Genomic DNA, 70,348 nt, shown 5'->3' with positions numbered 1-70,348 from the left:
GCTTGTAGCGTCGGTCATCGACCGTTAAAATCTGAACCGTGGCTTTCTAGAGAAAATACCGGGCAGCTTTGCTGTTGCCTCAAATGTCAGGTGATCAATAAAAGTTGGCAACTTTTCGTGCAAATTAATTACATCAAACAAAACAATTTGAGCACAGCGTGAACAGAATTTTTTATTTTTTTGATAAATGTAATTGAACAATGAACACAAAATGGTATTTTAAACAAAATCATTCATTATTTTCAACACTAATGTGTTTAGTATATTGGCAGAAGAGAATTTATTTAAACTTGTTTGCCAAAGTGTGACGGGACGTTACACCGTTTGATAAAAAAAAGCTCACGGTTGACGCAGATCATTTTGAATAATTTCATCATCAAACTGCAGTCGGATTCCTCGAAACATATTTCATCAATTAAGGCGAGAATGTTAACGGCAGCTGCTAACAGACGAAGTGAAAATCACTTTCTACACCGTTAATGACTCGCTTTCACCCCAGCGGCGCTTGGCGGGTCGGAATGTAATTCGATTCAGTTTAAAGAACCCCAGAACCGAGAACATTCCATCAAACGTCTGACGAAGGGGGGGTTCTCCGGCTGCTGGCAACGGATCATTTTCCAATCAGAGAGAATTTTCCATTCGTTCCCCAGATGCGGTGTGCTTTTGCTCGCCTTTCCAAATCATCGCCAGACGTTCGATTCTCGAACGCTCCGTCCGTTCGTTTATCTTGGCATGCCAGAGTGTTTGCTTTCCCGTGATACATGCCGGTAGGAAAGTAGCTGGTAGATTTTTCTGACATCATTTTCTTTGATGTTTTGATGCTCTATGACTTTTACAGATCAGGTGGAGAAAGACATTCGTTCCAAGAAACGGTACACACTCTCGGTCGCAATATGCGTTGGTCGGATGTTCCACCGCCACAGACCCACGTACACGGCCAGAATCCGGCCTCAAATCGATCGATAACGAGCCGCGATTCGCTCCCAAAATAAGGGAGTTCCATAAAACCCGCCGAAATATTGCACACCACCAAACAGTGGCCGCTCCGGTTTCCCGAAAGGTGTCAGTCGAATGTTACCGGTTTCGTGAAATCAGGTGAAAGAAATCGGCCAACAAGTCCGTGGAGGGTGAGAGTGTGGAGAGAGAGAGATAAGAAGTGTCGGCCGAACAACAACAAAAAAAAGGCCACCGAAAAAGGCGGAGCAAAACACAAAACTGCGCCAGGGAATGATAAGTAAATTATGAACCGATTTCGGTCCCGGTCCGTGTTCGAGTGGCCATCTTGTTTGCTTGTAACCTTCCCGTGAACCACCCTGCGCCCCCTCGGAGTGGGGAGCTTCTGTGTGAACGCAGCCCATTAGGAAAACAACCATCTGACGAACCGGGAAGGGGCGAAAGAATGGACCTTACGGAAAGGCGCACAAAGGAATGAAGAAATGGGTGAACGGGACACGGGAAGGTTGATCTCCCCAAGGGGAGGAGGCATGAGGTGGGGGGAGAAAACTAATTTACGATATCTCGACGGTCGGCAACACCTGACCAAGCGAATAATAATTCGCACTTGCTCGGGATGGCCCCCGGAAGTACCGTTCCGCTTGGCTCCCGGGCAGTTCCGAAACGGCGGACTCGGTGCGTGTTAAAGTGCGCACACGGCCTACGCAAAGATGAAGTGTGCCGGTTCAACACCACACCGCACCCTTGCCACCGGTGGATGTTTGCGCCACAACAACGCCGGCAATCCTCGAAGCTCTAGCTGATGGTGTTCCGATAATCGTAATTTTCCAATGAGGAAATTTAACGGTTCCCGTTAAGCCACTGCAAGACACATTTACTCCGGGCCCTTTTTGCGACCAACCGACCAGCTGGGATTGGGGCTCGGTTTGCCGAAAGGTCCTTGTAACGATGCTCCGATGGTACAAATAATGAGCGCCACTTTTCGCATTACATTAAACGCTGTCCAGCCGGGGCCGGGTTTATCGCTGTCAATATGTACGTTACATATGTCCTCTAACGGACCAATCGATAATCGGTCCAATATGCTGACGACTGGTGTTTCTGCATGCGCTTTTGCACAGTCCAACCCCGGGGCCGGGGTCAGATACTGCTCCATGAAGCCCCGCTTTTAATGGGGGACCTTCCAACACCGTTTCGCCGAAAACCGTTTGCCCTTCGATGGGGATCAGTTCACGTAAACAGTTGTCAATAAAATTAATAGCACCTCTGTGAGGACGAGAGACCTCCGAACGGTTCTAGCCCGGTCGCACGAAAGTAATTAAACTTTTACTGTCTCTGTTCGGTCCCCTTAATGGAAGGTCATTAAAAATAGGGTTAAAACCATATTCTAGATTGTCATGTAAACAATTGTATGTGCCTGAGCGTAGCGTTGGACAACATGTAGTAAGTAAGTAACGGACTGCCTTATCGGAACAGTCATTCCATAGTCGGTAGCACAAACATGAATATCAAGGGTTCTGAAAACCCCCAAAATTACTTTGACTAATTGGAGTTTGACAATGCAGAATTTTGGAGAGCTCCAAACAATATTTCAAGAAGATGCAAATGGAAATTGCTTTTCTTTGCCTTCCTTTGTCTTAGAATAGAACCTGAAGAAACCTACTATATAATAGGATGATATCTTGGACATCTAATGCAGGTGAAATTAAGTGATTGGTTTTTGTCAAAAAACATTCCTTTTGATCATTTGAACTATTTATCAAAAGAGAACCAAATTCGAACTTCTACATGATTCAACTGATAAGAATTTATTTGAGCATAACTCATTAAATTAACAACAAAAAAGCATAGATACAAATAAAACACGTTTCATGCTAAACCATTTTGATGTATGGTTAAGAAAGCTTTAAGTGGTAGTTCTCTGCGGCTTTAAAGTATCGAAACGCTCTCCCCTTTTCTGCGTGCCGTTTTTCGATGTTTTACCTCTGGTAATAGGCTAGTAAACCCTATCCGAAACCGTTTTGGTAATCATCGCTGTCTACAGCCCGCATCCGGACAGGTCGAAACGCGGGCGAAAACAAGCGTTAAGTTTTCCAGTCACGTAATCCAACCTGTCTTCAGCAAAAACCTTCCCAACCGTAGTGTTGGGTGGGCAAAGGGAAGAAGAGAGAAGAGAAAATATAAATGATTCGTTCCATTGAGTATCGAATGTGGCAGCATGAGCAAACATGTTGAAAAAAAATCGAAACAACCGTCAAAATGTCTATTTCCATACGGCGATGATCCTGGAGAGCCAACAGTGCGTCGGTGGACCGGGGGACGAGGGTACTTTCCATCCGGCGAGCGGGGAAAAAAAAATGCGCCACAGCTACCTTCGCATTCGAAAGCGGATAGCATTTCGTGCAACTTCGCGCCGGCTTCGTTCGGCTGTTGTGGACAAACAAATTTCTCCCATTTTCCCATTGTGGCACGGAAACAAGATTACGTCCCGAAAACGGAACCCCCCCCGCTCCCACCCCTTCGCGAAGGCTCCCCGGTTGTGACCGTTTCCAACATCCTCCTCCGCCCGCACCCGGCCCGACATTCGTTTCGTTTCGTCCGCCGTCGAAGGTAATCCACGAACCGGAAAACCGGTTCCTGAATGTCACACACCCGGCTTCAGGTGACGTCCCGGGCGGTTCCACAGCATCCCGCGTGGTGGCGTGTACAGATCGGCTTTCACTTTTCGAATTTTTTGTTTTGCTCCTACCCGTGCCACCGGGCCCCGTCGGCTGCAAGCCTTCCTCGGTCACGGGAAGATGCTCAGCATTCGTGATATCGCGTTGGTTGGCTGGCTGTTTTTTTTTTTGCGGGTTGCCTTCGTGGACCCTCTGTCTCGTGCCGTCCGGGATGCGGTCATGCTAATTGAATTTCCGATTCCACCGGGTTGTGCGAGAATTTCACCTCCAACCGCGGGTGACCCAGTTCCCGTGAACGCCGAGTGACGCCAACGCAACGCGTGGTAGCAAAATTTAGCAAAATAAAAAAAAAGTCCTTCTACGAATCATCGCGCATTCATTGGAAACGAAAAGGAAACCATCCGGTTCAACCGGAAGCACCGTGCATCGTGTGCATTATTGCTGCGCCAGCCCCAGGGAGCATGCACTCGGCAACCCCCCCGGGGGCGCAGGATATAAAGTCAAATAAATTTATCATCCGTCTGCAGTCGCGTTCGAGCAGGATCGTGTCCCATGTCCTAGGTTCGCAATGCAAAGTGATAAAAGTTGGAATTCATTCGACTCATTCCATACCGGCACCGGAGTATGAAGCGTAAGTGACATTTCATGGAAAAAATTTCCCGGACATCCCGAACACGGAACTACGTGATCCGGCACGCTTGGTCTCATTTTTCTCACCCATCCATAACGATTGCATTTATATTTAAAATTGGAATGATGGCTGAGATGCGCAAAAAACAAATTCCATCTGGTTTGCAGGTTCAAAGAAAAGTTCATGGAAGTTTTTGAAAAGTTCATTTGAACTTGTTCTAACTTCAGATAATTAAAACATTTCAACTGAGTGGCTTGATGCTCTTTTGTTTGTAAACTCTCCTCTTTTCACCAGGTTTTTGAATCAGGGAAAATTCCCTTGAATGATACGACGAAAGGCGCTTTGCGTCGGAACTATTTGCGCTTCAACTATTTAGATTATAATTGTCATTCAAAAACAAATTAAGGACATGTCGGGAAGCTGAACAATTTGGAAGTAATTTGTGGAAGCATTATGAAGCCTTGCAGAACTTGGTGAATTGTTGGAAATTCGTTTAGGTTAAGTGTCTTAGTTTAGAATGTCCCTTCAAAATTTATTGGTGTATTAAATTGCTGGGTAATTATATTCTGAAAACTATGTAAAATTAAATCTGTACAGTATACTTGAAAGTTTACGTGATAATTTACAACCCTTGTTACAGACTCTGCTGCAGCAAGCATTGAACATTAAACAAACCGTATAAATATTCATTTTCCAATGGTCCAGCTCTTGCCGGCCCCAAAATGCTGGCGAAGTTGATTTGCATTCCATCTTTCCGCAAACCCAAACACACCGAGGCCGGGACTTTGTATCGGTCGCTTGCTTTACGTCAACACAGTGCGCACATAGCGGCCAAGGTCCTCCCCGGTCGCGTTTCACTTTCTATTGGTTCAATTAACCCAAAGTGCGCGCTTCATTCAATTGTGGCCACCTTTCGATTTCTATTCCTCTCTCCCTCCTCACCGCCGCTCCCGGTCGGCATTTAGGAACCATTAGCACCGGTGGTCTAAGCGGCCAGCGAGGTGTTTTTTTTTAGTCGCTTTGCTTTTTGCCGCCATTTCTCTTGCGGCCAGAAGAACGTCGAATAGAAGTGGTCGAAACCGGCTCGACCACAAATGGTCAGACCGAATGAATAAGTCATAGAGAAAACCCCTCGGACACCTGACAGCGCACTGATTCGTGATTGTTGACAGTTGGCTGGGAAGCGAACGGGGAAGGGCCAAGGGAGGGCATCCACTAACACGCCGTGACGGAAATCATCTGTCAAACCCGCGTCGAACTCGATGCGCCCAATTTGCGTGCACGCTGGGTGCCAAAGTCGACGAAATTCTCACCTTGACGTCTTCATGCGAGATGGCACTTTTTCTTACCGGATGGAAAACTTTTTCTCTGCTTGGCACACAGTTTCACCGGCTTTTTTCACCCACTTTTGCTGGCCGACTTCTTCTTGCCTGCCCGTGTCGGTCGAGAGCGAAAAGAAGCCCTTTTCTCGGATGGCTGCGCCGATGTTGATTCATCGTTAGTACACAACACTCACCGAAAACTCTCGCAGGCTCCGCTTGCAATCAAACTGGCGTCTGTCGAAAACATGAGTAATTACCGGATTCGACGCGAGGATGTAGACAATTACAAATTACCATTAGAAGAAGGGGCCGGCGAGGAAAACAAAACCTTCCACCATCACCGCATGTACTTAGAAACGAAACTACGCCATGTTGTGCTGTGGAGTGAAACACGGGAGAAACGCAATGTAAACTTTTGGGAAGCCCTCGTTTGTAAGCAACTTTCGATCCGATTCGACCGATTTCGTGGGGCACGTGCGTCCCGGGAGTTGACTCAGTTGGTGGCCTACGGTGACTACAAGTGAATCCGTGACAACCGGAATCGATTAACGATAATCACCGTGTTTGCTTGGGGTTTGTGGTCTTCGCGCTCACAATCGCAAATCGCACCCCTGCGAGAGCGCTGTTGGTGACAAGGCATGATGGGAAAAGTTTCCTTCGGTTCGAGTACACATGTTCGGCACCGACTCATCATTAATTACCGTCATCAGCGAATAAATAAAAATTGGTAAATAAATCCTTACATCCGTCGGTGCGTCATTGACAAGTTTCTGCAAATAAACTCTTTTGCCCACCGAAGCCGGTGGAACCAGTTCCACTGTGCACCGGTTTCGATCAGCTGGCGCATTTAGAAAGTAGACACATCGCATCGGCGCCTCAAGATGCGGAGGAGAAAATGAGAAAAATAACACTCACCGTGACACCCGGCAGAGTCGTCGAGGCGTGACCGTGATGCAAAAATGCTCCTCAACCATCGGGAAAAGCTCACCAGGGCCGCGTTGCGACCGTAGGGTGGTTTTGCAAGAGGGAAAAACTGCTTCAACCAGAGCAACTCGGGAGACAGATTACTTCCGGTACACCCTGGAGAGCTTACCTTGGCATTCCGTTGGGCCGAGGCGTCCAACAAATTCGCCATTAACATTGACACGATTTTCTTCTGGTGCAAAATAAAACCTTGGCGCTGTTTTTCCAGCTTCGTTTTTCGTTTCTTCCCATCCCTCGTTCTCGCCGAGGAGAGAAAGTGATGTAAATCGGGCGCTTAGAGTAAGTGCCGGACCCAGAAGTAATGGCGGCCAACTACTCCATGTGGTGGAACTGTTTTTAAACGTCAGCATCAGTGTTTTCGTTTGTTGGGTCGCTCTCATTCTGTTGTGTTTGCGCGGGAGCACAATTACGCCGGTTGCGGTCGGCGTGTAATACTGCCCGAATTTTCCTGGCCGAATTTTTCCTTATCGAGAGGCGATCAGAAAGCGAAAAATAAAACCTGGCGCAAGCTTAACCACCGTTGCGTAAACGCGTCGGTGGCTTGGTCGGTGAAACGTTTATCAAACTGGGCCAATTGGGTCGGTGCGCCGCGATTGGGGTGATTAAACCCCTACTTCCAAAACCCATTCGGCAAACCATCATCTGGTTGGTTTGTGCCGGCGAATCCGCTCGTTATCCGGGTGAAGCAGTCGGTCAAATTTTCCAACACGAACACGGACTTCCGCCGGTCGAACTGTGTCATCGAAGCCATACACGCAATCCACCGTTTTTGCGGTTCGTTTCCATATCGACGATTCGTTTTTTTTTTTTCCTTTTCTATAATTCGATCCCAAACCACCGGGTGTACGTTTCCGCTCTGATAATCACACACCACTCTTTCACACACATACGCGCGGACGCGGAAATAACACATCTTTCGCGGCGGTCAACGGCAACGGGTCGGCCAATTGGAGTCGAATTGTGAGTGGCTCGAAAGATTTTGGGGTCTTGAAAAAGAACCGTTTTTCTCGCTTTCTTGACAACCAATGCACCGGTTCGACCGGTTTCAACAATTTCACCTAACGTTGGCCATATTTTTGTGATGTCACTGACCGTAAAATGGAGAAGGAATCCCAAACCGGATCTGACCCCGAGCCGGCGAACGCGGGGAAGGATTTGCGATCAGAAATCGAAAGACATTTAGCGATAGCAACGCTTTAACATAGCTTGCACCCAACGCAACACCGTTCGATGGAACGAAATTTTAAGTGTCAGACATGGGGACTCTCTCTCTCCGGCCGCCCACATCATCGTCCCTCGAGAGGAGAAACGGGAGTGTAGCTGCATGCCATGCATGTGCGTGTGCAGCCTCGGCCGGGGGGATTTCCATATTTTCCATTTCGATGCAACGCGCTCGAACGGCTGGAAATGCGTTACCCTGGGAGGTGAGGCACAAGTGCTCGGCATTGTTTTGGAAAGGGTGGGGAGTGGGGGGAGTGTTATTTATTTTTCTCTTTTTTCACTAAGTGTTGATGCACTCTTCGGGCATGTATCGGGCCGAGCGTAACACTATGGTAGGAATTTTATCTTTATGAGTTATAAGCCCGTTTACCAACATGGTACACAATGGAAAACATAAAATGGAGCTCGAAAGCGTCCGTCTTTCCTCTTCGGAACGCGATGCGTCGTTTCGGGCGAGATGAATGTTACTTGCAGCCGGCGATAGCACTGGATGAAATGTGGCATGTTTCAGATGTTGAATCGGAGCATTTTACAGCAACGTAATGTTGATCTTGAAGGTAAAAAATTCCTGGTGAAACAAAAACCTCGATGCAAATTTCACGATAAAGCAGGCAACATCGGTAAACACAAATTAGACGTACATGCGACATTTGTGAGTTGACTTAATGAGACAAATTGCAGCCACAAATGAAAGAAACTGTTTGATGGTTTTTGAATCTTTGACCGTCAAATATGAAAAAAGCTTTGCAATAAACACAAACCGTAACACAATCTTTATTTCTTGGTATAGTAACTAGTAGTTTTTACTCCTCTTCTTTATATAGTAACTTTTTAATGAAGCTCCTTCTTCCCTTGTCGTTTCTCTCGTTTGCATATTTGGCTGCATTTTTTTATTTGAAATCGAGTTTCAATTACCTTATAGTTTTAATCATTCATATTAATTAAGTTTTTCAATTACTGAATCTAATTATTTACAAATGTAAACCTCAGTAAGTAATCTGTTCACTAAATAACAAGAAATGTAAATGATTTATTTAATTGGATGGCTTTGCAATGAAACGAATTGACTCAATAAAAGTCAATCATTTCAACAAAACGCTCATTTTAAATTTCAATTTAATATGCTTCACCAAATGAAGCCGGTTACAAACACCATCGAATATGAGGTAACTATGTCGTTTTCAAAAGATCATGCTATTGCGTTGTTTTGCCATAGTAATGTTTAAAAAAAACCAAATATCCTTTATAGAAGAACATTTATTTTCTGTTCCGATTGTTCCACATTGAGGCAAAATTGCGGCCAATGAGCGGAAAGGTAAATAGGAAAGCGAATTTAATTCCGCACGATTCCGAAACCTCAGCAGCAACGTTGGTGCAGTACGGCGAGATCAATGCCAGACTGTTGGCAAACCGCTAAAACACCGCTTCCCACGCTTGCGGCATTTGCCGTTTTGATGCCGGGTTGTTTGCGAATTAATAATTAGACTTTCCCCATTGGCGTGTGGTGGTGGATTTTATTATATTTGTGGTGGTATGCGAAACATTATTTGAGGCATATTTTTCACAGTTTTTATAATATAGGAACATAAATCACTTGTAGTACAAATCCTGTGAAAATAATGCTTGCGATAATTATTTCATTGTTATAATCGAACGCATCACTTGTAAAGGTTCCATGTCCATCGTTATTACTCTGAAATTTCAACAACTCGAAAGAAAACAAAAAAGTTGCACTCAAGACTCTCCACTTGCCATTTGTGTTTGTGTTCGACGCGCAATGTTTTATTTTTATCGATCGGTTTAATTATCGGAAACCTTCCAGGCCCACGCTCATTACGAAGTGACAAACCATTCATCAAGTTTCTCGCAAAGTGGGGTCTGAACGGAAAGAAAAACAGGGAGCACAATGAAGGAAAACAAAACATTCAGGCCCTTTTATCAATATCCACGGCAAAGTTATGAAAATTGGAAAAATTTCAATCAACGCCCGATCTGCCCAAATTCCATTACCGTCGGTCAACAATGACCGTCTTTTTAACAGCCCACCTCCATTCCTACAACGAAGGAGGCGGGAAATTGGCATTGGTTTAAAATAAAAGCACGAGGGTGCGAGATGTATCGAAATATTCAACGAAAATGGAAACCTTCGGAAGTGATAGAATTTTCTAATGGTGGAAAATGTTGGGCATTGCTTCTTTTGCGTCTTTGAAATCACTGACCACAAATTGTGTTGACTTTTTCCGGTACGTTTTGCCGGGCGGAATTGTTTAATTTCCACCGCTTCGCCGGTTTTCAATCCAACCGCAGAATTAATCAACCATCCACCGGGCGAATTTTGGGTGGGGTGGAATATTTTCTGGGCTCAAATTAATGACGGTACCTTTTGCCTTTTCCTCCGTCGTTCTAGATATCGGGACCGTACTCTTAGGGGCAGCACGTTAATGCAAAGCTGCTTCACGAATGGACGGATGCTGATTGCCTATGTCTGGCTGAACCTCACGCTACGGAGCACGGATAATAGTGGAATTTAATTCCGATGCTTCATCGACCGGAAAGAACGATACCAGAACGACGGATATCTTTATTGCCGGAAGCATACTTTAGTGGCATTCACCTCGATCCTCGGTTAGGACGCGTTGGTGTGAAGCAAGCCTGAAGCAGCAGTATTGAGTAGTACTCTATTCTCGTCACTAGTGCTCAATATGGTCAATATTCGAGGCCTCTCGCGGCCCATGGCATTGGGAGTGATCCTGATACTGACGACAGGAGTCTTTACCGGTACGGCGGGTGAGAAACGGATGGACGGCATTAGCAACCAAACCGAATCCCGGTCACGGAACGACCTAGAAGAATTTGAAGATGCACTCACCGACTACATCAGCGATTGGTTCAGCCGCAATTCGGAGGACCTTATCGAGGGAGCATTGATCAGGTGTCGCGGGCGCCAGGAAGGTGCCGGAGCGAACGGAACGACACTCAGTGAGTTCGACCGGTTCGTCGTGAAGGGAGTAGCCCGGTTACTAGGCACGGCCGCCGACGCCGTTAGCAGCCGGTCGCTAAAAGCCTCCGAGTCGGGACGCCTGTTCTTCTTCAAGGGTAAGTAGTTCAAGCTCGTACGGCACAGGAAAAAATACGGCCGACTAACATTTGGAACATGTTTTCCAGGAATGAAGAAGCTACTCTGGCCGGTGATGATCGGGCTGCAGATCGTAAAAACCGTACTCATCATGATGTTCCTGCCCAGCATCATCGGTTCGTTCGGTAAAATACTCGGCAAAGGTAATTCTCGGAAAAGGGGTTTCCCGATGCAATTAGAGCGTCGTTTCATTTACGATCCACGCCGGGTTTGTTTGGCAATTACGGTTCATTAATCGTGTTCTTTCATTGGCTTCCCGTGCAGGACTCTCCTCGGTTTCCGGTCTGTCGCATCCAGTGCAGACGGTCGACGATTTGGACTTCAAGGATACCACATCGTACAACGCGGATCACGATTTCGGTATGAACGATGGCCACGGGTATTTGCCTCCGGACGGTGAGTGTGGCATGAGTAGTATTCGTGTTAGAAAAGAGTACTGGCTTAATTGCTGTTTCTGTTCTAACGCTTAGTTTACATGAAACCTAAAGCAACCATTGTAAACGGTAAAATGCTGTCAGTCGGCCAGTCAACTGTCAAAAGCTGCGCAAATTTGTTTTTCAGTCGGCGAGTGAGAAATAGATTTCCATAGATTTGGTAAAGAGTGTCGGTGGATGGAAAATGGTTGTTTGTGATGATGTATAATGTTTTTTTTTCATAAGATTTCGGTGGACACATTACTTAAATCAACATGGGATTTCATTTGGATCGGCTCACGAATAGCAACGTCTACACGAAACGCAAAAAGTGACAGCACAACTGATATTTTCGTGTGTATTTTTAGTCTTTTGCGCGACGTGTAAACTAAGCATGAAATTTCATTTCAACGAAGGAAAGATTTGCAATCCAAATTCCTTTGGAATGAGGGTTCTATTTGAACAGGGCTGGAAAAGAATTATTGAATTCTTTGTCATGACAGCGACATCTAATGACACTCTTCAAATACAGTGTCCTTTACGTTAATGGAAGCAAATCACGAGACATTCTTTTATTAACGTCAACCTGTTGTACGCATCGTTTGGACAGACAATCACGCATCCGGCACGAGCTACAACGGCATTCTCTACGACCCGTCGATGATGGGTGGCCATAACGCCAACGCCGGCAACGCACTGTCCCGGCTTGGCTACGGCGGTGGCCGGGTGACGTACGTCGGGCCGGGCATGGAGGCGGCCAAGAGGAAGCAGCAATCGGCGAAGAACGATTTCAAGATCTTCCACGACATCCCGAGCAGCAGCCTGCTGCTGACCAACTACGACCCTTTCTACAGTCCGCTGCTGTCGCGGCTGGACGCCATCTTCGCGCAAATGGGAGTGTCCAACCGGGAGGAGCAGTGCCGGCAGCGGCTGGTCTGCCTGATGTACGCCAATCCGGCCAAGTACGCCCCGTACAGCAACCTCATCTCGGCGCAGCTCAGCAGGTGAGTCCCGAGTCCAAATCGTCGTTGTCGTCCCGCTGGTACCTTCTTACTGGAAGCTAACTTATCTCTTATTTTCCTTTTTCCCAACAGAGAACTGGATGAGCTTCGCAAGCCGACCAACGACAACCCGGACATACTGCGGTTCTTCAAGTACATGCGGGCGGCCAAGGACGGCCAGGACGGGGTGGACTGCGACGCGCACTACAAGGACTGCACCGGCTACAAGGACCTCTCCAATCCGGCCATGGTGACCACGTTTAACGACATCAACAAGCTGGTCCACGCCAGAAAGCTGTAGTTTGGGCCCTTGGGATGGAAATGACCGAAGATAAAGGAGCCTCCGAAAGATTTCAGCACGAGTGGCCCCTCTCTCTCTCTGTTGGGACGCGCTATGGGGAAGGTCGTGCTTCTGGTTTTTTTTTTTTTTTGTAACAGCTATTCATGAAAACAACCATCCCCTCGGCCCGGTGCTGTACCGGTCACCCATCGACCGATGCATTCGTTGCTGATGATGATTTTCTTATGAATACTTTCCCCGCATATTGCTCGTGCATGTTTCCTCGTCCTTTGCTTCCACAACACAACTGCACCATTCCGTGCTGAATCGCTCTGTTGGAACAGAATGCTGCAGCTCTTTGCCTAAACTGTTATTTATTCATTTATTTATTTATTTATTTATTTATTTATTTAATTATTTGTCTATCTAGTAATTTAGTAATTTATTTATGCCGCTAGCGCTTCTAGCGAAACACTCTATTAGCTAAGTAAACTTCCCGATATCCTCCCTACACTCTACAACTTCGCGCGTTGTACAGATTGTCATAAGTAAACACAGGGTGGGCGTTTTTCCACCGATGGAAAGACGTGACGCAATATGATTAAGAGAGAGAAAAACATGAACGAAGGCCTGAAAAACAAAAAAAAACAATAAAAAAACTTAAATAAAGTTAAGAGTAGAACGATGCATATTGCAATTAATGTGGCACAGGAACGGAATAGCTACGAAGTGTTAGCGGAACGTCGAGCGTGCTGAAGAGGATGCTATCAGCCCCCGCAGCTTCGTGCTAGACGTTGGTGTAATATAGTAGTTCTTGGAAAGGCATCATTGCAGGGAGGAAGATGAGTAGTTCTAGGAAAAAAATACATAGAGTGATGCAATAATGCATTCCTGGTGGCAGTGAAAACGTAGATTGATAGAGAGCTTAATGCAGTTAAGTGGTAGAGAAGGTGAAATAAAAGAGCAATTGAATCAGGAAAAATCGCTGCCTTGCACGTTGCATTACAAAATGAGAACTTCAACAATTTAAATAGCTATGCCATGATACTACTGGCTCGTAAAAAAATTTCTTCCAAAGAAGCAGTATTTATTGCGAATTTCAAAGAAACTCCGTTGGAAATGTTATTTCTTTTTACGTTTCACAACACATTTATTATGGCAGAAATGATCGTAAAATAGGAAACTCAAATTATGAAACGGTGAGTAACAGAGCAATAACACTGAAATCATGATAAAAACATAGCGAGCGACAAATTCAGCGGAAGGCTATTCTGTTGAGCCCACACTAACATTATTTACCTTTGCTATAACACGGAATATTTCACGAGCCCTACAATCCTCCATCTCCTATTCGGCCACAAGATAAAGTGAATGAACAAATTTGACGAATGTCTGGAATTTGAATTTTATTTTATGCCTCAATTACGGCTACCGTTCGCCAGTTTGATGGGGCACATCTGAGGCCGCCCGCTCCGTATCCTTCCGGATCCTGTCGAAGACGTCTAGAGCGCAGCCCGAGACCAAACGAGCCAACATAATCATCCCATAAAAACGGTGCCAAATTAAACGGTATCCATTTTCATGGTGAGAAAAATAAAAAGCTCACTTTCCGCATCCACCGGTTGGGGTTTGGGTTGCTTTACTTCTCCCGCTTCGCATGCCATCTGTCCGACGGAAGGCCAGTGTCGGGAAAGTTCATCACCGGCACTTGGGTTGGTCGCCGGGATGAAGAGATGGGGTTTGCTGAATCCCTGCTTTGCTCGCTCGATAGTTTTACCCGACACAAACCCGATCCAACGATTCCGTCTCGGTTAACACAATCTTCGAACGACACCACAGCGTCCCGTCTCCGACACCCCCGAGATCCTCCTCGTCCTTCATCTAGGTTCTGATTTTTATCCTCATTGGATGGAATCTTTCTCCGGTTATCTATTGCTAGCATCCCGGAGCAACGGGACAAGAGTCGATTCCGGTCCAATCGGTCACCGGGACGACATTCGATGCGAACGGTGTCGATAACGCTGGCAATCCCTTTCCTTCGATACATTGGAATTCGTAGTGGATTTGCTACGGTAGGTGATTTTCAATTTAGTCGTTCGAATGTCCAGCGCTTGGTGCCTTTGGTTTTCTTTGTCGTATTTGACTACCCCAAAAGTGGTTGGAATTTTTCTAAATATTTGATCAACTTTTCCCTGGTGTGTTAGGGTATCCGATTATTGAAACGGATGAATACATTTTCTGGGACGAACGCATCACAATGTTGCTGTTTGCTCCAGTGGATTGTCGCTCTGGGAAAATCTTCACATTTTACAAATAACAAACGGATTTTTGTTTCAATCACGGAGATTTAGATTCTGTTCTTCCTCCATTTCGATAGAAAAATGTGGATGTAGCATGCGGTCCTCCAAAAAAAAACCTTACCGTTTCCTGGACGATCGGAAAATCAGGAAATTCAACCAAACAAAAACCGTTTGAACGTAAAATCCTGCTTACATTGACGGTTGTGTGCGACCGTTGCCTACCTTTAGGGGCTTTCATCCCCATTTGGCTTAAAAAACTCATTGGGCAGCATCGATAAAATAGCGTGCGGCGATGAACGGTGTAAGATTTAGCAAACAACAAAGCCCAGTAAACGGTACTCTCAAGGCACAAACACACCCCACTCGGTTATGTAACCCACAACACCGCTCTGTTCGCTTGAGCAGCACGTTGGGCTTTACCCACCTTTTTCGCAAGACCAAAAACTACGGCTCGCCACGTTCGGAGCCGGATCCGATCATCCATCAGAAGGTTACCGTTGGCGCAGCGTCGGGTTCTTGCCGGGCACGGATTCGCTTCGCTGGAAAAACCCGGACACGGCGGGTCCATTCACCCACTGACCCAGTGCACCCCACCCTGGGAAGGCTTGTGCGTGTTAGGTCGGCCCCTCCGTTGAAGTACACGGATGATTCACACGTTCGCATTGCTTACGACGATGCCGCCACCGGCATAACCGGACCGGACCCTCCAAACCTGAAGCTCGCGCCCGAAGTGAGTGTGTTTTGTTTGGTGGCGTTTTGCGCGGGCGTTGCATAATCCGGACCGGAGCGTCGAACGACGCCGTGAAACGGAATCAAAAGAGAGAAGAAAGCAAAGCAGATCTCCGCACTCCTCCAGTGCAGCTGGCTGTTTCCGCGGTGCGATTGGACTACCGTGGGTGGGAGCGGGGAGGAAAAATCACACTTATGCTCATGGAATGACATTGGAACTGATGAACGCCACTGTTGACGCACCCGGAAGGCTCGGAGCGGAGGGATGCTGGGACAGAGGAGGGAAATTATGCAACCGAAACAAAACGGGATTTGACGCAGGTAAACCGGCCATACAGTAAGTTTCCGCGGAAGAAAGAAATGGAAATTATTCGTATTCGGGGTATACAAGACACAATCAAACAGTACAACGTACAAAAAAACGAAATCAGCGGAAAAGTAAGTCCCAGCATCCCTACGGCAGGGCGCGAATGGAGGGTGCACATTTCCCATCAAATTTATTATTCATGAACCAACCCGAACGAAGGAAAAGAATTTATTTCCAACTTGACGAATACGATTCGAGACACTCGAAATTGATTCCGGCACATGTTGATTTGGCTGTTGATTGCGAAGGGAAAAATCCGTCGAACTCGTCGGGAAATGTTGGCTGTTTGCGTGAATTTTTAAATTCACCCTCGGTATGGGAATGTTTCTCAGTAGCGCATAAAATTAAAAATGAGCCGTTTGCATTTTTTAAACCCATCATCATGAGCTTTTCCCGGTGGCGTTGGTAAATATTTAAGTGACAATTTAAACGAGAAAGATAATTGGACGATAAAAAATACATAGCGAACAAAAATAAACTGTAAAGTTGCCAAAGAGGTTTAAATTCATCATTTGGTATTGATTGAAGCTCAAACCGATAAAGCTGGATGATTCATTTCGACCACTCGTAGACACATGATGCGATCATCCGCCAACATACAAACACTGCAACGCAATGCGGCTGACCCACATTTCCTCCCCCCAGCGCTGGCAGGATCCCGACGGAAAGCGAAAGAACCTTGGCCCTCCCACCTTCCACAGGCGTAACGTTGGTGAGCCTCCCCGGACAAACTCAACAACTCCGAGGCTAGTCTGTACTTCAGCCATATATAACCGAATGGGGTGAACTTTCGATGGATCAGTACCACTTTCGCTCTCGTTCGCGACATCAACCGTCCTCCACGTCTTAGGCACGGGGAATTATTGAAGGTAAGAAAGAAAATCTACGTGTTACAGTATTACATAAAGAGGCAAACTGCTTCAAAGCTTAAGAAAGTGTGTTCCATCGCTGGGTGAAATCAATAAGGATCAAACGAAGAAACGGTTCAGTTTCAGTGCCCCACGTGAAACACGCAATGCTCGTTGTGAATCCTTTGAGTACGAGCTGAATCTGTGTTCCCCGCCAGCCCGTATTTGTATCGGAAGCTCGTAATGAAATTCCTGTGCGATGGAAAAACTCGCAGATACATCGTGGGTGGAAGAAAAAAAAACGAAGCCCAAAAACGTCAACAACTGCTATTGGAAGTCGTGCGCTTCAGGATAATGAAAAGAAAATAATGAAACCGTGAACGAGAAAAGACACTCGAGCGCCAAACGGCGGACGAAGAGGGAAATCGCAACGTAAAACAATAACTGGCATGTTTAGTGAAATGAAAAGCACGAAAATTGAGAAGCACAAAAGGTAGCACAACACCAAACAAAAACAAAAACACCGAACGAAAGTGAGCAAGTGAGGGTGTGTAGGAAAAGGGACGCAGACTCCGCCAGACAGGAGGAAAAAGGGGGCGCTCTCGACGAACTCGAACTGAAAAACAAACCATGCGCGGGAAAAAAAAGCGGCCAAATAAGCGCGCCAGAGAGCGAGGGACGCAAGATTGATAGCACAGACGTGACCTTTCGCCGTAGAAGTGCCATCGGAAAGCCCCGGATGAGAGATTACGCGTCATTTCGTGCGCCATTTGTGAGGGCAGGAAATTTGGGATCATCATTGCGGTGTGCGTTCGGTTTTCCTTGTACTCGTTTGCTCGGGGGCGCTTTAGTCAATTTGCCGCACAAGGATGGCGTTCGTTTTCGAATTTTAGGCACGACTTTCGAACTAATTATTTTTTGCTTTTCATCCAAATTTTTGGTGACACTTTCCCTGGACACTTTTAATTACAGTTACATTTATTAGAGATCATTTGGATTTATTTTTCCGAAGAGTGCCATCCAAATTTGAGAGGATAAAAATTGACATAAGATAATCGATTGTCTGATACTGCCAACATTTCCACGTCGAGCTCCTTTTTCTGGACACGTTTTGCACCGTTTGTTCACCAGCTGGAAAGCTAAATCACGTTCACGAGCGGTTTTTCCATTCCATGCTTCTGAAACCGTCGCCCATTATGGGCTTTTGGGATGGTCGACCTTCCTCGTCGGATAATTAATTTTATCCCTTGGCGGCGTCTGAAAGGAAAGCCGTCGTCGTTTATCCTCTTTTGCGAACGCCGAAACGACGTCCATGGCGGTAGCAAAGGAACGCAGAAAATTGGAATTTTCGCGGATTTAAAATTTATTACCCAATGTCTGGGGCACCGGATTGGCGGATGTTAACTCTCGCCCGGTAGCCTTAAAGTGACATCCATGGTTTTATTTACATTAGACTTTTATCGACCGACCAAAAAGTGGCCGAGGAAAGCACTCCAGACCAGCGAGATCCCGCACTTCTGTCGCTCTGTTTTCGAAAGGGAAAAAACAACATCCTGCAAACTGTTGCTGGGCCACAAATTGGTTTAAATTGGCTTCCGAGAAGTTTCCCGGCGCGAACTTCAAGCAGCTTCTGCAAACAAGAAGGTACGGAAAGGGGAGAGAGAAAAAAAACAAAAACACTCGACAGAGGCACCCGAAAAAGGGATCGGCCAAGGCAAATGATAGATTACACTCGGTTGATCAAAAATTCCGTTCAGGTTTCGAGCATGACCGACAAAACGGGCGGCTCGCAATCAATGGCCACTGCACGCCGCTGGGACTGGAGTGGAGCGAAAACAATAAATAGGACACGAAACCCTCCTCGTCCACTTCACACCGAGCGGGAAAGGGAAAGGAAGTGCATTGGTACTGTCCGGCCGTAGCTGGTGCCGTTAGGTTTCCTTCACTTGCCCGGCGATTCACGTAATCCGGTCGGAATATTGATTCACATTACAATCTGCTGAGTTTGGCAAGGTCCAGGGTCAACCTTCGCCGGTGAAACTTTCCTACCCTTGGTCGCGTGATTTTTGGGCGATAGATTTCCCAACACGATGCGAGTTTTCGTGGTGAAAATTGCAGACGGTTCTTGGAAGCACCTGTCGGAGTCGGTTCGAGGAATATTTGTCATGGAAAACATTTTGGGTCAACCTGTAACTTTTTCTATCCATTAGCACAAAGCAAATATTAACCCACGGTAATTTTTCAGAAACCGAAGAGCTCTATATAACTTATTTAATTTTTCTTTGTGCCGTTGCCATTGTATCTTTACTTTTATAATACTCAATTTAACAGTCCACTGTTGAGATGAGGCAATAAACCCTATTATTTTAAATTGGACGTGAAGCATGATTTTTTTCACATGGACTCTGGAGTGGACTCGAACCGAGTTCTACCAAGAAGTCTCGCCGAGGAGCAATAGCAAAAGTTTGAGCTTGACTTGACTTGAATCGTGGCAAAGCTAGAAATATTGATTCGCATTATAACATAATTTTTCCACAACATCCAGGCCCAAGCACCTTTGGAGGGTGACTATTTTAGCGGGAAATTACTGATATGTCACTAGGAAAACTGAATCTACCAAAAATAAAAATCATATTAGCATTTATGTTTTCCTTCCCATGTGTTTTATCTAGTATTCTACATAAAAAGGATCGTTATTTTTATGTGTGTGATTTTTTTCTAAAAGATTGGGTTTTCAACACAATTGGGAAATATTCTAGTTTTATGATCTTTTTATCGAATCTTATAACCGTGCTACAAGCCTTTTTTAAGAATAATTTTATATTAATGGATCATACTTTACTTCACTGGGCACGAATTTGGAAGATGAAGAAGATCTTAAACCAATATTTTGTATTAAGAATGGAAGTAAATTAATCTAATTCGATAAGTAACAGATTTTCGATAGCTTGTTTCTACTTTACCTAATTTTATTTCCTCAATGTAATCCAATTGTTGAAGTATTCGCCCATTTTTTTCATGATTACTTGACGAGAAAAGCCATCGCTTCCGCACGTTGATCGGTGCGATTCCTTCATCGGTCAGATGCGCCAATTACGGAATCAGATTGGAACCGGTTTCGTGCCGATGGGCAAGCCGATTCGTCGGTGCAGCGAACCGGTAAAACAGACTCATGCACTCGCCAGCAAACCACGATGCGCTACGATCGTTCGCTAATCGAGGTGTGCGCGAAGATGGAACCCAATTGAAACAATGAAGCCTATTGATATTATCCGCTTGGAGTGGAGGCTTTTTTCCGGCTAGCTCTAGCCATCTCGGTCATGCCTCCATAGGCCTCCGGGCCACGGGGAGCTCGCTCGAGCCTTTCTCCTTGAGAGACGCAAGCCAGGCATCCTTCTCTTTCATCCTCTTTCGCTTCGGACGCATACACTAATACACCTTCGAGCCCGTTTGCTCAACCGTGGGGGGAAAAAAGCCACCCCAAATAGCCGGTGAATGTTGTGGTTCCGTATCGCGCGTCTGCTCCCCCCACACACGCTCGCGTGGGGTCTTAGTGCGGCGGTTCAGACATCGGAACACGCCGGAGGTCGCACCATTTCGGCGCTCGGGTTCAACCGTTCAAGTGGCCACGCGACCGTTTTTCCGCTTCGACTTCGACAACATGTCCCTCGCGGGGACCGGCACCGGGCGAGGACAACTGACGTCGACCAGAACGGCCAGGAAGTGAACTGCAGCCCGAGGTTCGGTTGGGGAACGTGTACGTGCCCGGAGTCCGTCGCAAGCCGCGACGCCGATGACAATTCGAAAGTGAGTAAGTGAAAGTGAGGCACCCACTTCCAGAGGGCCGCACGTGAGTCAGACGTGCCTGACATTCGGCTCTGCTCCGGATGACAGTCTGGCATCGATGCGCCGCGGCAGCGACCATTTTGTGCCATTGTGGGGCAACACAGTTTCGGGGGCACTGTTCGGCAGCGGTGTTGGACTTTGTGCGCGCATCCTGCAAGGAAAGTTTCAAGTGAAAGTGAAATTGTGCTCGATTGGACCGATAAGAGTGTCTGCCTATACGCCGGTACGGGTAATCCAAGTGTTACTTCATCGGATGTGGTGATAACATTTGTGGACCAAAGGACTTTAGTGTTTCGGTGGGATTAGGTGGGACATGTGCACGTCAGGTCACACTTGTGTTTAGGGAGTTTAAATCCCTTTTCGAATAAGGGTATATGTCGAAAGCGAAGACGTACTAAACCACCAAGCGGACTTCTAAAATACAAGTTTCCCAGTTTGGTAGGAATCCGTTCGAAACATCCATGAGAGAAGCACTCCAAAACTCGTTACGTCTCGAAAACTCAATTTATTGATTCTACCGCCCCCCTTGGAGTCTCATAAACCCCACAGCCCAACCGGCGTCTGCCAGCTTCCCGAATCGATGCTGGATACGGCAAAAGACACCCCTTTTCCGCTTCGACCGGTCGTTGTTGGTGCCTGCGAGTGGTGCTTTTCCTCATAAACTCTGCTCTTAGTTTGCAGTTTGTATTTATGTTTCATTTCTTGCACAAAAGCCCCGAACCACCACCGAGTTCGAGGTGGTTTATTTGCACGCTTACGCAAAAGAAAGAAACACTGGATCGTGAGACCGGTTCAGCTTTCTTCCAGCGTAAGGGAATGGTTCGGAATGGACCGGCGGATGGAGGCCACGTGCAAACGCACACCAGCGTCTTCAAGTTACCGGTTTGGGGAAAGAAAGGGTTCCTGAAAATGAAAACGGGTTCCAGCGAGGATTTGTAGGTTATGTCACACGTGGCGGCGTTTTAGAGCCAGAGGTCTTGGGACCTTTTTTCGCAGAAAGTTGTTTGTTTAAAGAGGGACCACACATAAGGACTTCGTAAATAAACAACTGGGCTGGTGTTTCCCATATTGCTGAAATCGGGTCTTTGTTGGTGGTGCCGCACTCAGCCAAAAACCTCCGAGAGCTTACACAACCAAGAAGCAAGACATCTTAATCCAATTAGAGGAGAATAATCGAACCACTGTATGGTTTATTTTCACATGCACCCTTTGCAACACTCTAATCATCGTGACTTAAGTCTCCATTGCACGCCATAAAGTGACACGGTTGAATAGGCAGCCTGCAGTTGTTGCCACGCAACAAACGTCATCACCCTTGCCCGAGCCATTTCCCATCTCTACTTTCCACCCGTCGCTTGCTGGGTCGGGTAACATTTTCATTTCCCCGGCACAATGCCATTCCTTCCGAAGGCAATTATGTTTTCCACGTTGCACAATGGAACATGCTATGACGAGATGGATGGAAAACCCTTCCTTTCCACCCTAGCCGGGCGGTGGTGTCCCTAAGTCGCGCCCCAAAACCTATCACCGATGCCAAATGGAATGGAGAAAAATCAAACATGTCCACCGGCTAATTGATGTTCCGTGCACGCGTGCGCGCGCGCGCCACGAGCCGCAATTAAGTGAAATCCAAATTCCAACCCGTACTTTCTCGCGAACGTCTTACGGAGCACGAAGGCAACGAAGAAAACACCGCGAACTACCACGGACTCAGGCACTGATTACTCGGATTTCGTTGATTTTGGAGGGTACTTTTTGTGGGATCTCAAACCTCCCAGCGGAGAGGATCGCATGTAAGCGTTGTTGTATCTGGGTTGTGGAGCTGAGCGTGTTTGCTGGTGCAGGTTTTTGGCATACCACTAGACCATCGACTCCTCTCCCGGGGGGCTTCGAAGGGTTGATGCAATCAGCTACTATTTCTTTTTGTGGCTGCCTTAGCTAGGGTTTTTTTAACGATATCGGACTCGTTAGGAGTGACCACTCGCAAGAAACTATCGAGCGGAGACGCTGGGGCCGGGGTGAGGAGTGCTGCGTCATGCTTGATGACGTCTTCAGTGTGTATTGAGGCGTCCGGTGCAGCCGCGCTTGCACGTGATATGTTTTATCGCGAGCACATCGCGAGCAGCGCGAGATCTCAATCCGACCGATCACCGATCGCGTCCAACACACGTGAGAGTGATGTAGTACATTGTTGTGCAAAAACAACCGCCAGTCAGGGGAAAGGGGGTTCGCGATTGGACGTGCGATCGCCGGGAGAGAAAGTAAAAGAGATGGTGCACGGGAAGGCGACGAGAGCGAGCGAGCAGGCAAGCAGTGACAACCTGACGGGCAGGCTTAGCGCTGTGAGCTACATCTGGTCCACCGTCGGCTGGGCTGACCAGCTTCGACCAGATGTCGGCCGCCGGTTGCTGCGGAACACGCGGAGCAAGAGAGAGAGTTGATCCATTTTAGTCCGGCTCGATCGAGTTCGAGCTGCTGGAGGGCCCCCTTTTCGGGAGATTTGGTTCACTCATCGCCCGTGACGAACGTCGTACGGACACCGCCATAGGACCGCGAGCCCTGTGTGACCCCCAGCGCGACCCCAGTGACCTACAAACACAACCGCCTGATGTGCTTACCGGTGCGATCTGTTTATGTCACTTCCAGAGATGGGAATCACCGTAGATCGACGCGTGGAGTTTCACGAGACCTGCTGGAGGTATGTCATCGTGTTGGCTGTGGTGATGCTGGCCTGCTGCGTCAATCCAGGACAGCTGGAGGGCATCAAACTACCGGATCAAACAACAGCTGGTGAACCGGGCAACGGGCCACAGCCCCCAGTAGTCGGTGAGGAAAGGCGTCAGGGAAAGCATTTGCTGGACTTTATCGGCCTCGGAACGGGTGGGAATGTCGATCCCTACCTCGCCAGGACCAACGCGCAGTGCTTGAATGGTGAACTGGCCGAATGTTTCAAGTCCCAGGCTCTCAACACGTTCGGGGAATTCTTCGAGAAGGACGAGTACCAGTAAGTTGACACGTTGTGGAGCATCTCTCTATATCCCAGCATTAACTCTGTCCCTTCCCCTGTCTACTTGTAGGCTGACTGGAGATGCCCGAATCGTCCGACTGCCTGAAACGCAACTGCGCTCGCTGCAGCAGGAAGGCTTCGAGTATGTTGGAGAATCGCGTCACAGCGACTCCGAGTGGGAGCTGATGTACAAGTACGCCCTACGTCGCGTGGAGCGGTTCATCAAGTCGACGGCGCTCGAGTTTCAGATTCCAGAAGAGGCAACCGAGCAGGGCCGCTACTCGGCTCGCTTCATCGACGAAATCTCCGACGAGATCGACGTGATCGAGGACAAAAAGGCACCGCTGTTCACGCGCCACCGGCTGAAGAAAATCTTCATCCCACTGCTCCTGATACTGAAGGTGTTCAAGCTGAAGCTGCTCCTCTTCCTGCCGCTCATCCTTGGGCTGGCCAGCTTCAAGAAGCTGCTCGGTTTCGCTGCCATCATCATCCCGGGCGTGATCGGCTACCTGAAGCTGTTCAAGCCGCACCAGAGCTGCTGCACAAACGACATCTTCTCCGGCGGATACCAGCCGCAGTACTCGCCGCAAGGTCTCGGCTCGATCGGCTACAGTCCGTACAAGGAGTTTCCCACCGGTGGTCCGTCCGGTGGTCACTACTCCCGGCCGGAGGTGAATTACGCTTCACCATACGGCAACTACTACCGTGACTCGGGAAGGGCCGATCTCCAGGGTGGCAACGTTAAGTTCGGAGATGATCTCGCCTACCAGGGCTACTCGGAGTACCGCAGCGCCAACAAGGACGTGAAGGCAGAGAACTAGCATGGAGTGTGACGTGTCATTCGATTCGATAGGCCACTTTTAAAAATGTGTGTGTGTTTGACGAAGCGTGTTTTGTTTTTTCTTCGGAGCCAGAGTGAATGAGTGAATGTGTAATGAGAGTGAAAATCGGTTTCGTGTGCGAGGCATGGTTATGTATATGCTGAGGGCGAGTGTATGTAAATATTTATTATATGTAAAATAAATAACTACAGTTTTTGAGACAACTGAATACAATTCCGTTTTGTTTGGAATTTAAAATACTTTTATACCAACCATACTCAGGTGGATTATGAAATGAATGTATCAAACTGTGGAAAAATGATTAAATTAATATGAAAAATTTCTTCGTTTCAGTGCAAAATCAAAAGTTGATTCAAAGGCTAAGAAAAAGTGAAGTGTTTTACGTCTAAAACAATTGTTTGGGATTGTTTCAACTAAAGCGTGTTTACATTTGTTTTGATAATGGATATTTCTAATTAAAAAACAGAATTTGACTCTTATGTTTCTAGTAAAGGCTTTATTTTTGGAAATTAAATTAAATAAATGAAATGGTAGGCAAAGCTCATATTTGGTATCTGGCAATGATTTAGAAATAGATAAAATAAACATAGAAAGGAGAGAAGTACAGCATGAAATCTTATTCCAATTTATGGAAAAACAATCCGACACGTCTTGTAGATAAAAACCATAGGAGGGTAAATTACTGCGACGACGCCCAGGAAGCAACCCTTAATCCCATATCGACAAGATTTATTTCTCGTGACGATTCCCTCCCACACCTCAGGTCAAATAACCTCGGATAACGATGGAATCCGTCGTGTTCGATATCGACGCGAGTTAGATTTACAACACGAGACCGAAATCCTCGTCCACGTTCTTTTATCATATTTCTGGATCCTTTCTTCGCCGCGAGGGCGTTCCAGTTCGTTATCAAGGAAAGGCAATAATCGAAAAACAAACGGATGTTTCAACGACCCCTTTTGAAGACGTCATGAAGGATTCGTTTGTCGACGGTTCGGCATTTGATCGACTATCGGTCATTATTTTGGGACGCAATCGCTCCAATCTAGTTCGGTCGGTCAATTCCGTACGATAAATCAATCAGTCGCCGCAATCAATTCATTCAAATTGATCAAATCTTCAGCTCCTGATTAGGCGACTCATCTTTCCGTTCACGTCCTTCTTGGACGTTGGTCTGAAAAAGGGCGTAATGATGGAAACTCGTCCAGAGCCGTTCACTCTCACGTCTCTCGACGACTGAAGAGGGAAAACTGCCATCGAAAGTGTCCCTTCCCAATCGTCCGATGTAGCAGGTCGTTGGCGCACAAATGGCGCAGCTCGGAAGCGGTCAGACACCTACTCCAAGGGCAGTTCGAGCACGCACTCGATGGCATCTCAAGCACCCGACGCACACCAAGAATGGCAACTAAAACGCATAAAATCCGTGATTTATCAATGGAAGCTCCTGCTTTATCGTGGGACCATACAGGCGACATCGCCGAAGAAAAGACACAGGGCTTTTCGGGTGGATCGGAGAGAAAAGCGAAAAACCGATCCGTTAGCCATGACGGACAGACCTGAAGCGATTTAGAAAAATGAACGACCAGGCATGTGTTCGCCATCCCCGGGAGGGAAACTACCGTTCCAGTGTCGAAGCTGATGATGACGATGACGATCATGGTGATAACAAAAAATGTGCAGAGTCGTTAAACGAAGCCGTTTTATCCCCGTCCTTGCAAGAAACGAGAAACGTAAGGAAACGTAAAGACGCTCCACTGCTGCAGGCGACGGTTCATCGGGATATTGGAACGTCGACATGCCAGAAAACCGAAGAAAGAAGCATCTTTTCACCTCCTATAACATTTTTCCCCGATCTCGTCGTGAGGATCTGGCCGGGGGTTTTGCTTTGGCAAATATTTTCGCTTGCGCTTGAGCAGAAAAGGGAAGCAGAAAGGAAAGAACGCAAGCCGGAACACATAAGTGATTACTGTTGTGCAGCGGTTGATGGAATGATGTTTTACAATATACCAACCATCCTAGCGCTGCATTGCTGCAGAGTTTTCGACGACAAGCAAACAGCTGCCACTTGACAAGGCATATCGTTATATCCTCGGGCAGTTTGTGATATTTTTTGTAACTTAAACTTGAGCAGTGATAGGCGTACGTAAAAGCAAAGTAGCACGTTTTAAATCTAGGCCGTGGAAGTGATTTGTCGATTTCTAATTTTTCATGCTTTTTATCAATACTGCTCACTTTTAGTTTTTTGTTTGTTTGATATTCAGATCACCGAAAGGGTTTAATCGCGTAGTGGAAGCTTACAGAGGTTATAAAAATCATAATAAAACAGTAATGGTGGTTGGACTTTGCTGTTTGCAATTGTGTTGCCTATTAATTTTGAAATCACTTAGACTTGAAAACAAATGGCAACATTCGTTTGCAGTTTGTAAAAGCTAAATAAAACGAGTACAGATTTGAGTTCCTATGAAGAGTTAATTAAATAGTGAAACGACATAAAATATCCGGTTCAATCGCATTAAAATAAACTTTATATTTATTTTTTTTAAGCAAAGCCATTTTGAGCAGATACTACGCACGCCGAGTAAAACCACTTTCCTACAAAACCAGGCGTTAATCGTCATTTTCCTGTGCTGCTACCAGGCGACCGGATGTAGAGGAAAGTGGTTCTGATGAATTTCGTTTTTCCTTTTTCAAACACACGCACACACACACGACCACTCCCAGCTGCACCACGCGTCCCTGATCCGGTTGAAACCAAACGATTTCCCAAGAAAGGAAAACATAAATTTCTAAACCAGTCTAGGGTGCTTCCACTTCGCTACAGGGTTTTGGAATCGGTATCGTTTCTTAGGCTGGCAATAGGTCCAGTCTCCTGAACCACACCTCCGGAGAGGAATGCTTGTTGGGAGGATGTTCCAACCGATACTCATCCGAAGCATCCAACAGCGGAGGTTAACATTAATGGGAAAACTAATTTTACTCCAGCTAATCGGTCGCGTATGTTCGCGTACGCCGTTGCCTTCTCGGAACGGAAGGCATCATCACATTCACACACACACTTTTTCCCATCCCGTCCGCTTTTCCTTTTCAGCGAGCTCCCCTCATTTAACCTACTTCTTAGGGCGGAGGGAGCGAAGTGCATTAATGCCGGGCAGGACAGAAACGGCGAAGCAGGAATGCCAATGTCGCTGGACACGCAACGGAACCGGTATCGGATGCTCGGCACTCGGTCCGAGCAAGTTCTTTTCCACCGCCAGCTCCAAGGGCCGGATGTCTCTTGATAGAGGGAAGAAAAAAAAGTCATCTCCGCAGGGAAGAGGCATCTCGGGAACGGCTTATAAATAAGAGGCTCCAATGTCGGGGCGCAGTTTTGCTTCGTCGACGCCAAGTTCAAGATGTGCAGTGGTTGTCCGAGGTCGTGCTATAGCGAGTGTCCCCGTTCGTGAGTGAAGTTATTCGCGGAGTCGTATCTGAGCCATAAACACAGTTCACTTGAAACATCATTCGTGATCAAAACATTTCTTTTCGTGAGAAAACGTACCGACAGATTTGAGAAACCATCTCGAACATGGCGTTCGCACGTGTGATGCTGGTGGTATGTGCGCTGGTCGCACTGATCGAATCCAACCCCACCGTGGACAGTGGAAGTGCCGTGAATCACCTGGTGAGGGTGTAGCTAAATCCATCGCTACGGATGGTTGCTAATCTTGTTCTGGTTTTATGCTTTGTTCTGCTCATCCGCAAAATTCAACAGGAAGCGGACGCTGCCGGCAAGCTCAGCAAAACCACGCTCGAGGACAGCTTCATCCGCCGGCTCGGTGGCAAGTGCACGCAGAAGGACAACAGCTCGTGCGTGATGCTGAAGCTGGTCACCTACATGAACCGGATGCTGAAAAAATCCTCCATCAGCCTCGGGGATAGCCTGGAGCTGATGAAAACCCGGTAGGTCTCTCGATTTATAGCGCACGATTGAACGGATTAGAAATACAAACTCTTGACAACGTTCCAGCTGAGGCTAGTGCATCGAATATTTGAAAGCACCGTATTTGAGGCTGCTCCAGTGGGAAGTCTAGTATTTAGAAATGCTTCCAGGTTAACAGCAATCGAATCGAGAAATCGTATCCGATTGCATACACAAAGCGTATGTGGTAAATGAGTTTGCGAGTAGGATTTTACTAGGAATTAAACAGGATTCGGTTCCACTGAATATCGAAAATAGAGGCCTATGTTTGGAACCTATGAAACATTTAATGACCTACGCAAATCCACGGACCTAAGCAAATCGCTGATATTACCAAAACAATTCATTTCCGTAAGGATATTCAATACATATTCGAATCTCGAAACGTAGTAATAACCTAATGCAAACAGTTTCCAACGAATTTAATCTTGGGACTTAAATGAAACGTAATTCCAATGAATCGAACCTCGGAAGGTAACGATAACTTGAATTCATCGCTGGCTTTCATTGAATCTGATACCCACAATTGAAGGATTTGAACAACCGCTATTGACCACGGACAACCCTAATCAATGAGATGCCTACATTTGTATGCATTTCCTCGTACGCTCCGGTTGAATTTAATCAAACCCAAACCCTTCCCGCTCCTGAATGCCATATGATGGTAGAAAAATATGATTTATCGACTTTGAGGCCGCACGTGTAGGTTTTCCGCCTATTTGCGTCCGGTCCGGGCGCTGGCCGCAGGCAAATTGATCGAAACCAATCGGAAAATTATCATACGTTCCACAATCAGACCCCATGGTCCGGGTGGTGTGTAACATAATACCGTTTTGGAGAATACTGATTCACCCATGAACTTCTAAGGATGATTCGTGTATTGGTCCTCCCTATTCAGTGTGGATAGGGTTTGGGGGCTGTAAAATAATCTCGTTCAAATCTGCTCGACGTACGATGTAGGAAAACTCTATTCAACCAAAATGGGACAGTGTGATTCAATAGGTCGATTCGAACACGGTCACTCGGATGTTGGACTATTAGTGAAAAGTTAACCCAAACCTCAATGGGACGTAGTTTACGGAGCGGGGGTTTTTCCAGAGAAAATTTCCATCACAGACCCGATTCCGCTTTTCCCCCGTTGGCAGGAGTGACGAGCAGCTGGCGGACCCGGACTCGGAGGAGCTGGCGGTGCTGGCGCGCTCAACGACCTCCGACGACCACAAGCTGAGCGTGATGGTGGCGGACAAGATCTGGCGCTTCATCCACAGCCGCAGCATCCGGTGGAAGGCGACGCGGGCGACCGACGTGGTGGTGGCGTCCGGTGAAAACGGTAAGCTGAACTTTGGCGTTTCGCTCGACACCCGACGTCTGTTCGAGGAAGGGCGCGGTCGGCTGAAGCAGTACGCCCCGATCCTAGCAGCCGTCATCATGAAAGCGGTCCTACTCGGAGCGCTCGTCCTGAAGGGAATCGCGCTCCTCGTCGGCAAAGCCCTGCTCGTCTCCAAGCTCGCGCTGGTGTTGGCCAGCGTGCTCGGTATCAAGAAGCTGCTGCACAAGAAGTACGTCACCTACGAGGTGGTGGCCCACGCACCCGAACCGCATCACCATGTCGACACGTACAGCTCGGGCTGGGCCCGCGCCCTCGATGGGTTCGTCGAATCGTTCTCCAACGAGCTCAATCGCCGCCTGATGGCCGACCCGCACGAGATGGCCTACCAGCAGCAGCAACCCCAGCGTCCTACGCACTGACTGTCGAACTCCCGAGTGTCGGCCGATAGTTCCCAGTACCTGCCGGAAGGGTCCGGTTCGGTCCACAGGCCGCGCCGTAACCTTTCGCTCCGAACTTCTTGAATAAATTATTTATTTTATTTATCGACAACCATCCACTTAATGGCTTCCATCCGGCGGTTTAATCTCAGCGTCAACAGCCCCCGAACGTCCTGTTTGCTGCCGAGTAATCGGTTTCATTAATCGCCTGAGGAGTCTCTTGGGAAGCCAACCCTTTTCCTTGATGTTCTTTGAATGAAATCAAAGAAATCAAAGTGAGGACTTTGGTCGGGGAAATGTTGCCCGAAAACCATTTGAACCATACACCAATATAATGTGTAGAACAATATGGAATATGGTCAGAAATAGTATCAATTCGAAGCCGACATTCAACGAGGATCAAAGGAATTAATTTAACGAGGTTCATTCTGAAACTTTAGGAAACAGAAATGCTTCTAAATCATGAGTGGATATGGGTCGCTCTCAGAATTCTGCTTAAGCATTCCCTCAAATCGTCATGAGTTTGGTAATCATGATCACTGGATGGAATCGTACCAAAATGTGAGAGCCAACCAGTCATTTCAGCTATTTTCCATCCCATCAGCAGGTGCTTTCAAGAAGCGAATGCATCAGACACCGCTAGTAATGAGCATGCAACTCCAACGAGTGCCCCCTTACTAGCACTCCTTCCCTTCACTGATTCGGTGCAATTTTACGATTCGTTAACGCCACAAGTCGAGAGCGTAAGTTGGTTCCGGATTGATTAGCCTCAACTCGTGCACTTCGTGTGAGACGGATGAGGCTAATTGAGATCCCCAGGTGCATCTTCCTTCTTCTCTCGGCGAGCCGGTTTTCGCTTTCCTGCCACACACCAATGAGCATGAGCCACACGCAAACCGGAGGAGTCCGGTCGCGCCAGGATAGTCGGACGATGTCCGGAAGCCGATCAGACGATTGTCCTAAATAACTTTCGCACGATTGCACATGACCGTAAGTGGGTTAGTAGGGGAAGAAAGAAGTACCAATTGACTCCGAACTACCGATTCCCCAGCGATGAGAGCAGAGATTTTCTTTCGAGTTTTGAGAAAAACCAAATCACAAGGTGTTTATACACTTTTCCGTCAACAGATAATAAATAAATAAATAAATATTTTATTGCGCTTCGTACAAAGACATCGGAGGGACACTGAGGATGGGTAAGGTTTCCTTTAGCACTGTCTACAGCCGGATCGCCGCGTGCGCGCGATCGGGAGACAAAGCAGAAACAAATAATACAACAGACTCTCTGGCGGGACGTTCGGGGTTTTTCGTCGGTTTTTCCCCAAAAATTGGGACTTTGGTTCTTTGGAGACTTCCAGGCTTAAAGCGTTTAAATGTGAGTGAAGGCGTTGAAGGCCATTCCCATGCTCCATGGGAGCCCTTTAGTCGTCAGTCATCAGTCGGGAGATCCTGGATCCGGCCGTCCGTCGTGGTAGGCAAGGCAGGATGGAGGCTGCTGGCTTGGCTCCTCACAGGTACTTGGCCGACTGCGCCTGCGGGTAGAAGTCCTGTCGCTTGATTTTGCTGCTGGCGCCGAAGTGATGGCGCTCGTTGCCGCTGGCGACTACCGACGCTGGCTGGGCTGGCGAGCTGGCCGATTTGTCCGAGGCGGCCGACGCTGCGTCCACCACCGACGGATTGACGTTGCTGGCGGCACCGAGACCTCCCTCGGAGGCGTGCAGGGCCGACGGGCCGTCGTGGTGTCCGAGGTGGCCTCCCAGTCCCATCGAGTACATGTCGTTGGCGGCGCCCGGGAATCCATGGTGGAAGTCCATACCGTACGGCATCATGAACGGCTCCGGGTGGTCAAAGTACGGTGCTGGCATGACACTGCGAGGGAGGGGAGGGCAATAGAGGCAATGAGGGAGTCATGAAAGTCATCGAGAGCGTGATCCTTGGCGAGAACTTACGCGACTGGTTCCATGAGTTTCTTGAACGTCATCATCGCAACGACAATTAGGGCAATTTTAGCGACCAAAAAGGCCTTAATCGCCAGCAGCTTCACACCGGCGATGGCCAGCGCGTACCAACCGATCTGGCTGAAGACCAGGAAGGCGGGCACGAAGAAGCGCATGTGCTTGCGGGTCCTACCGCGGGCTCCTGCAGGAGGAAGGAACAGAAGGTTAAATGCTGGAGTGCGGCGCAAGGATCTCCGCGAGTCATACCATCGTCCTTCTTGAGCAGCGACACCTCGACAAAGTTGGGATAGTCAGCCGAACGCTCGACGTTGACCACCATCGGACCGAGCGGGACCTTGAGGGCGTGCGAGCTGAGGAAGTCCAGAGCTCCCGACGAGCGTCCTTCAACGCTCAGCGGAATGCGCTCCAGAGGCTGCACGCTGAACACGCCAAAGTCGACCGAACGGCGCGACTGCAGCTTCTGGATGACGTCCTTCGCCAGCCCGGCAACGCAGGACACGTTGTTCACGCAGGACCAGCTCAGCTCGTCCGCCACCGAGGCGGCCGTGTCGGCCTTTCGCGCCACACTAGCGCCCTGCACGGCGACCACGCAGATCACCAGGATCGAGACCACTTTCTTGAAGGACATGATTGCTGCCACGCCGCTCGAGCTGCTCAAGTTGATCCTTTGCCGAGGACTAGACTCTGAGGCACACTGCAACACTTCACGTCTTCACCACAAGGCCACCGAGAGTTCAGATCGTTCACACCACACTTCTGCTGCTGCTGCTGCTTCTGCTGCTTTACCACTCACGATCGTCGACTAGCGCTCATTTGGGACGGTGCCTTATCCGATGTTATCACTAAACACTAAGAAGCCATAAAATGATAGAGTTTGCGAGAATGCAACGAGTTTTATTCACTTCACAGTTGATGAGCAGCTGGTTCGGGGCCCGGGTCCATCCCCACCACGCCAAAAGAAAACCCATCCCACCCCGAACGGCCGACGCAGGGAAGCGCGAGCGAGCGAAAAGGAAAATTCCTCCCCGCTTCGGAGGTTTGGGAGAAAAGCGCCCGGCGCACATTTTCCAATTGGATTAATTAACAAGCGCACGGACACGCGAACATTGGCGCGCCACTCGAGCACCACTGTTCATCCTGCCGGGACCTTCCCCGCGCCGCCCGATCGCGCCACGCATCGATCCACCCACGAGATGCATCCCTGGCGTGCTGCAGTTTTTCCACCTCAAACCCCAAACCCCCCGGCACGTGGTGTGGAAAAGTGTGCCAAAGTCGAACGTTTGACTGGTTTCTTTCCGACTCAGGACACCCCCCCCCCCCGCCCCCCCACCCCTTCCTTCACCGAGGAGTGCAAGGGGTTGGTTTGCATTTTTTCACTTTTCATTCGAAACAACAAACTGTAACTGTGTTTGCCCAAAGGGTGGGGGGAGGGGAGGGCGTTATGTTTGGCGTTTGTGTTCGGGCATCCTCCCGGCGCCCTGCGAGACGTCGACGTCGAGCAACTGCATCTGCAACGGGGCCGGGGGCTGCGTGGTCGCGCCGCATGACTGGAGGGAAAAGTTTTCCACACCCGCCCTTCGATCGGGGAGGAGATGTAGGTTTTGGCTTGTAGCAAGAATTCCACCCGCCTCACCATTTCGAACGACGAGCGGGAGAGTGAAAGAGAAGAACAAGCCAACGCGAGTCTCAAACGGATCCTTTCGACGAGACGCACCGGAGATCCGTTTTCACTGAAAGTTAACAAGTGCAGACACACGGCGCCATCATTAATCAGATGCGTATCACATTAGATCGTGGCGATGATTTTTCACTTTCCATCAAAACGACTGCTTTTTTTGCAGCAACTGGCATTAATGTGTTTACATAAGTCACCTCCGTCAACCGAAAGACGGCCGTTGAAAGATGCATAATGACATCCAATTACCACGTGCGCACCTGCTTCTGTGACATATTGTCGAAAATGAAATGTTGATGCGAAAATAGTTGACTTCATTTTGCCACAATATTTAGGGGAAGATGAGAAATGAACCACATTTCATTTTAGGCAGAACGTTTTAAACACTTTTCCGCTTACGCTCGAATAGAAATAAACAGTCTTATTAACCCTGTCATATTTTACCCAACAATTAAACTCAACCATGCTTTTTCCTACATCAAAAACTTAATTGCAACTATTGAAATGATGTATCATCATGTGGGATCTATTATCAGCAGCATAATTGATTCACGTGAATCGGTGGAAACTCATTAATTTACCATCAGTATTTTATTGGGGATCATCTGGAAAAATAAAGAAATTCTCGGGTTAAAAAATAAATTGCTGTCCAATTGATACAGAACAAACCGTTCGTCCGAATTTTCTTAGGAAAAACTGGTATGCCCAGGTGTAAAACATTCCATTCTCGGTCATTTGAATACAGTTTAAATTTTTCATTTAAAAAAAACCCCCCATCGACCCCTCGGCATGCGATGGAGATCATTAAACCGCGGACGCATTTCCCGCTAACGCGCTGCCAGCGCATTTCCCCACGGTCACTGGCCATTCGGTTTAGGTGCATCGCGGGGGCCTACTTTTTCCAACCTGGTCATCTAGCGAGCAACGAGCAAAAGAAAAACACCAAACACCACATGCACACCAAACAAAGCGCAGCGGGCTAAAAAAAGCATCCCACACACGCAAATGTTTGCGGATGGTGAAGATGGGGTGTTCGAAGCGAGTCAATATGAGCTGTCGGCGGGTGCACGGCTGGACCAAAGGAAAACAAAAGTAAACGAAACATTCCTGGGCGAAAACCATGAAGCATGTGAAAATCGACCACTATTTGCACCTGCAGTTGATCCCGTTACTAGCTTGCGTGTTTTTGTGGCACAATGCTTTTCCATCTTTTTTCGCGATATTTATGAACTTTCAGCTGTAGTCTATTGTTTTTGGATTTTTGTTCTCAGCAGGATAACAGTGAGATCAAAAACATGATACCAGCCTTCTGAAGTTAGTTGGAACATGCGAGAACGAAATTTTTTGTTACTGAGATTTATTGTGAAAATATTGTTTCATCGTCTACTGCTACTCCCATAGAACGCAGTAATGCTTAAATTTTCAACTTCGCTTCAATTGAAACAATCATCTTTCTGCGATACTTATTCGGCTTTCTATCTATATCGGAAACGAAGATATCAAATAACATATCATAATAAATTAGATAATTTTGGATAGCACCGAAACATATCGTTTAGATCATGTAAATCAATCGATGTTTCCTCCACTTTGTACACATAGACAAGAAGTTATGAAAAAACTTAAAGGCAATTTAGAAACACTGACATTCCCGAAGCTCTGCTCGAAGCTTTCTGCTTTGCCTGTCAATATGCAATTTGCAAAACACAAGATTTGACGAGTTTATTGTTCAAATCGTATCGGTTTCGAAAACCGGAAAAATTATGTATTTTTTTTAATTTGAATGAACTGTTACCTTTCGTTTCCTGAAACTTCTTCTGAACTCTTTTCTCTATAATATTCTTATAATGTTCTAACATTCATTTTTCTTTTTTCTTGTAAATAAAATGTTCTAATAAATCCAATTTTATTGTTCAGATTTATTCGGCACAGTCATCACTGCGGATAGACTTGCTGGTACGTTTATTGCTGCTTTGGATTGTCTAATAAATAATGTGGCATGTCTTTACACATGTAGTAATAAGTTAAATTGGTTATGATTGGTTTGTTCTGCGCCTAAACTCGCACCCCTGCCCCGCCTCTCAGTTGATAAGCTGTGCCCAACCGTTGTAGGCCAGCTGGTTGGCCGCCTGTTCATCCTCCACCGAGCGACGCTTCCGGGACGCTCCATGCTCGTGGTGACCATCGTCCGAGTGCACCTCAAAGTGCTCGTCATTGTGTCGTCCCTTGTGGTCGCCGTGTTCGGTGAGTTTCTTCAGTCCCAGGATGGCGGACAAGAGCAGCGCCACCATCGACACACCGAGCGCCTTCAGAGCCAGCAGTCCCACGCCACCGAAGCCGAGAGCCGCCAGCAGCTTTCCCATCATGAGACCCATCATCATGATCGCGCCCAGTCCTCCCTTGTCCTTCTTGCGGGCCTCTGTGAAATGTGAAAAAAACGGTTTCCCGAGTATAGAACGACGTTGTGCGGCGGCGGCGAAAGTACTGCTACGAACCGGCCACATCGGCGATCACCTCCTGGTCCATCGAGCCGAACGCGGTACGGATGGCATCCTGGATGTCGGACCGCTTCAGCAACTGCCCGAAGTTGATCTTGATCTCGTGGCTTTGGAGGTATTTTCCCACGCGCCCGAACACGGTCCGATCCTCGTCCGGCACTTCGTTGAACGATCGCTCGCGGTCCTCGCTGCCGCTGGCGTCGACAATTTCCACGCCCGGGAAAAGCTTAACCACGCCGACCTCTTCCGACTTGCCCGAACGAGCCAGTCGCTTCACGAGATTCCGCACTATCTTCGCTCCGTGACAAGACAGCGCACCCTCGCTCGTGCCACAGTCCTTCTGGGCCGAACCGAGGGCCAGCGTGCACCCGACCAGCACCACCACACACAGGAACACTTTCATTTTGCAATGGATCCTTTTCTCCCTCACTAACGCACACAAACGACAGCAAGCACGACACTGGTGGCTTTCAAATGGCAATAAATCACGCCTAAATCCTTGCGGTTCGCGGATCAACCAGGGAAATTTATGCGACACCGAGCGGGTACGGTAACTCCGGGAACGAGAAGATCTTCTACCGGGAACGGCTGAGCGGTAACTGATGACTGGAGGCAATTGCGCAAGTCGCTTTTATACAACCGCACGCTGCCTCAGCCTTTGCCAGAACGGCCATGACCATGATCGAATTTGTTTTCCTCCCCTGGCGCTCGCTTTCCCGGCGGTCCCCATGGCTCCGAGGTTCCCAATTTCGGGCCGGGCTGGAGTGTCTGGTGCCCCACTCCAGGGTGTATTGCCACAACCAGTTGCGATCAGTCATACGATCAACCGCAGAAATTGATTACTTACAGTTTCTAATGCCAGCAACGCTTTCCAGGGCTTTGTTTTCTTCGCCGGGTTTTTCGGTTCCGGAGTGCGTTTAGTCGCTCGCCACGGAAGGGGTGGAAGGGCGGAAGAAAAATCGCCCAGGCAGAGGTACGGTAGGGCGAAGAACGGTACTCAATGACAAGTAATTTGGAATGATTTTGTTGAACCAGTTTGTCTGCCATCGATTTAATTTTCTTGACATCAAATGTTGTTTATATCTCGGAAAGCTACAATGAAAATACATATATTTTTATTTATTTTCATATTAAAATTATAAAGGGGATTTGATTTAAGAGCACGTAGGTTTTGACTAAGCGAATTTCTAGTAATGTGCAACACAACTGAGAGATATTGAGAGAGAGATATAAAACATTTGAAGCTGGAAATCTTTCAAAATAATTGAGCACCTTCTAATAAAATACTGAAATAAATCTGTCAAAAACAGAATTCGTTCTCATATTTTATTTAAAACTGACATTTCAGTTGGGTGGTTGTTCCAGTGCCATCTTAAACCCTTTATTCGTTTCGCATCCACTGATTGTGGTCGCAACTAAACGCACCATCGATCGCTGAAAGAACCGTCTCCCAGCGCCAGCTCGCTTTATTCGCCCATTTTCCCTCGCCGTGCCATCCTTTGTGGCGTCATGTAGCGGGTTCCGTCGGTCGGAAAAAGTTCGGAAAATTGCCACAATACATCCCCCTGGCTGCCAGCTGCTCGGCGGCGACATCCCGCCGGAGCCGGTGACAAGTGAAAATCCGGCCAATAAATTAATGCTTCACTGGTTCGAACTGGGAAACTGGGCGAGCCGGAGATTTGGCTGCGGCCACGTCACCCACCACGTTCGCCCAGCACCGTTTAGTAGTGCGTGAAAAGGCACTTAATGCGGACCTAAATCCGATAGAGGTCTCGAACTCGGGCACACAGGCGACCAGTGAAAGCTCCAGGACTAGTTCACTGCTGCTAATGTGCAGACTAAGGCAGCACATAATCCACGGTAAATAACAACGTCGGTGGATAAGCTAGGAATCGACTGTTTGCAGGACATAATGGCACTTTTCCCCGTTTCCTACCACCCCGGTCCTACCCCACGACGCGTCATTTATCAGATAGGACACTAATTGAGCTGTCAAGCGGTTCTATTCGAAGGCAATTTTTGGGAATTTACCCGATGGCCGGACCGTTACTGTCTTTGTGGTCGGTGTGATGATTAACCCAGTTGCAGGCAGGGAAAGAAATAATTTCCCGCTGCTTTCGGGATCGGGCCCGGGGCGGAAAATCCGGCCAGCGGGCAAATAAGATAAATTCGTCGCTTATTACGTTACGCCAGCGGCCGGGAAACGGTCGCTATGATTCGCTTCGACACCTGCTCCGATGAAGCAGGGCGTAATTCATTCGCCGTACTTTAGACGCCGCGTTTCGTCTAGCGGATCGCTCGGATTTCGGTTTCACTTTCACTGGCCCTCCGGGGGAAGGTACCGTCTCGATTCTTGGCGGGGGAAGGAAGTGGGGGGAAAATCGTTCACGCGTGAAACGCATTGCCGGCAATGACAGTCGCACTTGACCGTCCCTACAAATGGGTCAATTTTACGCCTCACCTCGAGAGTGTCATGCCGTCTTTTTGGGTCCCGCGGCGCAGAACAGGATGCCTAATGAGTGCGATAAACCGGGTGAAGCTTGACGTTTAGGGTTTTTGACTGCGGACCAGCTATATTTGAACCAGCTTCAAGGTTATTTGCGGGAAAAGGAAAAGTTTTAAATGAGTTTGCTGGACCCTTTAAGAAGAATATTAGGATAATTTTGAGTTGAAATTGAATTACTATAAAGTGATGAATATTAATGAAGATTAAAATTGTTATTTATTTATTTAGACCTTGATTACAAAATATCTAATCGGTGGTTAAAGCTGAGATTACTTTTTGTTTATTAAAAAACCAGTAGGTTTATATTTTAAATGGCTATACGAACCGATTAAAGGAAATAAACTCAATCATCAGGACTCTAAAACTAACCGCAAATCAAACAATCCAAGTAGTCTGCTCAAAACTTCAAGCTCTCAAATTATTTCGGTAGTCAGATCGGGTGCATTACCACAAGCGCACACAAAGAGCGATCGAACAAATGGGTACGATCTTATCGTGCCATCTGACCCATAATGCCGCTTCATCGTGAGCCAAATTGCAACCGACATGTGGTCCGTAATAACATCTCCAATTTTGCACTGCCCCGGAAGCTGCCGGTGGAAAGTTGAGCTTTTAATGCCGAGCGATGCCTAAGAATAAAACTGCGCGTGCTGCGGTGAGTACACCCAAACAAATAAAACACAAACTAACCGGTCCTGCGGCGGACTTGGTAAAGAGAGGTGCAGAAAAGTGAAACGTGGTCAGCCACGGCTCCAAGGGTGAAGCCTACATCTTCAGCTCCAGCAGCGATCTGCGCCCGATTATCTAATTTACTCTAATCGGGCTAACCGTATCAGCGTGAGCCGTCCGGTCTGGCGTGCGTGATCCCGCGTGGCTTACGGTTCACAACACAATGGCTTCAACGTTTACATCTCCATCGAAAACAGGTCCGCAGCGGAAGACCACAATGTGAGAATCGGCAGTCAGAACGGAGGAGCGCAACCGATGATGGATGGATGGCGGAAAATGGTAGCAACAAAAAGGCTCGTGTAAGTAGCGGAAAACTTACCGGGAATGGAGGTAAGTAGGTCCCTTGAGTCGGAGACTCTGTTGGTTTTGACGACGATGAAAGTTTATTTTCTACGTTTGAACTAGGTTTAGAAGTACAACTGTTTTTGTGTCTCTTCTGCTCCTTTCTCCATCTCTATGTCACAGTGAAAGGATTATTTTCGTTGGTTTGATACTTCTTCGCATCTGCTTATGTAAAAAGTCTCTTGCTTGCATAAGTTCAAACAACTTTTCAACATCCTCAATATCAACAAACTTTGATTCAGCTACATCCCATGTACATTCACCTAGGTTTCTCCTTTCAAAAGAATTAATGCAGCTGCAAAATATACCAAAAATGATCATCGTCATATGCTGCCAAATGCATTTAACGGTGTAGAAAAATCGCTTAACCGCTTTTACCACATTTGTTTACTATCGGATGACTTCTACGTATAACGTCTGATGTTCAAATTTCATATTTTCTAACTACCCCGAACACTATGCAGCATTTGTTGCCTACATTAAGGCGCAAGCAAATAGACCGTCTGAAGATGAATGGAGTTCGATTGTACTCGATTTTCCTCGCCTTGCTCGTTCAACGACGCTAATTCCAAAAACAAACCCTTCAATGCCTATGGTCATATTACAAATTGAATTTAAAATCAAGTTACTTGAATTTAAAGCGTTCTCCAAGCGATCAACTTCACGCGCTGGGTGCTTTTTCAATTCAAACATCCTTTTTTACACCAGACATCAAATCTGGTTTGATAAATAATGCTTTGAGCTTAAAGTCGATATCATCATCATGCCGATGTCTTCATATTGGGTACGCCTTGTAGAATGTTATCCATTTTCATACCCCATTACTTGATTTGCGTCTTCTCCGCTTGCACTTTCATTGATCGTTGTTGGTAAAATTAATTAAAACTTTACTAATCCCTCACTTCCGGTCTACGCACCGTCGAAAAATCGGAGGTGCTGATCGGTGTTAGATTTCCACGGACGTCACGAGCCGTAAGAATGGCGGCTTTTAAAAAACTTTTATCACGTACCGGAGAATCGCGGAACTTGAGCCCTCCCACTCAGGCACAAAAGATGCTGACGGCAGCATCTCTCCCGGGTGGGTATTGTTTGTTAAAACAATTGATAGAAAAATCATCCTCCTGCCGTGATTAGAAGTACATCCCGCTTCCCTGCCACAAATTCTTCGGGACAAAAAAAGGCACGCTCACCGTGGGCTCGTTTTCCTTTCAACTCCCAAGAGACTGCCTTCCACCGGAACGACGTTGACGACTTCCGCCAGCCGAACCGCGACTTCATCATCATCATCATCATCATCGAGGTCGGGTTGAGCGTTATGTCGAGTGCCGATGGATGGATCCGTTTTCTTGCTCCTTATCAATATTCCATCAAGGATCGGCGCCTTCCCTCCCCACGGTAGGATCGATAAACCTTGCCCAACCCCTCGTTTATCGTAGGAGACCACCACCGAAGCGGTTGGTTGCGCACACCACCAACCACCCAATTGACGGTGGGAAGGTGAAAATCGAGCACGACCCGTGCAATGGCGCTCCATCGCATCTAAATGTGGGGCGCTTATGAAAAACAAAATAACGAAAATAAAACCCAACATGAAATAACTTTCCCTTCTATGCTGCACCTTATATGCAGCACGACTCGCAATGTCTCGAAGACAACAGTCGGTGCCTTCCCGCGCTCGGTTTTGTCATTAATCCAATGGCGAATCGTAAGAGGAATACTTTATGGCCTCTTTAGTGCCTGCACTTGTTCGGTCCGTGTCTGTCCAGTTGACAACAAGAGTAAAAAAAAACCACCAAATGAATGTGTATGTGTGCCGCTAGGTGAGCATGGAATCCCAACATGGCGTGCAGCATGGCGCACGTAGCGCGTAGTGTTAATGCTCGTGCGCCCAGAGTGATAAATGTCCGTGTCACGTGCTTGCGATGAGCGTCGCCGGAACACATTTTATTAGCGATATCCTACACGGTTGGGCGGTTTCTTTCAGGAGGCCCACCTTCTTCGGGCCCGGGAAACGTGGGACCGATGAAAAATTACCATCGTTACGCGTAATGGTAATTAGACGCCCGTGGTGTTTTCCCGCGGATTGAACTGATGGGGCTTAGTTCCGGTAGTTGACGGAACGGGCACAGAGCATAGACCAACTAATGGATATTAGCTTTTGACGTCGATCCGTTTGGCGGAGCAGTGGACAACTTGAAGGGGTAAGTTCATGATCGTCATGAGTGGATGCGAAGCAATATATTACCCAAACACTGGACGTAGTAAATGGGTTCATCATTCCGATTGGTTGCATATGCGGCTCTATTCGGTAACTGATTGCTTCAGAGCGGACTGATTTGAGCCCTGAATAATTCAATTATTTAACCACAAAAAGGTTTCAATGACGTATGGGGTTTATGAAATTTCAAGCTTTACTGGTTTTTATCACAAATTACACTATCGATATGCAATCGACGTTTCTATCTATAGCAATTCAATAACCGTTCTGAGACCGTTTGCGTGATGTTGTTATTGAAACAGGTTTTAATATTTAAAAAACGAACACTTTCTGCTTGAAACGCGTGGCATACTGCGTATGTGAATTTTTATTGAACTCAAACATTAATTTTAATTCCGTTACGTGAAATGTTCCTTTTACCCGCCGTGTTCACATAAATATTAAAATTAATCTACGGTGGAGAAATACACATGGTATGTTCAGGCAATTTTTTCCTGTTAACGGTTGTAAAGTAATTCTCAACAAAAATCCTCATTATGGCCCATGCGAATTTTTGTAAAAATCAGTCAGTATGGAAAGGATCAGCCAATAAAACAGTAAATACACGAAAAACATCAATAAATAAACAATATGATCAATCAACCAAGAATCGCTCCGCTGAGAAGCAGCATGTGTAATGTAATTTACATCATTGCGTAAAAATGAAATTGGAGGTATTATTTAACAATTAATTTAACACAGTCCGGTCAAATACAATGTTAAGTGCTTTTTTCAAGCGAACCAAGTTGAGTCGGAAAATGTGCTGCCATTAGTGCCCTACGAATGTTTTCCACCAAATTTGCTGTTCTGCCCCAACCCGGTACCAGGACTCCTCCCGTGAGCGATGTGGGGCAACGACGCGTCAAAAAAGCCCCCGCACCGGCTCATGCCCAAAAGCTCAAACAAACGATTATAAATGACCCGTAACAAATTACTGACGCCTACCTCCCACCCAAGGTGAGAAGGAAAGTTTAGACCCTCCGACTTCGAGTCGTGGGCAGACTCCCCGGGTTCGGTCCAGCCCGAGAAAACAGATCGCTCCAGGAAAGGTCGTGCAATTGGGTATGCAAATGAGAGCCCGTTCTGGATAGACAATGAATGCAATGGGGCGGGGGGAGGGGTGAGGGGGGGGGGGGGGGTGGAGGGGATAACCGGTGTGGCGATATCGTCGGACCAACATCGCGCCGGATGACGCGAGGGCACGATAAATATTTATTGAAATGACGAAATTACAAATTTCTCCTCCCGAAAAAAAAAAACAGGCGAAGACGGGACGCTGGCCACGCCCGCCGACCCGCCTTCCCGCGGGCCTAATGGGCCCAAAAGTGGAATGGCAGCCGAGTCGGGGTAAAAGTTTCCCCCGGGTTTTACTTTTTTTGTAGGTCACTGTGGCGCGTCGCACACATCAGAATGGAACGGCACCTTTGTGTCATCCACATTCCAGGCGCAAAAAGAGAGATGTGTGTGTGTGTGTGAGAGAGAGAGAGAGACAGAGAAAGGGAAAGAGAGGGGGTGCAGTCATCGAAATCTTCGGGGCCACATGTGAAAGTGTTGGGACCCGCGACAGGCGCCGTGAGTCAACAAACACCCACCCTAAACCGACACGCTCGAACGGCTCGCTTCAGAAGGAAATGTCTATAGGAAAGCAAACGGGGAAAAAACACGACCCGCACTACGACTAAGGCCAAGGTCACAGGAGCAAAAACGGATGCTGCGGCAGGAGCAGAGGTTTCCTTTCAGGAACTCCAGTCCGCTAATGGACACTCCAGTAACACGCAAACACCGAAGACGGATCCTTGCACGAGGAGGACTTTTCTCGTTTCAATTTTCGTGTTCAGGAATGGAAAACGACGACCTTAAAAGAAGTTCCTTTCAACAAGTGTTTGTTCGCTTCGGGTGCCAAGGGCAGTGCTGGCAAACTTCTTCACCCTTAAAAGCCAATATCCTGTCAACAATCTCAATGCAGTCTATCTATTTTTTTACAAATACTTCAAGAGATTTAACTCTACAAGATTTTAATATTTGAATAGGAGAAAAATTTAAAAATCAATAAAGTTTGCCACCCCCGAGTTCCCGTTCCGCGGACCTTCTGGTGGCAAGTGATTGATAATTGATAGTGCAGCGCCAGGGAGAGATTTGAGCACGCTCGGCAAAAGCTTTTTATGCTCAAAGGAGCCCTCCTCCAACCCCGCTTCTCGTTGGGCGAACCCTTCGGACCAAGGGGAAGTAGGTTAATTAAAAGGTACCGCTCAGACGGTAGAAGTGTAAAACATGCTTCCTTCACGGAATCATTAATCATCGGGAGAAAAACATGGTGCCGGCCGGTAGAATGGGAGTTAAAAAGCGAAGAAATGGCCCCGCTCGGAAAGCGTTTTGTTGACCACTCGTCTACGACATGGCCCTTGGCTACGGCGGAAGGAATCTTTTCAACCCACGAGTTGAAAGCCATCGCTCTACACACTGGCCAAACACATCGGATGGAAATCGAAAAGGGAATTCAAATGAGCCCGGACGCTCGCCGTGGTTTGTGGTTTTTCTTCCAACAATGGCGCAATGTAAGCGACCAAGACATCACTTTAAAGCGAGCATGATTAATTGAATGACACACCGTTATGGTGCGTAATTACCCGGCCATTACCACAGTTACTACCGAATTGTCAACCCCCGGGGCCGCCAACTCCTCCTCCAAGGCCACAGTCAAGGTTAATTAAACCGTGACGCCAGCCGAACGAGTCCCATTCGGTCCAAAATTTGTTCCAGTTTTACGCCTTTTCGGAGCGGTACTTTGTCTAAGCGCCTCTTTAAGTCCGCCATTTGGCGATGTGTAGGAAAATTCTCGTTCACGGGTTTTTGTTTTTTGTGCGCCCCCCTTAAACGCGTCCTAACGAAATATGATGTTTACTTTTGCTGGCTAACCAAGCGCAAAGTGGGATGCCAAGCTGCCAACGTGGTGTATCAAATGTTTGCTCAAACTTGACGAATGAAAGTGAGATCGAGGGGATCGAGAGAGGGGCAAAAACTTCGCGTGGGTAAACGTTTGTTGGTAAAATGTAAATGGAACAATGTTCGATACAATCTTTTATCGTGTGCTTTTGATATTCAAACCGGTTCGGTTGTGGCTTGTTTTCATACCAACGATCAAAGTTTGGCTTTGTGCCGTAGGAATTTGCAATAATCTGTTGCAACCATGGACACGATATTTAATACCGTGGTGCGTTTATTTGTTGCGAAAACAGCTTTTTACAAAAGTTAGCAGCATGTATGTTGCTACCGTATCACAATTTTACATGAAATTTCTAAAATATAATGGATAGCGTGTCCATTCGAGAAAATTTATAGCACACTGAATGCTCAATCTAACATGGAAATATTCTGAACCACCATGATATGCCGTCTACGGGGAAAATGTTCCCATGTAAATAAATTTGATTGATAATATTTATATTAAATTCTTCTGGAGCAAACTATTTTTGACCTCCAATTAATATTTTTTATGTTGTTGTAAATTATTTCTTTCCCAGGAAAAAGAATCAAGCAGTTTAAATTTGAGACCAGGGATGAAAAAGTGAAAATAGAAACCTATCTTTTCGCATTGAAGGTGCAAATTGGAACTCGCTCCCCTACACATATAAACGAATGCCGTCCCCAATGAGCATCGGAGCGCACTGTCAGGAAGTTTAATGGGATGCGATTAATTTTCCGCGATGCCGGTCGCCACCTTTTCGTCTCGAGCTGGGCGCGAGAGAGAAAAAAAAGGGTGAACGAAAAGCGCGGGGAAATTCGGGGAAAAAAGAACACACACATAAAACAGCCAATGCCCTAGCGCCGCGCTCCGCATCCTTTTCCACCCTTCAACAGGTCAACGGGAACGGCGTCCATTGTAGTCGGCGCGATCGGCCCCATTAGAAGAATTTTATCGTCCTCCACCGTGATAACATAATCAACACCTCGCCGACCGGTGGCATGGTGAAAAAAGGGGGGAAAGGGAAAGTAGGTACGGGCGGATGGAAGGAAGGATACACTCATTTGCCTTTTCCTCATCCACTGCGCGCTCATAATGGCAGTTAATTAGCGGCGCCATCATCAGCCATCCCGAAGATGGTCCCCTAAGATTGCGAGTGTTCAAGTGCCGCTTAAGTACCATCTGAAGCTGAAGATTAGTGACACGCGCCAACTTTTCCCCCTCGCTTTCTCTCTCTCTCTCTCTGCTTTTCTCTCTTTCTCTTTCTCTCTCGTTTTGTCACTCCGCATCAGGTGGAGCGCCTTTGTCAATTGAATAATCACACGGCAGTTAATGAGCGGTAGGAAAATAGTCATTTGCATTGGAAAGCCTTCGCAACCCCCATGTGACAGGTATGTGTGTATTTGTGTGTGCGTATGTCGAACAGTAAGAGCTATACGTTGCCATGGAGAACGGGCATCTTTTACCCTTATCGGCTCACTCATCCCGATTTTATGACGCAAGCAAAGTCTTATCCTACTTAATGCCCTCCCTAATCTCAAGTACCTCCCAAACTTTGGCGCCCAATAATCGTCCATAATTCCGTCACCATCGACCCCAAAAAGGTCATGCCTACAGAGAATCGACGCCCACCACACAAAACCAACGACACAACATAAACGGAACATAATCAATTAGTTTGCCGTTTTACGACTCGGTCACGAACAGACGATCGGAGTCGTGTTTAATGTATTTTTTTCCGGGTGTCCCTTTCCGCCGGCCGGAAAAACTATCATTCCTCGTTCGGTGCGCCGTGCTTTGTTATCCTTTTAATAGTTTATTTCTTCCTGTTCGTTCGAATCGGTTGATATTAAACAAATAAAACGGCGGCGCGCTTTGCGTGCTTTCGTTTGTTTGCGTTGACTCGGCCATTTTCGGAAAATAATAAAATCCTCCCAACCGTGGCCTAGGATGTGTGTGTGTGTGTGTGTGGGACAGCGCTCAAAATAGGGATATGATTTACGCACGAAAATCAATTATTTTGCGATGGGATGTGTTTTTTTTCGAAAATAGTGGAATCAGGAGAAAAACCATTCCAAGAGGCTTTTTCATACACGCACAGTTCCGAAGAAAACAAGAAAAGAAATGTAACCAACCTATGCACACACAACCATCCCATACGGAAACATACCTATGGTACGGAAGCGCGTTGGAGCGATTTCTCTTTCGCTACAAAATTGCACTTATTAAATCGATTTCAAACGGCTCATCACGTCTCCCAACGAGTTGTATTTCTGTTTTCTTTCCCTCGTAAAAGTAGCAGTAGTTTTCTGCCGTGTCTTCAGCGTTGGGGTTGGGTTTTTGCCGTTAGACAAAATTTCTCAACCAACTGGCAAAGGCAGTGGAAGACACACACAAAAAAAACCCATAATCCAAATGCTAACGGAAATTGCCTTCATTGCGAGCAAAAAAAAATCAGTACACTCCCAGTTCTTTCAACCGCCCTTTGCTCCTTGTGAGGTGATGGCAAGCAAGAAAACGAAAACAACGGCCGCCACAATAATCCCGCCAATCATGCTTACCTTTGGAAGTGGCCGCTCCCCCCCAACCGGGCGGCGAAGACAATCCGCGAACCTTCCATCCGGCCGGTGATTAACATCTTCATTTAAACGAACGGATGATTAATTTCTATTGTTGCAGCGCATTTCTTCCTCCCGGGCCGTTTCCGATCCGATCCCGGTGCCATCGGCCGGAGCTTTGGCTTTTCTCACCCAACGCACACTCCTCGGGTGGCAACCATTTTGCCTTGGCACGAGCGGCAACCGTGCGGTGTGCGGAAAATTTCACTTTCATTTTCAATGCCAACGTTGGTGTAAGATGGTGAAGGTTGTGAAATTTTCCTTTCTTTCTATCCGCGCTTCCCCCTCCGCGCCGCGGCCGATGCAACCGGGGTGCCGGTTCATCCGGTTTTAAGACGCCCTCGAGGCGGCCCAGCATCCACCCTCCCCCCTGCTTCTCCCCACTCCCCAGTAGGGGGTCTCTGTGAAGGGTTGAATGTGTTTCTAATTATTCCGCCAGCAGGGAGAACCCCAATTATGGGCGCGTTACGTAAATTGGGAGGATGAGTTCAGCCAACTGCCCACTGGCACTCCTGGTCTCTCCCCCCCTATACTCCGTCTCCCTCCTTCCAATACAACCCTACGTTGTCTGTTTGTGCCGTGTATCCCAAAGCAAAACAAAAACACATTAAAATGTAGCAAAAGCACAATCTTCCATGGGAAAATCGGCTCATGGCGAAAACGGCGGTCTGCGTAAGGGCCTTGTTTTATTTGCTGCTATCTTGTGCGTGTGTGTCTTTTATTCTACGGGCCTGTTTTTGATTAACCCTTCGCTTTGTTCGCGGCTGGCGTAGAATTTCGCCAAACCAGTAATCAACTGTATTACGAGGACCCGCTTGTAGCATCGCATCATGTCTTCGGGTAACGAGTTTTAATCAATTTCGAGGATATAATCCCATCAAAAGAAAACCCTCGTTATGAAGGAATTATGGCTGTGTTCTTTTCCATCCAGCGAGGATAAACGGTTGGTAACTCAATTTTTCTAAAAGCGCACGAAAAATGGCGTTTGTTTTCCTTTTTCTTTTTTCTATGAAACTGTTTACCCGTATAATTATTCCGTTTTCCAGCAAACATTTTCATTGCAATCAACTTCGGTCCTTCGGAGATTAAACCGAACTGTGTGAACGGTTCTTCGGTACCAAAGCTACGTTTCTTTTCGGATCACTTTACGAATGGAGGTTATTTTCTTCTTTTCCTTTTCAACCTCTCGAAGCGGGAAGCAATTTTCCAAAGTGCACCGGCTTGCAACCACCGAGGGCAATGCATCTACCACGTCATGCTGCACTTGTGCTTTGATCTTGACAGTGAACTGCAAATGACCAACTTTTCTGTGTGTGAGAACCGAACGTGGTTGCGACGAAAGCCGAGTGCAATCTAGTAAAAACATCTTTTCGGCTTGGATGAACCGTTCAGAAAGCAAACCTCAGTAGATGGAAAATGGAAACGCCGAATGCTGCAGGTCCGTCTTCACACGCTCACGTACGCGTTCGTTTCTAAGTGTGTGGCGCAGTACGTGACAAACCCGGCGGCCCTTTTGAGGGAGGAAGTTTCCCGCGGGAAAACACTAGGCTAACGCCTCTAAATGGCCACAAATTGAAATGCCAGCACCTTCCAGCTCAGCTCCCTCCCCCGGGAAAGGCTAGCGGGTGGGGGTGGTGGAAAGTAAAAGTGCCGCCCCGGTGAGTGACCCGGGAGTGAGTGGCCTCTGCGATGCGGGCCTTCAAAACCGGTGGAAATCGGTTGAACGCAAGGAAAAACAACCCCCAGCAATCCCATGAAAGTGTCCAGTTTTTACAGGGCGCAAACAAACAAACTTTTGCAAACCGATCCCTCCGTGGCCAACGTGGGATGGCAGGCGCAACGCGCGAGAAAAACCCGTATTTGTTACGGTGAACGGTTTCGGTTGCAGCTTGCTTGCGCCAACGCAGCGGGAGCGGCCACCAAGAGGACAGGCCGTGAGCGAAGCGTGGAAGAAAGGAAAAGTCCAACACACGGCCGCAGCACAGCATAACCGGAACTGGTCCTGGCCGAAATGGAGAAAGAAATTGCGCCTGCAGCAGCCTGCGGCGAGTGCGATGGTCTCGGTCAGCGACCCCACCTGCGTCCCAGCGGGTGAGAAAGAGAGCCCGGATGGGCATGACGGCAGGATTTGCAACACCTCGCGCGATCCGCGAGTATCCGCCAGCGGCTTCCGACGCAGACTCGGGAATGAAGCTCGCCCGGTTCAGCGGGCTTCTGGAGGAACGCAAAACAAAAACACCACACAAGGGGGAGTTGGAACTGTAACAAACACGCCGACACATGCCCAGCAGCTCCCGGGCCATGATTTACGGTGCCCGGTCCGGCGTCCAAACCCACCCTCCATCGAACGGCCCGCCATATGTAGAACAGTAGGTTAGTGACCACAGGACTACATTCGAGGAACACAAAAACCCCCCGGAGTGGGGTGCGGGGAGGCTGAAAGAATCGTGGAGAGTCTCCCGGGACGAAGAAAAAAAAAGAGAAAATTAATCGACTGCGGTTTTACCGGCGCAACCTCCAACTGACCCATTGGAGGCCCGGGTGGGATGGATAAAGAGTATAAAACACCCTCCATCCAGCATGCAGCTGCATTTTCCACGGGTATCAAACAGCCCGTCGGAAAGTGCCAAAGGGGAGGAGTAGGGGAGGGGGGAGGGGGGGGGCGCTTTCAAACGGTCTGCAAATCGACACTCGAAGCCCGAGCAGTTTTCCATGTACACTTTTTTTTTCATTTATGAACCCCAGTGCAATTGAAAAATAATTCGAAAAGGTAAACTTTGAGCCGCAATGGTTTGGTCGAATGTTTATCAGATTGTTATTAAATCACCTGACTGCTGATTTAAAGAGTTGTCAACTAAAAGAACAATCTATTCGTATTAAAACAACAGCCTTAGTCGTAAGGGTTTAATCAAAACAAAAATAAAATTCATTTTTCAAGCCATATTAATTGATTTACAAATAAAATTAAAAAAATAAAAGGACTATAATTATGTGGCTTAAATAACCAGAGTATCGACAAATGAAGAACACCAATTAGAACCGTTATAGTAGTGAATCCATTCCAAGTAAAAATTAATTATCTCGTCCGATTCGGAGAGGTGGTTTATTTAAAGTCAGTTAAATACTCATCCTGCCAGTTCTTGTTAGTGTCAGTTATGATCGGATATAAATTAACGAATGCAATTTGTTTCCAATAATGCCAGAACAATTTCCATGAACACCTCATAAATAACACATGGAAAGGTATCCGGCAATCGATCCATTCATTCCAGTTGTAAAGTTTGATTGAATAATTGAATCTTCTTGCCAAGTTATAACATTTTGCTTTACCAAACCACTCCAATACGAGAGATGTAACTGGATGCATGAAAAGATACTGAAGCGATCAACTGATCCGCTAAACCAGTTGCTACTGAGTGCGTATGTGGATCGCACTAAGAAATCAGAAAGATCCACACTTGAGATAAGGTTCCCAGGCATCGGCTTGAATGAAATCGAACGCCGGAATGTAGGACCACGCGTTGTTTTTTTTTTGTTTTTTGTATGTTTCCAAATAATCCCCTTCCCACGCGCCCCACCGTGCGAAAGTGAAGAACGAAGGGGAACCCTTTTTAGGTGAAAGTTTTTCTGTTTTGGATTTCGCTGTTGGACGTACGCTGGCTGTTCGGTTTTTTGGCCTTTGTCTACCGCGTGTTTTAATATTACTTTCTTCGAATTCGCGCACCGCCTCCTCCAATTTCCCGGCGAGGCGCATATGTTTGCTACCCCTCCGCTTTTCCACCCTGTCGTTCTCTTGCGGGCGGAAATGTAACCCTGATGGGTCCGCCCGCTCCATCAGCATTTCTCCGAATTAGTTTCACGACGACGGAGTCGAAATCAATGGACAGACGAAAAAACATCCATCAAACCATCATTAACGGATTGGATCGTAAAATAATCAATTCCGCTTGTCTAATGAGCGGTTTACGTTTATTTAAAGAAAAGAAAAAAATCGTCAAATCAACTCGAAGCAGACACAAAAAAATTTTAAAGTAAAAGTAAAAACATATAACAAATGTTGCGCGGTTAACATTCCAAAAACAAAACGGTTTCACATTCGACGGCACGGAAGCAAAACCGTATGCCGGAAGAAATGGGAACACCGCACCACGAGTGACAAATTCCAATCCGACTCCGAATGATAACAGGTTTCGGTGCTGATGACGGTGGAGCAATATTTGACGCAAAAATTATCGCCGCAAAACTGACGAAGAACAGCGAGGTCCGAACCGAACTCGAAAGGAAAATGAATCGATCCAGCACGCATACAAACGATCTCGGCCATCATCATCATCCGGCATCGCGACATGACGATGCGGTGGCGTAGAAAGTGAACGGAACCGGAGATGATGGCTTTACTGTTCCTCTCACCCGCAACCGTCCCGGTAGCGTTCCTGGAGCGATGGAGCACCAACACAATGGTAACGGTTGTAAATGTAATAATATTGCTGAAAAAAAAAAATGAACCCAACCTCTAAGCGGCAAAATAGTGAAAACCACCAATCCGTTCATTCACGGTGAAGCTGTCGAAGTTAAAACATTTTATTAGCACCAAGTGGTGCTCCTCGTATCTCTCGCCCGCCGAACCCGTTCCACATCCACCGCGGAACAAGAGACAGATGCAGATGGGAAAGGTGCTCGTATACCAGCGGAACAGGTCCATGCATGCTTTCTACGTTCTCCTTGTCGGCGTCGAGGTCGACCTAGTGAGTCGCCAAGACGCAACGATTGTATCCGAATACGCACCAATGCCATTTCTTTCGTCGAACTTTGTCGAGATGATAATTTCTGAACAGCCTTTTTTTTCTTAAGCGAATATGTTGGGAGGCGGGGAGGAAAGCATAATCACATTCCCCCGACATGCTGTCGAGTCGAAAACGAAACAACAAATTACTACAATTCGAGATCTTTTCGTATGTTTGTTCCCGTTGATTATTTCGTTATTAGACATATCCATGAATATGAACGCTCCATTCGTACGAAAGTTGAACTTCTTCAAGCCATCAAATATAACTCCTTCAATTTCAATTAAAAAAAAACAATTCTTGAGTCAATCATCCACAAAAGACCCGGTATTACGAACTGCTGACCACCGATCCATAATATACCGTCTTCCGGTCACAGTTTACTCTCTTCGGTGATAGGCCTAATCCCACTAAGGGAGGTTGTACCTCTAAAAACAACATCCTATATGATTTGATAACGTTAAAATAAAGGTTCCTGAACAGAACTTCTGTTTGCAATTTTATTTGAGACGTAACACTTTTGGCGAATTCACTTCTCCTGGGACGCCGAGGTCGAAGAAAGTGTCGAAATGGGTGATAATCGGAGAAGGGTAAACAAGTACTTCGATATCAAAAAAAAAAAATCCTTTAAGCCCATATTAGCCCGCAATATTCTCCCGGTCGTCTTCTCAACCACACAATCCCATGTTTGCACACACATCTTGCACATCATTGATTTCTTTTTTCTCATTTTCCTCCTTTTGCCAAGAGTCCCACTTTACTGAACGGGCGCCGGGAATTTCGGCGAGTCGCGAATAAGTACGCTTAAACATATTGTCAAACAGGCACGTTATTATTCGAAGCGATTTTCAACGAGTGAGAAGAACGTTTGAGGCAGAGAAACACTTACGGAGTTGTTTGCCAGCGTCGCGAAAACACGAGCCGCACGGGTGGTAACCGTTTGCCGGAAGGCAGAGACGGGGGTAACACCTCTTCAGCAGTGATTTATCTTGGCAATTGAATTCGGTGGTTATTTGGAAACCGCATGCTTGGGTGCGACTCGGTCACGAACTCGTTTTTTGACTTCGACGCCACTTCTGTGTTCAAGAATTAAAGGCAGCCTTTTGTGAATTCGATGTCACGTGCTAAGCATCTTCTGTTGTCAAAGGAGGTAAAAGCTTATTTTGCAATTAATTTCCACCTTTTTGATCAACACACTGATTGTTAATTAAGTTTGTGTTGATTTTGACTCAAAGACTAAGCTATATCCCATCAAAGGAACATATCTGACATACTGGAGTATCACTTATGGATGAAGAATCAAGTCCTACAATATTCCAAATGAGAACTAGAGTGCAGATACATCACTGGCCTCATTCACCGACGGTTTGTTGATGTACTGTCCATTTTGAATCAATCATAAGCTATAGCAAGTCAACTCGAAACAACACGACCGACCAACGATAGCCGGGTGTAGGAAGAAACAATCATCCCCTGCCCGTGGCCATCGTGCATATCTGGTGAACTATTTCGGGTACTCCTAATCTTGACCACCATCACTCCAACCCCGCAACTCGCCCCTCAATAACCGTTTTCACGCCACGCCAAGTAGCAGGCCGGGGCCCATTAGTCTTTCGCATTCGGAGCCACTCGACGCACCGGGCCAGCCACCGGCAGCTCTTTTTCTAGCTCAACAAGCTCCAGACTCCTGCGCACCTTCCCCGCGCACTTTCACAACATTCCTGCTCGCCGGCGCGCGCGGCACGGTGCTGCCGGAGGAATGCATTCGGCCGGGGGAGAAAACTGGCCACCGGGAAATGGGCCAATGGGATGGTTTTCGGGCAATTATCTGCATCTTGCCCCGCTTATGAGTGACGGACCCGGGAGCGCAGGGTGGGTTGGCATTTTTATTTTAGTTTTCATTTTTCGGTGGTGTTTTCGGTTCCACCCCTAGTTCGGGCCTCCGGGGGAGTGTGTGTGTGTTGGAGTGTTCTCGCCTTTCAATCCTCTCCGGCCTTCGCTTGGGATCGCCTCCGGATTCCGATAGTCATCGCCAAGGCGATGTTGCACATACCGTTCAACCGAGCGGCACGTCAAGTGTGAAAGCTCGTTACGGGAGATAAACTTAGGATGCAAATGTACGACCGAAAAATTTATAGTTCACCCCGATCGGTTTCCATCGGAAGGGATCGCCAAAACGCTGGCCCTTCGCCCACAGAGAACTCCTCCACGTTGACCCCCCTGACCCCTGCGTTGGCCTTTCACATTTGCATAGTCAAGGTTTCGAGGTGTTCTGGTTGGAACGGTCTTTTGCGTGGTACGTTTATCCACCAGGCGTCGGTGTCTATCGGATACTTTATCGGGAGATAAAATCTAATCGGTGGAAAACGTTCCCAATTCAACCGTAACCGAATTCGACGCTCCGTTTAAAGGGAAGGTTGAAGCTTCTGGGAAACTCCGAGAAACGAGAATATTCGGCGTGGAACATTTCCTTCACTGAAGCTCGAAAATATCTTCCCGCTGCTACCGGTATCTAATTATATCTTCACCTCAAGAACAGCGCCTTTTCCAACGAGTATTAGCTTTTCCAGCGAGCACCTCTCTCGGTGTTGATCGAAAACGAAATGATGCCAGCGAAGATAAATTGCTTATTTTCCAGCACCTGAAGTTCCAAACACCCACCTGTTCTTCAAACTAACGGTTTCACTGGAAATATATTGCAAGCTGAATGGAAAATCGATACCATGCATAAGCTCCTTAACGTGCTGTTCATTACATCACGGCATGAAGGTACGCTACAGTGGCTTCAGTTCATTGAAAATTTTCCACAGTGCACGTAAGATGCCTACAATTTCGTTCATGTGCTCTGTTCCTGCTATCATCAGATCAGTTTTGAACTAAATTCGTAGAAAACCATTAACTCTAGTGAGTTAGCTCTACATCAATTCCAAACCCATTCATTACTCGAATCAATTTGTCGTCAAGAAACTGTTTCCCGGAAACATTTCCAGATGAATCCTGTCAATCCGAAATTGTAATTGATTCCCATTTGATAGCAGGATGTATGCAGTTAGGAAAGTTATTTTGTCAATAGGCTACTGAAAAACAAATTCATCAATCAAACCCATCAAGTGCAGAAATACATTTTCCCGAGAAATAACTGCCCTTGGGACCCCAAAACGGTCAATTGTGACAACTGCTCATTGCTAATATCAATTCGAGAGGACTTCCGAGTGCTTATGATAATTTGCTTTCTTTTTCGGAAAATTGCAGGAATCATTTCCACCTCGCGGAAACCTTGAACTCCCCCACGTTGGGGTCGAGGAAAACAAATCCGATAAAATGGAATCGAGTGCTGGGAGTCGGTACATTTCTCACCACCTGTTCTTGCCGGACCGTACAAACGGAACGGACTCCCCTTGAATGGACTTATTTTTGGTGAATTTGGATTGGCTTCTTTCCCGTGCCATTGTTGCCTTTTATGACGGATGACTAAATGGGCAAGTAATTGCAGCATTTAGGAAAAATCCGCAACGAAGCCGACCGCCAGCTGAGTTCGCGAACCAAATGGGGGAAGGTTTTTTTTTTTCTACGCTTCCGCCTATCGGAAAATTTGTCGAAATTTCCCATGCCACAGCAGTTTCAGCATCCATTCGCAGGCGAGAGAAGAAAAATGGTTGGATCTGCACATCGCCAGCAAAACAATCATTTCTCGATACTCTTAATGCTCGAACAGCTTGCAGCGTAAACCTCAAGTCTCCCACACACACAAACACACACACACACACACCTTGGGCTTTGAGTTCTGTCTAAGACATTTTCGGTGGCTGCGTTTGTCGGGGGCCACCGGTGAAAAGCAAAAAGGTGAGCCATTTTGAGGTTAAGGTGAGCAACCGCAACCACAAATGGAGCTACCGCTGGGTATGGGAGTTATTTTTCCGGACGCGTTACGGTTGACTGGCGGGAGGGAAGGGCTGAAAACAGTCGGTTAAAGTGCTCTCCCGGGGGGGGGGAAGCGGGCACTGAACGCAACCGTAGATGGTGAACCCGGTGGCACTTTCTATTTCGTTCCAGCCATCCCACATCCGGAAATCCGCTCCCGGAAAGCTGCTGGTAATAATGCTGTCTTTGGTTGAGATGACGCGAGAGATTCGAGGGTCTGTTCTTCGGGTGCCGTGTAAATTAGAGTTCCCTGTAATGACAGGGTCCAGCGCGTGGGTTCCGCACGAGAAATTTAACAACTTTGGGGCCCGTCTTCAACCGGTTGTACGCCCCAAAAACTCTACAAAGACCTCTGTCCGACCGACTGTAGGGTTACGTTCTGTAGCCAAAAGCGGCAGTACCCCGAGGATCGTTCGTGCACAATGCCGCGAATTTGGTTGAACCTCCCTCGGGTCGGATTTTCGCTCGGGAACCGGGTCCACCGACAACTCCCAACAAGTTTTAGAAATAATCCCAAAACTTATGACTATGCTTTCTTTCCTCCGTTTTAGTAGCACACCAAATCATTTCTATTGTAATCAAACCGTTCCGTGCGTGGCCTACATCCGGTTCGAGCTTCATCCGGAGCATTTGCATACGAACGGCCAACACAAACGGTCGGTTATCAGTCGGTTTGGGTAAAACCTTTTATTTCTGGGTACGGGAGGGGGAGGAGGGCGAACCGCGCGTATTGATTCACTTTTCCAATCCCGAGTTGTGCCCAAACCCCGATTGGACGGGTATTTGACGTCATAAACAAACCGCTTCACGAAGGGAGCGCGGGAAAGCAAAAGGAAATCACCAAACGAACAGGATAAAGCAATGTACTATCGGTTTGGAGAAACGGAACCGGTGGCATAAAAGTAAAAAGTCAGCTGACGCCACGCTCGGAGTGAACCGAAACGGTGAAGTGAGGAGAAGAAGAAGCGGACGAAAAAGAAGCCACAAAATGGCCTCCTGCACGAGCGAGCGCACGCGTCTAACTAAATACTACCGATTGCGGTCATTAAAATGAAATCGACCAACGGCACACAAATCTTGTTTCCTTCGTTGTTTTGTTGTTGTTTTTTTCCCCCGTATTGTTGTCTTCTCTTTTCCTTTATTTTTTGTGTGTGTGTGTTTTTTTTTTTTGCCAACACCAATCCTTTGGACGCATCGTCAGCGTCCATCTTCCGCCGGGGTCAAGAGACGCCAGAGTTGCCACTCCGCGGCGGTGGAGGCGATAATTTTCCCGAACTTCACCCGTCTACATGAATAAGCATGACTGGGCCGGAGTTACGGGGGCGCAAAAATTAGGCCAAACTACTCCCGGCGAGCGTCCGCCCCAAACTGTCATGCCGGGTCGAACCACAAGCGCGAAGAAGGGTAGCAAAACTAAGCACTAGAAACGGGGCAGTTTGTTAAAAAGCTGCCAAAACCCGCTACCTTTGCCGAACTCGACCGTGGGTTGGGGCCCGTGGAGTTTCACGGAAGGCGGGCCGTGTCAAACGCCGGTACCGAACGGATCAATCCTCGCGGCCGGTCGTTAATTTTCGGCCATTTTCCTGCGCCCATCTCCCGTCAACTTGTCAGTCGGGTGTCTCGCGACGCGGGTTGAAATTCCGAAACGGTACTCTTGGGGTTCTGAAAGCGCTTTCGGACGTTCTTCTTCCAACCTCGCGGAAGAAAAGGTTCGTGAACGTGACGCCCTGAAGATTCGCGGGCTCCCTTAAGCACACCTCTTAAGTGGACGGTGGACCACGATTGACCCTTGGCCGGGTGTGTCCGGGGGCCGTGATCGCCCCTGGCGTGCGATCGGCAACAAACTTGTAATGGCTGTGATTTGTGGCCTTCCACAATCCATCGAGAGGACGGCGCGGTAATCGGCCAAACGAACGACTTTTTAATGGCCGTACGATTAATTTTCCAAGCACCACCACAATGGTCCACTTCCGATTGCAGAGCGCGCGGCAACACTTCCGATTTCGCCGTTTCCGCGAGTGATAGTGGCCGTGCCGTGGTTTGCCTTTTCTTTTCCTGCGCCCCGCAGCCGAAAATGTGTTCGGCCCCCGGTTTTCCTCGCGCTTTTCTTGCCTCCCAAGCAGCGGCCCCAAACCGGCGGACGTCGTTTTGTAGTCTAATTGGAAGATTTAAGAGAAAGCTCCGGCTGGAGAGTTTTCTCCGACCGGTCCGCGAGGAGGACCTCTTCGGGCTTTCCCGGGCGCTTCCATTAGTTTGCTTACTTTTTTTTTTACGCATCCAACAACTGCTGCTGTAAGAGGTGGTTTTCTGCTATTTTGGTGCAGTTGTTGTTTTTTTGCTAAGCTTTTTTTTTCGCCCGCTCCGGAGCGATGCTGCGTTTTACTTTTGCATCGAGTTACATCCAAGCGAGCGCCACTTCTTCACGGCGCGGGTAAACACTTTCCACGGTCAACATCAACCCTCGTCGTAGGATGGAAACGCACACACACACACGAACGAAGGTTGGAGGTTTGAAAAAGCTGGCCAGAAAGCGCCCATAGGGCACGACCGGGATCAGGAAACCGGAGAAGCATTTGCATGCGATTAGAGTAAAAGGCCCCGTAACGGGCAGAGGGTGAGGTATCAGCTCTCTGCTTGCCTACCCCACTCGGGCTTGCGGCCACTAATTGTTGTACAAGTGCCCTTCGCCCGCCGAACGAAGGCACTTGAGGTGAACCAAAACAGGAGAAACGAAGAGGACGAAAGCAAACAAAAAAAAAAAAGAATCGAACGGGAGTTCATCTTCCCTCCGGCATACCAGAAGCACTTGCAGCCTGTGGAAAAACACTACCCGCCGGCACTTTGCCTGTGGCAAATCTCTGGTTGGTGCGCTCGGGAAAATTAAGTAAACACTCGCTCGCGGTCAGCACGGTTGCGGAAGAAGATGTACCGATTAGCCCGGTTTTCTCGCCCGGGAAGGTTTCTCCGTCCGTTCGCCTTTGAAAAGCGCTCCCGAGTGGACAAGTGGAAGTAATTTCCATTCTATGGAAATGTTTAAGGCCAATTCCGCGCTTGATACAGTGAATGCAGCAAACGGATGAGTGGTGCAGAATGAAGCAGATGGAAAACTAAAATAAACTCTGCACAGTGGTAGCAAACAGGGGTAAATAAAGCAAAATGTGGGGTTTCAAGAAGGCAATCACAAAAGTTCAAGTTGCTTTTAATTTCACCAATAAATAACAAACATTCAGATTTACTGGGGGAGTATGGAAACTAATTTACCATTGTACCAGCTAATGTATGTGCCAAATAAATTTTAAAGTATTCGTAATATTTTTCTTAACACTAATGTAAGCTGTTTTCGATATAAATCAATCCAAGGTGAAGAAAAACTAACACAAAACACACCAACAAAAAGGAAACAAATGAAAATGAATAATGTTCAAGTACTTCTTCGTAAAACCCGCCCTTTTTCATGTGTTTTATTGTTGCAAGATAGCTGGAACAATGAAGTTAACAAAACTAGAGAGAACTAATAAAAACCACTAAAAGATTAAGATAGTGGAAAATCTATTTGACAAGTCTTTTACGACAACGAGTGACTTAAGCTGTCAGTAGACAAACGTTCGCACCTAAAATTAGGCATGTGTAGCTTCTTTTCCAACCCAACCGAAACTCCTAGCTTGGAGCTCATTCAATGACTACCTCTCTCCCTCTTTCTCTCCGATACTAAGCTGCACTTTTCCACGCTCGATCTAGCGCGATTTTATGGTACAGTGAAAGTGTCCCTGGCCATGGGAATTCCTCACCGCAGCGAGCTTAATGTGCGGCGAAAAAAAAAACGATCCAAGAAGGAGACGAACCGGACCGAAAACAAACACTGTCCAACTTCGTCCGCCACCAAGTGATGCAAGTGGTTCCACGTAACACCACCACCGCCATCGCCAAGCCGCCCAGCGCTGGCGATAGGAAAGATCGAAACGGAACTTGCACACCGCAACTGCATCGCTGGAACGAAAGACACGATCGTCCGAGCAGAGATCGACCGAGGGCTGGCGATGCATTTTTGCACGCAGCTGCGATCTCTCCCGGGCCATGATCGACCGGCTCGGTCGCCGTGCAAGGACGACGAAAGTCGCCTCCTGCTCTCGCGCTCTCTCTCTCACTCCTCCCCCAGCAACGTTTGACTCAACGGCCCGTTCGGGGTCCAATGTCTCCGGAGGAATCTTTCACTTTCGTTGCCCCGGCGCCGCACGATCGTGAACTGGCCGCCCAAGTCATTGACGTCACGACGGCTTCGAGCCGAGTAGAAAGGCATCAACCGGGGCCGGGTTGCATCAAGTCGATGTCGCAGAAGATCGATAACTCCGTCCGGCGCTGCTGCGGTGACGGAACCGATCGATGATGAAACTCATCCCAGCCCGCGGAACGGTTGCTCCCGATTTGGTGGAGCAAAGACACACACACACACACACACACACACACACACACACACACACACATAAAATTAGCAACCACAAATCACCAGCAAACATGGGTGAAGAAAAAGAAAAGTGTCGCGGGTCGAGGAAAACCGATCGCGGACATGCTCGCGTCCGGATGGAAAGTGTCGGTGTTGCGGAGGCTAAGGCGCAGAACGAGAAAAAAAAACCTCAAAATAAATCCCAAACGCTCGCAAGACCCCAGCCGGGACCCCAGCCTGGGAAGACAACTTTCATCTCCTTTCTTCTGCCCGTCTGCTGACGGATGTAATCGTTTGCCCCTGGGACCCGTTACACGATTGCATCTTTATTGCGCGCGCCGACCGGACCTAAGCTCACGTCCGGAATTCCGGCGACCATTTCTCCGACGGAAGGAAAAAATAACAAACAAACAAATAACCGTCGCTGCGACACTTTACCGGTGAAAGGTGGGGAAGAGAAGCAGGGCAGGGGGGACAGGGTATGGGCCGACCGAAATCCGTGATCAACGTGCGAGTCACGAGCGCTCCGGATTTTTCGGCTGGAAATGTTATATGTATGATGCAATAAAGTGCGGATCGTGGATCGCGAACCGAAATCGGCGCCGTGATTTTGAAAGTTATCAGGGCGGGAATGTCCGGATGGCCGCGGAGTGTAGTGTTGCGTACTGGTCGCCTTACTTGGCATGGCCGCGGCGTACCTGGAGCTCGGCGCTGTTTTGGGATTTTGATTTCAGCAAGGGAAGCAAGGCGGAAAGATGCATTTTTCAACACCCAGCGCAAGGAAACATAGAAAGTTTATTTATTATCATAATGGAAACATGATGGATACCATCCGTATCTTAACAAATACGAATCCGATATAAATCCAACTACAACGAAAACAATCACTACCAAAAAAGAAAATTTACAGTTTCAACTCAAAAAGAGATTGGTTAAAAATTTAGCTTAATAGGAAATGGAAGGGTTTTCTAAGTGTTTCTAAATTCATTATATTCTTGACTGTTCATGTGCACTCATAGTTCTATAGTAGCACAAACCCTACACAACAACAGGCAAAACATTATAAGAACTTACGAGATGACAAAGTTAGGAGCATTTGACGTTTTCTACGTTCTTCTTCTTTCATCGTTCATGGTTAGTTAAAAAGTTTATTACTTTATTTTTGATTGATTTACTTGTTACTCATTGCAAAATCATAAAAATGCCACATTTGATAACGGACATAAAAATGAAGAAGAATATCGTAACATTTTAAACTAATGTAAAACGATAAGTTGACAGCCTAAATCATTAGTAAATACTCTTCTCCATCGCATTGTAACATCGTCACAGCGCGAGACCCTTTCGAGGATGATTGACATCGAAAGAGACACACTTAGAAATTCAACCGCTCACCTTCGCGGCAGATAATAAAACAACAAATTTCATCGATTTTCATTTGGGAAGAATTTCATCATCCAACCATCCTACGCATTCTCCGTTCGCTCCGGGAGGCTGTTTCCAAAAGTCCCCCTTTTGCCGCCTTTTGACCCTAACTCCCGGTTCCGGATGTTAGGCCGGCCAAGCAGGCATCTAATCAGCGCCCAGCGGATCTTGGGGTGGTCCCTGCCGGGCTGAACGATCACCGATCCGATGGTGGACCATTTCTCTTTTATCCGAACAGCGATCGCGGCGTGCCGTTGGAAGGGGGTCCGGCCCCTGGGACCGCGGACCACGAAATCCGGGTTGCACCGGGCTCGCGCACGGCCCCCAAGCTAATCGATCTTTACGCATCCGTTTCGTTTCGGGCGGCGGCGGCGCGATAAAGATTGTCCGTCCATTTTCGAACTCTCACTCCCGGAATTTTAATCGTGTAATCAACAGCCTCCAGAAGGGTTGGGGGAACAGGGGGGACGCGGAGGGGAGGCTCCAAAACTGGTCGATTGGCGAAAAAAGGCATCCGCCGGTGCCGCAGGGCCTTGTCGTACCGTCGTTATCGATCGGGGGAGGAAGTGTCCATGGGACCCTGGGAAACTGGCGGTCGATGTTCGCCCTCGAGAACGCACCAGGATTCCCCCGGTTCGGACTTTGGTTGGCTTTCGCCGAACCCGAAACGGAGCGAAATGATACCAACATTTTTATATTATTTTCATTCATACTCCGAACTCGAAACAAAGGCTACGATCGATTCGCACAACCGCGAAACCAAGCGAACGGGAGAAGGAGAATGTAAATATTTGTGGATTGATTCCGTTCCGAGAGGAGGTCTCAGGAATGGGACTGCAGCGAGCGACGTACGAAATCGACATCCGGGCTCCAACCTCGTAGGCTTTGTCGGGTGCGGGAGAGTGGGCCGTGAGGGGTCGGTGGGTCGTTGCCAGTGAAGGGTTCCCGTGGGGGAGAGGGCAACCAGAGCGAGAAAGAAAGCCCACCGAAGAAAGCTCGAGCCATCGCCATCCGAAATCGCTCGCTTCCCTCCGATGCTGGCCGAAAGAAGACTCGCGGACCGAGATGCTGATACCTCTCCGCGGGTGTGGAGCGTGTGCTGGTGTGTGCAGGCCGCGCTTTAAGCGCCACCACCCTCGCCCCACCGCTTCCACCCACCACCTTTCGCCCACCCGCACGCGATCGACGGGCGGGGAACGGGAAAGCAGAAAGTGCGCGTCTTCGGCTCGAGCTCGAAACACGGAGCCGGGTGGGTGCGAAAGAGAGAAAGGAGAAAGCGCTTCGGAAGAGCATCTCGGCGAGCTCGCGCGAAGAGAGAGGGCAACCCGGACCGGCCGGCCCCCGATGGGGGGGAAGGCCTCTTATAAACACCTCGGTAGCGCGAGGAAAATTGTCAATCCGTGTTTAGTTCCGTACCGGTGAGGAGCCTGCCAAGAAGCGCAAAGCGAAACGATTACAAACCCGACTCCGTTCCATCTGATACTCGAGAGCGCGTCAGTGACTTCCGCCCAGAGCTCTACCATGAAGCTGTTAATCTGTGTACTGAGTGTGTGCGCCCTGGCCGCGGCCCAGGACTTCAAGGAGTGTTTGGATAAGGATTCGATCTCCTGCCTGCAGCTAACGGTACGAAAAGCGATAAGCCAAACGCCTTACGAAGCGTGTGTTGTGTGTGGTTCGGTTGTTTTAGTTGGTTAATTCCACGAGAGTATGGACAGTTTCGGTGGCGTGGTTCTTAGTTAACCACCAGTGCTAAATAATACCAGTGCAAGATAAGCAATCATGAACAGACAAGACTTCATAAGCCGAGGAATAGTCAAAGCTTAACATGTTCAGTGTAAAACCAGGGGAATTTGGGAAGATTTTGGAGGCTAACAAACGATTGGTGCCTGGACCTATGCATTCGAACCCGCCCCGTTCCGTTCCGTTCCGATTCCGATCATGACACGATCACCAACATCCACTTCCACTTCTACTTCCAGTTCTACCGCAAGGCGCGTGAGTTCTTCGACCAGCCGCAGATCAGCGTCGCCGGTGGACTGTCGTTCGTGAAGGCGGCCGGCCGTGACTCCCGCTCGTACAGCGCCGACAGCGCCCAGGTCGAGTCGGCCAACAGCGTCGAGTCGCGTGAGGAAGCCCTGGAGAACTACGTGTTCGAGCGCTCGGTCAGCTTCCTGCGGGAGCGTTCGCTCAACCTCGACATGGCCGGTGCCGCCCGCAGCCTGTCCACCGTCATCCCGGAGGAGGTCAAGGGCCAGATGCGTGCCATGGTCGCCGAGGCTCGCGGTAAGAAGAAGATCCTGAAGGCGCTGCTGCCCATCCTCGGACTGGTCAAGCTGAAGATCGTCGGTCTCGCCATCTTGGCCCTGCTCGGCATCGCGCTGATCGCCAAGAAGGCCCTGATCGTGTCCGTCATCGCCCTGGTTCTCTCCAAGTTCCTGTTCCTGAAGAAGCTGCTGTCCAAGAAGGACGAAGGCCACACCGCCTACCACGGCTCGTCCGGAGGTTGGGAGCCGAGCGGCTATGGTGACTATGGTTCCCACAGCCAGCCCGCCCACTCCATCGCGTACGCCGGCCACAAGCCCGCGCGAAAGTAAGTTCCGGAACGCCAGCCGGAACCACAGTACCAACATCACACACACACACAACCCCCTCTAATTTATTGCGAGCGTCGTGCGGGCCGAACTCTGGGGAAGTTCCCGGAAGTCTCCGCCCGAGATCGAGATTAATTTATTACCCTAGCCGTTAGACGAGGAATTGATTTGTTCATTTGTTTTGTTGTGACCACGTTTTGCTCTACCAACGTTGACAGGGTGTCCTGTATTGCCCGCGTGCAATCAAACACACACACACACAGATATAGGAGGCACACTGTAAGCACACCATTTCCTCCTTCGACCGACCTACAAGAGGCCATCGATCCCGCGCGGTCGACACTCGTACCAAACACAGTAACACACACCACAAAAATACTATCGCAACCACTGATAGCTGCTAAACACTACCTACTACTACTACTACTACGACTACTACGTCTACATCTACGTCCTATCGTGAAGCGGTCGCGCTTCCTTTAATTTGTTTTACTCTCTTCGATCTAGTCTACTGTATCTATACACCTTGTTTACTTATCCCAAAACCACAAGGCCGATTGAGGTAATTCGATCCGGCGTCCCAATCGATTAGTGTTAGGCTCGGACTTATGTACCCACACACACTCACACGCCCAGCGTCCACCTCAGGGCCGGCTCCGAGCGCGTACGGGGTTTGCCGATTTTCTTTTTCTACAAGAAAACGGACCCCGAGCCCGGAATGTCGGCGGTTCGCCGGGCGGTGGTCCGAAACGTAACCGCAAACTGCGCACCGCACCGTTTGCACCCCCTTCCATCTTCACCCTACTGCCCACTTTTCTCGCCCGTACCCTGGCCGGACCCACAAACCTACACACACACACACACACATGGGTGGGGTTTGCGGGGCGCCAGCGGGTTCGATTCTATGACCGAAGTTCTAGTCTTCTATCTAGCTAGCTTTTTCCGCCCATCTTAAGCAGATTTAAAAAAAAAACGGAAAGGAAAATTCATCCCTCACCTCGGGACACCCGCGGTGGATGGGAGTTGCGGGAGGCGGGGACCGTTCAGCTTCCAACCCATTATCGGACCGATTTTACCGCTCCACTTGCCCCGTTAGAATGGGGCGAGATACTGGTGCATAATTTTCGATCAAGTGGTGGCTTGGCGGAGGCTGTGGACTCGGCCGGGAACTCACGGTGCTGTTAGAGAGGCACGCTAGATACCTAGGCGTGACCCCAACCGACAGCTAACCGTAACGGACCGACGCCAATTACGCGTGCGCACGGGAAAACCGTACGCAAAGCAATTTCATTCCGACGTCCGGGAATCGGCGTGCTACCCGCCCCCACCCGTTTCTTCCCATCCATCGTGGCCCGACCCGTCAAAGCAGGCCATCTTCAATCCCATGCGCACGAACCATGGGAAAGAAAAATGGAACGGAACGGAAAAGAAACATGGAGAACTACTGCTCCCAGAATACAACTAATAGGAAAGGAAATAGGATTCTGAATTCAGCTTCCACAGGATACAGACACAAGCAAGGTAACGCCACCTCATCAACCCACATACATTGTAAATAAGAGCAAAGAGCGAGAACTGGAAGAGGCAAAAAGAGTAGAAATCAAAGGAAATAAATGAAATGCGAAAAACGTATCAAAAAACCAAAAACCACCGTGCTGTGATTGGGTTTCATTCATTCATTCGTACGGCGATTGTATCTACCCTGTATGGCGATCGAATTCCTTTCTCCCGAGACCTAGCAGCAGGGGAAGCCTTATGCCGGCGCGATGGCAACGAAAGCGATCCGTTTGCATTTCAGCGCTGAACCCACCAGTCACGCAGTGCAGTTCCGTTGTGGAACTGGAACGCATGCACATGGCGGCTGACTTCCCCAAATCGAAAGCGAATCGTCGTGCTGACCTCATTTTGGAGACTCCGATCGCCCGGTTATGGCGTGACACATGCATCGCTCCAGCTCCAGGGGTTGGTGACAGCTTCGCGCAAAAGCGCACATGGTTCCGCGGTGGTGCGTACGTGCGCGCTAGTCAACGATGTCACGTGTCACGCATCCCATTTCACGGTTCGCTTTCGAAACGCCGAATGAGGGGGAGCGTTGCGGATTCCAGGTGTGACGCTACTGCGGGCAGGAATTAGAAACCGGTTCGGGCTCGAAATAAAACACGGACCAAACCAAATCCATAAATTTATTCCTTCCTCCCCGAAGTGGCGGGGAAGGTTTTGTTTTGCTTTTCCTGCTTCAGGTCTTTTATTTTGTTTTACGACACCATCCAATAAACGGACGCCAGTCTGGGAGTGGGGCCTGCGGAGTACCCTGGACCTTCCGAGTAGTCTGGGAGGATGCGATCGTTTTGCCCCTCGGTTGGGATTGGGGACGCCACTCCCGAGATGCCGTTTGCTTTCAGAAGTGTGTTAATTGCGTGTGGGCTCTGTCTGTAGCTTCCCCCGTGCTATTAAATATTACCTCTATCGGCGGTGCGATTATTACGGGGCTTTTCTGGTTTTCCACCCGTTCTTTCGCCCAAAAATGTTCTCCACCTTCAAGCCTTCCGGGCGCGTTCGGGGGCTGCAGTCCGCCGATCGATCTCGAGGAGTGCATTCTAACTGCCTATTTTTTATTGATTTACAGTTGCTCCCCGCGCTCCGGGTTCGGGTTTCTGGGGCAAGAATGTCGGGTTTATTTATGCTAATTTGTGCGATCCGAGCAGGTGGCCACCGGAAATGGGCTATCTTTTTATTTTTATAATTGGCCTAAGGCCGACCGATCCGATGACAATGGTCGAAAATGGGGAAACCACTCACCGGACGCGCGTTCACATGGAAGTGCTACCCGTAAACAATCGCAACAACAACAACAACGGACCGAAAGGTAAGCGCAAAAAAAAGGGAACTCCAATCCCGGACCAACCTAAGAGGTACAAAGAACGTTTCCTTGACCACCCACCGGTGCGTACGCGAGTGGCGATTACGTTATGCTTTCACCGTGCGCCCGAAATGCGCCAACTTTCACTTTTACTGACCCCCTCCCCCCCCTCATGTACGTCCCCGTTTTGTTCAGCCCCCCAAAGAGGTAGTTCCGGGCCACCGATGCTGGCCTCGATTACGTTCCGCGAAAGACAAGTCATGCCATCGGCCGGTGACATTTTGATTGATCTGATTGGGTTTTGGTTTGGGCTTCTCCCTCGGCATTCCGACCGCCTTTCGCTGGAGGCAAATAGATTGTAGCATTCTTGATTTGTGATACTTTTTCTTGCGCTTTACATACGAGATGACAGTTTGGATCAGAAGGATCCTTGAAGAAATTAGAAAGTTTTAAAGTAGTCTAAAACTAAAAGCTTTTCTAAACCATTATTACACCAACACAAATTTTAATACACATCAACACAAATACGAAAGTAGAGACAATCCTTAAAATTTGATGACTTTCTCGACGTAGCCAAAAGACTGACTTTCTGAAATTGAATCTTTAACAACTAAAAACCGCTGATGTTTAACTTAATATGCGCAACAAATTGAAAACAATGTCTGCCTCTTTGATGTCTCAATCCATGCAAACTCCAACGGAACGAAGCGGTTTGGTGAAGCGCCCAATAAAATGCAACTCAAGATCCGCTCATCGAACCGACAAAACCGAGTCTTGCAGACACAAACTTTGCCTACCTCCAGGCGTACCCGCTTTTTCACCACACTGCACGCTGCGTGTCTTGAGGAACTTTCTCCGCCTTACGCTTTCTCGAGCTTGATCTTGGGTGGTTTGTCTTTTAATTCGCTTTGAAAACTTTCACCACGACCCTCCCAGCCCGGGAGTCAGGGCTCTGCGCCGTCGCTCAGCCGTCGGTGTAAACTTTTTAGTTTTTCCTACACTTGACAAACAAGAAATCAACGACTAACTTTTACCGGATAGCATTCTTGTTTATTACAATAAATTTCACTCCATGGAGGCATGCCGAAGAACTTTCTGGATTTTCTTTCGTTAGGCTTCTTTGTATTCTATGGAACTCTCGTGATACGGATCAGCAGTTAATTTTAATATTTTCTTTACGTTTCCTAAAGGCTGGGAAAAAAACGACACTAAGTATAAACTACTCAGAAGTCAACAGTTGCTTATTTCAGATATGAAAACAAGCCCCTCAGCTCTATTTCAAGCCGTCAGCTTGCAAGACACACCCTGCCCGGTGGCTAATAATGGTGCTTGCTAATAAATTATGGAAATGTTGTTCGATGGGAAGCCGACAGAAGGCTTGACTCAGCACTTCAATTCGGGCGATCTGAATTCGAACCAAATGGACGACAAATGTCTGTGGGAAAAATAAGCACAAAATAATGGATTACGAAAACTCAATCAAATGGAAACATTTTTGACACCACACGCAAAATCGCAAAAAAGTCACATTATGGTTCCAAGTGTTTTATGTCGATGTCCGATTCGGTCCGTTCTGAAGCGGATTAGCAACAGGACGCTAAGGCCATAAGATAAATTTCCCAAACTGCTATTATATTATCACACTCTGCCATCGCTCCCTCAGTTCGATTCCGGAGATTTATGGTTCGTTGCAGGAAATTACTTTTCGAACAGAACTCCGATGGAAAACCCCTCCACCGCCGGCAGAAAGAGAAAGAATGATAATTTCTTAATTTTCCACCTCATTTGCTGGTGACCGGTCGGAAAAGTCATCCCGAGTGGTAATGAAATGTCATTCCAATGACCGCGCCATGTTGCGGACGAAAAATCACAAGTTGAATGGACGTCAGGAAAACGGGTGCGTCTGCCGAAAAAAAACCCCCAAAGTCGGGTTTGATAACCTCACGCCTGGTGCGCTGCTTTACCCGGAAAATCTAGGTCAATGGCACCGACCAATGGCCTCAAAAAGCAAAATACAAATTCAAGTTCGAGGCGGAGAAGGGTGAGCCTGGTGTTTTTGTTTTGCGCTCTCATCATTTATTCGCGCGCGCTGCTGCACCCAACTGCATCGCGCCATTCGTGGAGGTCGCGAAAAACCGACGAAACAGGCACATGAATCGTGAGGAATTTCACCGCCAGTCACGCGCCCATTCCCTATGCCCTTCCCATGGTACAGCGAGGGAATACTAAAAACGAAATGAAACTATTTCATTTCACAGTCAGCCGGAGCTTCGCTGGCGAAGCTGGTGCATTCCCCAAAGCCACGCGCTGAATGCAATGCACTTTTGCACATTTTTCCCTTCTCGCGCTAACGACCCACCGTCCGCGCCTTCGTCCCGCGGTTCCCGGGGGTCCGCCTTGGGGAAGGCGGCAATTATTATCTCCTCGGGACAGTGAAAAGGGGGAAACGAAACGGGCAGTTTTACGACGACGACGGAAACCGACCGAACCAGAGACT

General features: G+C 47.9%; 6 protein-coding genes across 6 annotated transcripts; 4 read left to right on the top strand and 2 right to left on the bottom strand.

Annotated features, from left to right (window-relative positions):
• Nucleotides 1-10,492: 10,492 nt before the first annotated feature.
• On the top strand, nucleotides 10,493-12,641 carry LOC131288593 (uncharacterized). Its single transcript, XM_058317741.1, has 5 exons — nucleotides 10,493-10,886; nucleotides 10,956-11,069; nucleotides 11,191-11,322; nucleotides 11,950-12,343; nucleotides 12,434-12,641. The coding sequence occupies exons 1-5, from the start codon at nucleotides 10,493-10,495 to the stop codon at nucleotides 12,639-12,641; spliced, it is 1,242 nt and encodes a 413-aa protein (XP_058173724.1).
• Nucleotides 12,642-23,358: 10,717 nt separating this feature from the next.
• On the top strand, nucleotides 23,359-24,538 carry LOC131289496 (uncharacterized). Its single transcript, XM_058318771.1, has 2 exons — nucleotides 23,359-23,714; nucleotides 23,788-24,538. Exons 1-2 carry the CDS (start codon nucleotides 23,359-23,361, stop codon nucleotides 24,536-24,538), a joined length of 1,107 nt encoding a protein of 368 aa, XP_058174754.1.
• Nucleotides 24,539-28,124: 3,586 nt separating this feature from the next.
• LOC131288520 (uncharacterized) lies at nucleotides 28,125-30,266 on the top strand. Its single transcript, XM_058317660.1, has 3 exons — nucleotides 28,125-28,220; nucleotides 28,311-28,498; nucleotides 29,663-30,266. The coding sequence occupies exons 1-3, from the start codon at nucleotides 28,125-28,127 to the stop codon at nucleotides 30,264-30,266; spliced, it is 888 nt and encodes a 295-aa protein (XP_058173643.1).
• A 1,526-nt stretch (nucleotides 30,267-31,792) lies between these two features.
• Nucleotides 31,793-32,870, bottom strand: LOC131289494 (uncharacterized). The gene is made up of 3 exons (XM_058318768.1): nucleotides 32,489-32,870; nucleotides 32,234-32,423; nucleotides 31,793-32,153 (listed from the first exon to the last, which is right to left on the bottom strand). Exons 1-3 carry the CDS (start codon nucleotides 32,868-32,870, stop codon nucleotides 31,793-31,795), a joined length of 933 nt encoding a protein of 310 aa, XP_058174751.1.
• A 3,128-nt stretch (nucleotides 32,871-35,998) lies between these two features.
• LOC131289490 (uncharacterized) lies at nucleotides 35,999-36,818 on the bottom strand. The gene is made up of 2 exons (XM_058318765.1): nucleotides 36,413-36,818; nucleotides 35,999-36,336 (listed from the first exon to the last, which is right to left on the bottom strand). Exons 1-2 carry the CDS (start codon nucleotides 36,816-36,818, stop codon nucleotides 35,999-36,001), a joined length of 744 nt encoding a protein of 247 aa, XP_058174748.1.
• A 27,103-nt stretch (nucleotides 36,819-63,921) lies between these two features.
• LOC131288535 (uncharacterized) lies at nucleotides 63,922-64,994 on the top strand. The gene is made up of 2 exons (XM_058317674.1): nucleotides 63,922-64,023; nucleotides 64,380-64,994. Exons 1-2 carry the CDS (start codon nucleotides 63,922-63,924, stop codon nucleotides 64,992-64,994), a joined length of 717 nt encoding a protein of 238 aa, XP_058173657.1.
• Nucleotides 64,995-70,348: the final 5,354 nt, after the last annotated feature.

This window comes from Anopheles ziemanni, chromosome 3 (assembly GCF_943734765.1).
Source record: "Anopheles ziemanni chromosome 3, idAnoZiCoDA_A2_x.2, whole genome shotgun sequence".
Classification (NCBI taxonomy): Eukaryota; Metazoa; Arthropoda; class Insecta; order Diptera; family Culicidae; genus Anopheles; species Anopheles ziemanni.
This window is presented reverse-complemented; position numbering and strand designations above follow the sequence as displayed.

Bases quoted from the DNA above. Each gene is read 5' to 3' on its own strand.
- LOC131289494 (XM_058318768.1), bottom strand. From the start codon at position 32,870: ATGTCCTTCAAGAAAGTGGTCTCGATCCTGGTGATCTGCGTGGTCGCC. The intron at 32,424-32,488 runs GTATGACTCGCG...TTCCTCCTGCAG, and splicing joins GCTGCTCAAGAAGGACGATG to GAGCCCGCGGTAGGACCCGC. The intron at 32,154-32,233 runs GTAAGTTCTCGC...CCTCCCTCGCAG, and splicing joins AAACTCATGGAACCAGTCGC to TGTCATGCCAGCACCGTACT.
- LOC131289496 (XM_058318771.1), top strand. From the start codon at position 23,359: ATGGGAATCACCGTAGATCGACGCGTGGAGTTTCACGAGACCTGCTGG. The intron at 23,715-23,787 runs GTAAGTTGACAC...GTCTACTTGTAG, and splicing joins TTCGAGAAGGACGAGTACCA to GCTGACTGGAGATGCCCGAA.
- LOC131288593 (XM_058317741.1), top strand. From the start codon at position 10,493: ATGGTCAATATTCGAGGCCTCTCGCGGCCCATGGCATTGGGAGTGATC. The intron at 10,887-10,955 runs GTAAGTAGTTCA...CATGTTTTCCAG, and splicing joins ACGCCTGTTCTTCTTCAAGG to GAATGAAGAAGCTACTCTGG. The intron at 11,323-11,949 runs GTGAGTGTGGCA...TCGTTTGGACAG, and splicing joins CGGGTATTTGCCTCCGGACG to ACAATCACGCATCCGGCACG.
- LOC131289490 (XM_058318765.1), bottom strand. From the start codon at position 36,818: ATGAAAGTGTTCCTGTGTGTGGTGGTGCTGGTCGGGTGCACGCTGGCC. The intron at 36,337-36,412 runs GTTCGTAGCAGT...CACATTTCACAG, and splicing joins GGTGATCGCCGATGTGGCCG to AGGCCCGCAAGAAGGACAAG.
- LOC131288520 (XM_058317660.1), top strand. From the start codon at position 28,125: ATGGCGTTCGCACGTGTGATGCTGGTGGTATGTGCGCTGGTCGCACTG. The intron at 28,221-28,310 runs GTGAGGGTGTAG...AAAATTCAACAG, and splicing joins GAAGTGCCGTGAATCACCTG to GAAGCGGACGCTGCCGGCAA. The intron at 28,499-29,662 runs GTAGGTCTCTCG...CCCCGTTGGCAG, and splicing joins CTGGAGCTGATGAAAACCCG to GAGTGACGAGCAGCTGGCGG.
- LOC131288535 (XM_058317674.1), top strand. From the start codon at position 63,922: ATGAAGCTGTTAATCTGTGTACTGAGTGTGTGCGCCCTGGCCGCGGCC. The intron at 64,024-64,379 runs GTACGAAAAGCG...TTCTACTTCCAG, and splicing joins TCTCCTGCCTGCAGCTAACG to TTCTACCGCAAGGCGCGTGA.